Source organism: Coffea arabica, chromosome 4e, assembly GCF_036785885.1.
Source record: "Coffea arabica cultivar ET-39 chromosome 4e, Coffea Arabica ET-39 HiFi, whole genome shotgun sequence".
NCBI lineage: Eukaryota > Viridiplantae > Streptophyta > Magnoliopsida > Gentianales > Rubiaceae > Coffea > Coffea arabica.
This window is the reverse complement of record NC_092317.1, coordinates 32,320,550-32,392,638: the sequence shown is the minus strand read 5'-3', so window position 1 is coordinate 32,392,638 and position 72,089 is coordinate 32,320,550. Positions and strand designations below refer to the sequence as shown.

General features: G+C 39.3%; 1 protein-coding gene across 1 annotated transcript; it reads right to left on the bottom strand.

Annotated features, from left to right (window-relative positions):
• Positions 1–47,389: 47,389 nt before the first annotated feature.
• LOC140005583 (uncharacterized) lies at positions 47,390–54,567 on the bottom strand. Its single transcript, XM_072046590.1, has 7 exons — positions 54,257–54,567; positions 52,727–54,098; positions 52,223–52,426; positions 48,485–48,619; positions 48,052–48,376; positions 47,802–47,904; positions 47,390–47,651 (listed from the first exon to the last, which is right to left on the bottom strand). Exons 1-7 carry the CDS (start codon positions 54,565–54,567, stop codon positions 47,390–47,392), a joined length of 2,712 nt encoding a protein of 903 aa, XP_071902691.1.
• Between the last annotated feature and the right edge of the window lie 17,522 nt (positions 54,568–72,089).

Below are 72,089 nucleotides of genomic sequence, written 5' to 3'. Positions count from 1 at the left end.
TATTTTATTTTATTCTTTTCCCCTTAGATTGTAGTAGGGCCCCCCCAATGTAATAGTTAGGGCTTGTTTGCTTTATTTGCTTGGTATGTTTTGCATGCTTATGTGTTATGTGTTATCCGCTTTCTTAGGGTCTTGCATCTAGATGTCATGCTTATGTGTTATGTGCTATACGTGATTTAGGTGTTTACATGCTTTTATTAGGTCTAACATGATTTATTTGATTGTAACTGATTTGTGACGTCACCACACTAGTCCAACGCTAGTTGTGGCCCCCCTTTTCCGATTTTTCACTAGTCCAACGCTAGTGAGAATTTGTAGGCATGGGCTAGTCCAACGCTAGACCTTAGGGACTGTCTACGCTTTAGATCATGATTGTGTGATAAAATCACTTCATCTCATGCATATTTTTCACTTTTTAGGCCTTTACCATGTTGCATGACACTTTCCTTATATGTATAGCCCTTATCCCGTATTTCCCCTTATATATATTCCTTGCTCCTTTGTATGAAAACATGACATTAGACTTGCATTCCCATTTAAGAATTAGAACTAGGCTAGTACATTTGCATGATTAGACTTGGGAAATTCCCCCTTGCATATGGGATATGGACGAGTTTGGCTTTCTAGCCTTAGCACGCTCGTATTCCCTCTATAAAAGGGAAAATTGAAGTCACGAACATTAAATCCTCGCACCCGTTATGATGCATTTCCTTTAGGACATGTATATTTGTATAATTATGATTATTTCTATTATTTTCCTTTTCTTTTCTTAGAGTTTCATATTTTTGCATTATTCGTGATCTCTCCAAAGAGTCCGCACTGGACATCACAATTAATGTGATTGGCACCAATTGAGATTTGAAGAGAAATTTCGACTCCTTAATGCCCTCTTAGGTCTAGGGTTTGTATTCATATAGTACATCCAAATGTGATAAATCTTTAGATTAAAATAAGAAAATCTTTGACCAAATCGCGCAACTAGCCTTGGCTAGGTTGAAAGGGTGCCTTGGATTCTTATCCTTGCCTTCCCTTTCTTCAAATGTGACTCCCGAATCTTTTTCTCTGATTTTCGTAGACTTGGAGTCGTTTAAAAAGGGTTTTCTACTTTTTTCTTTAAAAATTCATTTTAGGTGACTTGGTACACCTTAACTCTATACCAAGTGGCGACTCCATTTTTCATTTAAAAACCCCTTTTAAACTATATTTTGGGTCAAATCGTCGTATTTTCAAGTCCCATTAGACCCACGTTTTTTTCATTTTCTTTTTAAATCAAAAAAATCATTTTTTTCACTCAAAGATAAAACCAAAAATTCATTTTTCTACAAAACAATTGATTTTCATTTTATTTAAAAAATGGGGCGCGACAGTTAAACTATGATTATATGTTGAAAGTTACGAATTTTAATGGTTAAAAGTCATTTTTATTTCACTATTTTTGGGCTAAAAACTATTCGGGCAGCAATGGTGAACTCGAGACTCTTTTGCCTTTGATTTTGTGTTTTCACACGTCAAATTTTGGGGAAAACTATTCTACATACATATTATTTTCATAACTCGAGCCTACGTGTCTAGTTCAAGTGAATTTGGTTTAGTTTCGCAAATTGTTGGGGCGAAACTTATTGTTTCTTTTTACGTGTTTATAGGAGTGATTGAAGACTGTGATACCGAACCTAATTTGGGTTCTAAGTTTTGATATATTGATGAGTTTCCGTGCATGTTATCTGTCTTGAATTTGCAAATGTGACATAGATGTGAACTTGATGTTGTGACTGAAATGAATAGTGTTTTGAATTGTTGAAGTGTTGTGATGTCGCCTGAGTTGTTATACCATCGATGATAAGTGATTGAGTGTGCATGATAATTCTTGAGAATTCCTGAGTCCTATAGGTAAGTCTGTCGATTCGTGCCAGTCATAGGACTTGGTCGAGGAGATTTGATGAGTCATAGGAGAGTGTTTTATATTCACTGGACTTGGTATTTAGACTTGTCGCTTGTGAAGTGAAAACTATGGTATGCTCGAGCAATACCCATTTTAAATGTTTTTGGATTTCGGGCCCGGTAGAGGGAGTCGTTGGAAGGAGAATGAAGTAAATGGAGCACTACATAGTGATAAAACTTGAAAGTTGACGGAGTGTCGACTACGTGAAATAAGATCAAGATTCATGAAAATTGGGCTCCTGAGAGCCACTCGTACCCTACCCCTTGATATTGTTAATCGCTTTATTTACTTGCTTTGAATGGTGAATTTGATGTGTAATTTGAACTGCTCTATGTGACTGTACGCCTTTTTGGAACTCACTGGGCATTAGCTCATTCTTTCAAATTTGTTTTCCTTAATAGGAATTGAGAACCCGAGTGAAGCTGCTATCCGTTAAGATGTGACCCTATTTCTTTTGTATCTTGTTTTGAGTTGTTAAACATTGAATTCGATATTTTGGAAACTTGTAAGACGAACTCTGATTTTATCTTAAGTACGTTGGACCGTATTTTGTTAGTTGGGTTGTAAGTTGAATTTAGTTATGTTATAAGCTGTGGAATTGTTATTTTAAATACTTTGGAAGTATTTTATTCGATTGTATGAGTGAGTCCTGAAGCGAGTTGGGCAGGTAACCCGCTGAACCCTTTGGTTCGCCCTAGGGGAAGGTGGGGCTATCACAGGTGGTATCAGAGCCTAGGTTGAAGGGTCTAGGCCGAGTTAGTGTTATTAAGATATTTGTGAGTTTTATTAGGATAGAACGAAGAGTTAGGCAAGAAGGACTAGGTGTGTTTGAGCTTTAGAATGTTTAGGTGTCTAATCCAGTTTATTCTTGTAGGTTATGGATCGACAGGGTGATAGTGAGCATCCTAGGATTCGTCGTCCACTGACCGGCTACTGCACGCGACCAGGGGGTCCTCGTGTGGCCTATAAGCCCATGACTCGAGTTAGGCGCCAGTGTGAGTGTTGGAGAACTCATGCCTATCCTGACTATGTGGTCCTATCACTCTACCATGAGAGGAGACGTCTGACTAGGATCAATAGGGAGTTACGAGAGGAGGTTGATAGACGTTTGGCTGTGGAGGAGACTCAGACAACTAGGATTCGTGAGCTCGAGCCTGAAGTTCGCGCGACCACTGAGCGATTGACTAAAATGGTAAGGGTTGCTCGCAATCGAGCTGGTGGCATCGTAGCTAAGTACGAGGAGTTGATTGGAGGAGTACTCGAAGCTAGTCGAGTGGAGGTGGACCTTGCGGTTGAACCTTCTAGTGATGAGGATATGGGGGGAGATCCTATGATCAAGTCTCCTGGGGCTGCAGCTGTGGCTGAGGTGGATCTACCCCAGGATGAGGAGACTTCCTGTTCCGAGTCTTCGGAAACTTCCGTGTCTGAGGCGGATTAGGCTAGTAGGGTTAGAAGTAGTGCTTTTATGTACCCTTCTTTTGTGAGAGAAACCGTTGGAGTGGTTCTCATTCCTGTAAATGCATGCTATTGTAACTGTTTTGATTGCTACTTCCATGATTGCTTTTGGTTGTGACTTTTGTATCTCTTGTGTATAAGCATGCTCATCTGATGTACTTGTACACTTTTTTAATATGAATATAAAGTATTTCGATTATCTTTAGAATTTGACTTGCTAATACTTTATCTTTATATTTATTTTAAAACGTTCGCCCTCTATAAGACCGATGGAAGGTAGACGAGGTCGAGGGCGAGGAGTTAGACAATCTCATAACGTGAAAGGCAACCAAGAGTCGGGCGCCGACCAAAATCCTGGATCTAGAGATGAGGTTGGAGAACAAGTGGCTACTGCCATTAACCGAATGACAGACATTCTGGAACGTTTGGCTAACCAACCGGTTCCTATAAACCAACCCGTAAACCCTGAGGGTGGGAAGGATAGAGCTGTAGAGCGCTTCCAGAAGTTTTTCCCACCTAAGTTCTCTGGAGGGTCCAATCCGGAAGTGACTAAGCGATGGTTAGAAAGAATTACTGATATTTTTGCTGCTCTAAATTACACGGAGGAGAGGCAAGTGAAATTTGACGTGTTTTAGTTCGAGGGAGCTGCCCGATCGTGGTGGAACATGATAAGGGCCAAGTGGGATAGAGAACAGACTCCTAGGACTTAGGTGAACTTTACCCGGGAGTTTAATGCTAAATTCCTCCCTCCGCTAATTCAAGAGAAAGAGAAGATGATTTCATCAAGTATAAGCAAGGATTGCTAAGTGTCGCGCTGTACGAAACACTATTCACCAAGTTATCAAAGTTTGCCCTTGAGTTGGTGGCGACCGAGCAGAGGAGTGTAAGGAGGTTTATTCAAGGTTTAAATGTGAAAATACAAGAAGGTCTAGCAGCGGTCCAAATTACCAATTTTAGTGATACAATTGAGAGGGGTCGGAGAATTGAAAGTGCAAAGGCTCAAGTGAGGGCTTTTAATGCAAGAAAAATGAATGCTCCTAGTGGTAGCTGTGGTCTAGTGGATGTGAATGCTCCATCTCCCAAATTTGGGAGAGGAATGAGTGGAGGGAACACCTCAGGAGCACCAAGAGGAACAATGACGAGAGCAGCTACATCGAGAGAGGCATTTTCTAGAGGGACGTCAAGCGGGAGGAGGCAGTCAAGGAATGTCCCACAAGGAAGCCAAGCATCAACTCCTAGTATGCATTGTAACTATTATGGGAAGACTAATCATACGGAGGATCAGTGTTGGAAACAGGAAGGAAAATGCTTGAAGTGTGGAAGTAGTGACCATTAGTTGGCTACGTGTCCTAAAGCTCAGGAGAGAAGTGGAGTTCGTCAGATGGACAAGCCAACCCCCAGTCAGGCTAGTGCAGTGGGGAATCGACCGAGAGTTCCAGCTAGGGTTTATGCTCTGAATCATCAGCAAGTTCCCAATCCAACGGAGGTTGTCGAAGGTACTATCCCTATTTTTCATCGTTTAGCTAAAATATTAGTTGACCCTGGTGCTTCGCATTCGTTTGTGAGTTCTACTTTTATGTGTGGGGTGGATATAAAGTCGGCTAGATTACGTTATGACCTAGAGACTAGAACAACTACGCGAAACTAAAGTCTGATTACGAATCTGGTTTATAGGAACTGTGAAATTTGGGTTGGAGAAAGGAAGTTGTTGGTAGACCTAGTGAGTTTGGACATCAAAAAGTACAATGTTATTATAAGGATGGATTGTTTATGTGAGGACCCAAAAATTTACTTATTTTAAACTCATATTATTGGCTTATTTAAATAATTAATTGCCCATTTTCTCTGAATAATTTATTTCAACCCTTTTGGAACCATTTACATTGAACTATGACTTTCATATATTTTAAAAATTTCCCGTTAATAAATTTTATTTTTGGAAGCTCGTTTAGCGAGATTTAGTGAATACGCGTTTGGAAGCAATAGTCGATTTGAGAGTACAGTGACCTTGGAAATTTGAGAACTCAGGCGCTAGTCTTAAAATAGGTATTTTTATGATTAATTACCCTAGTATTAGTTAGTTATATCATCGTTACAAGAATTTCTTAGAAATTACACTTTATCGCGCTTAAGTCAGAAGTTCGCGTTTTCGCGTGCGCGACTAATTGAACGACTTTAGAAAATTATTGTCAGACTACTAAGAGTGGATAATAATAGTGTTAAAAGAAGTGCATTAGAGGTTTAGTGCACAAGTGAAACAAACCCGAGAGAAAACGCGCGCGTACGCGCACTATTGAGAGTTGACTTTTGTGCCAAAATTTGAACTACAACTACCAAGCTTCCAAGAGAAGCTTCACCATCAGCAAACCCTCTCTCTTTTCTCTCCTATGCTGGTTGAAACTCCAAAGGAGGAAGAAGGAGCAAGTTCATCTCATTTCACCTCAAATCATCCAACCATTTCACTCAAAAATCATCACACAAACCCATAACAACTTGGAGACTCACTTGGACTAGGAAGAGAGCACCTTTCTCACGGTTTCTTGGAGCTCTTAGTGACCAAAATTTCTGAGTTTTCATCATCCAAGAGGTGGTACCCATCTAACCTTTTAAACTTGGTTATAGTGAGTTAAATTTGACTTGAAAGCTTGTAGTTTCATGTGGGTATCTTTATTTGGTTGAAAATGTGAGGACTCGCAAAATTTACTTATTTAATCTCCTATTTCTAGCTTATTTAATTATTTATTTGGTCTTTTACTCCGAATATTATTTTCTAAGCTCTTGAGACCTAATTACATGGAAATATAGTTTCATTATATTTTTAAAATGACTTGTTTCAAAAATTAATTTTCGGAAGCTCGTTTAGTGAAAATAGTGAACACGTCTTTGGAAATCTTGATCGATTGAGAGTACAATAGGTTTGAAATATTGGAGACATGTACAATGGACCTAAATTAGGCATTTTAATGTTTAAATACTCAAGTGATAGTTATTAGTACTATCGTTATAAGAATTTCTCGGAAGTTTCGCGTTATCGCGCTTAAATTGGGGATACGCGTTTTCACACGCGCGATTTAAATTCAGGAACTTTAGACTCTTATTTTGGGACAATTAAGAGTGAATAATAGTTATATGAATATAAGTGCATTAGAGGTTTAGTGCACTAGTGAAACAAACGCGAGAGGAAACGAGCACGAAACGCGCGTGTTCGCGCGCTATTGAAAGGTTGACTTTTGGAACCAATTTTGGGCCACAAATATCAAAGCTTCCTACGGAAGCTTATCATCAGCCACCATTCTTCTTTTCCTTCTCAAACCAGCCGTGCAACACCAAGAGAAGGAGACCAAAATTCCTTCTTCATTCACCTCTCAAACTTGCACCAAATCACTTGAAATTTCTACCACAAACTCACAACAACTTGGAGATTCATCTAGGCAAGGAGGGGAGCTTCATTTCCACGGTTTTCTTGAGGCTCAAAGTGACCAAAAATTTCTGATCTAGTCATCCAAGAAGGTAGCAAATCATCCAACCCATAGATCTTAGTTTTTGTAAGATATATTGCACATATAAGGTTATATAATCATGTGGGTAGTCTTGTTTATGGTATAAAATGTGAAAGTGGGCTCTATGAACTCCCACTCTTGGGTTGTTGCTGATTTGATGATTGATGGTGGATATATTGTTGGTTTAGTGGTTAAAATGATGGATTAATGGTGTGTAATTGATAGAAACTTCATTGGGTGCAAGAAGCAAAAGTGACCGTTTTACCCCTGCCTTGTCCGACCATTTTTGTGCACAATTTTGAGGTTCTAATGACTTGATTATATTGTTTACATGTTAGTGTGAGTGTGTACAAAATTTCATTGAAAAATAACATGATTTGGTTGGTCAAATGAGTTGATTTCCAAAGTTAGCAAAACTGGAAAATGAATCCCGTATTGCCCAGGCAGTCATTTTGTATCGGCTATAACTCTTTGCTCCGATGTCGAAATCAAGTGCCGTTTGTGGCACTGGGAACTAGACATTCCCAGCTTTCCATTGGTATCAATTTTACATTCTGGTTCCACTTGAGTGAGCCACACCATTCGATTGAAAATCACTGTCCAGTTTCGTTGCTCTCCAGGAGACAGGACAGAAATTGCTTCTTGATGCTCAAAAACGAGCTGTTTGTGAATGGAATTTGAAAATGGTTTCTTCTGAGACAATTTAGCTTTATGAGAAAGATTTCCAACGCCATTAACCACGTCCAATTCCAAGTTAAATTGAGTGAGTTGTGGCCAATGTTTGAAACTGCTACAGTGATAGAATTTTCCACTTGGACAGATTTGTAACTAACAATGATTTGGGACTTGTTTTCTGAAGCTTCTTGGTATAAATCACCTATCAAATGTACCTTAGACATTATCTACTGAAATGAACCGTGTTTGAGGTGTTTTATTGGCCAAACGTTTTGAAAATGGAAAAACGGAAGTCCAAGGCAGATTTGCCGAGGAACTTCTTGGGACTTTAGTGATTTCGTTAACCAACTTTACGAATGAATTTTCCTACGAAATTTGGTAGAGAAATATCCCTTATATGGTAGGATAACACTGCCAAATTTGGTGCCATTCCAAGTCCGTTTCAGTGTTCAACCAACGTCCCAAAGTTCATGTTTAAATCTGGAAATTCTTGATCGAGGAGGAAATTTTAGCCAACTTTGAGCTGCTATATCTTGGCGCTCAAAACTTTGATTCTTGTTCCGTTTGTTTTGTTTTAAACTTTGATTGTAGCTCTAATTGAGTTCTAAATTTCGGAGGCTAGTTCGTATTGTGTGAATTTTGCTGGATTTTCAAAGTTGGTCAAAAACCAACCCCGGAACTGTCTTAATGGTCCAAAGCAGCAACCTTGAGTCAATTTTTGAATACCTTCCGTTTGGAATCATGGAAAAGTATCTTCTAGGAACTTTTAGTGCTTTTGAAGAAGTTTCCAACGGTATCAAGCTTTCCAATTTTGGACCTACATAGTGCAAGATACAATTTTTCTAAAATTGACACCCAAAGCTGAAATTTGTCAATTTCTTAGAAAATGAGATTTTGGAAACTTGCCTTCTTTTCTCGATACCGATTGAACATTTTGAACTCGATTTCATGGAAAATATTAGTCTCTCTCTTTAGACTTTAAAACTTTACTCTTGAGTCTCGATTATTATTAATTAAGGCCCAATTAATGAATTCTCCTTAGATTGTATAACCTTCTTTGATAAGTAGGGGTTCTAAGTGATAGTGTATAATAGTTAATGATTTTTTGCCCAGGCGCTCAAGGGGACCTTCAAGAGGAACTCGACGTGGACGCCTAGACATTTGTTTGAGTATTACTCTCTTGTTGCTATAGGTGAGTGTTCCATATAGGAATACGTAATTGGAATAAGTCTATGACATGCATAACCCATGATTGTTAAGTGTTAAGTGCTATATGTTAAGTATTTACCACACTCATGCATATCTGAATAAGGTATACTTGAATTACTCGACATGAAATACCTGAAATATGTATATTTGAACTATTCAATATGAAACACTTGAAGAGCATATTTACGTGACTACTTGAACTATTCGATGTGAAATGCTTAAAGAGCATATTTATGTGATTACTTGAAATACTAGATATGAAATGCTTGGAGAGCATATCTACATGATGTGTTTAAATGATTAATTATGCTATGACAGCATAAGTCGGTTGGAGTGAATCTCCTCGACTCTTACGTGGTAAAAGTGGAAAACGGCCAATGGCGGCCTATTAAAATGACATATGTCTACCAATTAACCGTAATTACCACCGTTAACCGTTTACCGTTTACTGTTAACCGTGTTTACTTACCGTTTTCTAATCTATGTGGTTACTTGCTTACTTGATTATCATGAATCACATGTTATATGAAGTTGTCCATCATTGTTAGGCGAGTGTGTACTTTACCTCACTCGACCTATTCAAATGATGAATTTTATTTTTGTCGAATTACTTGGTTACATGTGCATGTTGTAAGCTCTAAGCTGAACTTGGGCCCTGCCTCGGTTACTGACCTACTCGAGCCAGGACTGGGCTCGGTCGGGTAGGTTGGAGCCCTGGACAACCGTTTCGGTATACTCGAGTATTACCACTGGAGGGATAAGGTGATGGCCAGTCAAACCGAGGGGATCCGGAAGTCATAAGGTGCAGATGACCGACAGAGTTCCACTGGAACACCGTATCCTACAGTATATGTTTACCTTGTATCATGATGATTGTTTCGTGCTAAAATGCCAACATGAAATCCCGAGCTATGCCTGTAATAAGCTCCAATCACTCGTGAACTATACATGCTAATGTCTCATACCATGATAAATGTCTCAAATTACCTGTACAATGATTATTGTCTCATGATAACACGCCATTATGTAACCTTGAACCATGCATATGATATGCCTAACTTACTTGATTTATTTGAACTGTTAGAGTGTCTTGGAATCTCACTGGGCTGTGTAGCTCATACCACGTTGTGGATTTCTTTTCAGGGTTAGAGACCAAGGGTGCTCATGATTAGTACTAGATTGTTTTCTTTTGGAGACTTTAAGTTATATTATAACGGATGGCTATTGTACCCTTTTCCGTTGGGTTGTATTTAAGCTTGAAAGCTGCATAATTGTAAGTGTGAGATATTTGAAATACTTTAATTATGTATTGAGGTTACTTAAAGTATTTCGAGCTTTTGAATGATGGATTGTAGTGAGTCCTGGCGAGAGCTGGGCAGGCGTCCCGCGGATACCCTTTGGTTCGCCTTAGGGAGAAGTGGGGGCGTCACAGTTGGTATCAGAGCCATATGCCGACAGTTGGGACCTTAAGTCCTTCGTCTGGAAAAGCCCCGAGCCTCTCGTTCGTGAAGAGTCACGAAGCGAAACTCTCCGTAGTGGATGCCCGCGTGCGGGTGGCAAGCTGATAGGTACCCCGTGATGTGACCCTGAGAACTGTCACAGTTGGTATCAGAGCTTAGGCTTCAGATCTTTGTAGTGTATCTTAGGCTTAAATGTTTAGGATGCCGGACTGTGGGACTGTTCTGAAAGTTAAATGATTGCTTGTAGCGATGAAATTTAGAGCCACTTCACGTGGTCTCTACAGAGGAGTAAGATAGGGCCAAGTGGTGTTATGGTCCTTACCATGTGATTGAGTAAAGACTTAAGTGCCCTTCTAGAAATGTAAGCTGTGAATCATGAATATTGTAGGTTGTAAAACCTTTATCTTGATAATTGGAGGGAATTTGATATGTATGTTGGGTAGGAATCTCGAATGTGGTGATTTACTCTTGGGACCGGCCAGCTCGAGTTGTGAATTATCCTATTTTGGATTCTTGTACCCGAGTATTTGAGAGTTGATGGCAACCATAGGGACTTTATATCTCCATTTGTGGGGAATAAGAATGAATCGATATTTCATGTGAATGGTTACAGGAAACCAATAATTGTTTGGTTAAGATGGTACAATAATTAAGAGTGGAAGATGGAAGAGATCGCAACCCAAAAGATCCTTGTGTTTGGATTGAAATCGAGCATGTTAGGGAACGAGAATCGTCTAGTTCCAATTAATCTAGTGGATCTCTACTTGTGATCTTTCATAGTGAGACGATGGGAGCAGAACTTAAGAGTTTGCGCCTTGGAAATGAATGTACTTGTGATAATCACTTGTTTATTTTTGTTATTGACTTTGACTTAGTATGAACTTTACTTGGCCATAATTTGTGTTATGATTTAATGAACTCTAGTTTGTGTTTACTTGCATGGTGATAATGTTATTTGTGTAAGTGACTTCATCCTTTTTAAATGTTGCTACTGGTATATGAGTATAGTTCACTTTTAGCTAAGTGTGAGGTTTATACATATGCGTATAGATTAGTTGTGAACATGGAAACTAGAGGACAACGAAAGGGACGTCAACCTAGACAACCCCGAAATGAAAGAGTAGCTAATGGGTCCGATATTGATCAAAACGTTGAGCTAAGTGCTGGGAGAGGAAATGACCAGATGGGACAAGTTTTAACTCGCATGACGGATATCCTAGAGCTCTTGGTAGCTCAACAAGGTCAAGGTGTTGGATAAGGAAACCAACGTGGAAACCAAGAGATAGGGGAGGATCGAGCTTTAGAGCGGTTTCAGAAATTCTCTCCGCCCAAGTTTGCTGGAGGACCTGATCCAGAGGTGGCTGAGAATTGGTTAGAAAATATAAGAAATATATTCGATGCCTTGGATTACACCGAGGAGAGACAAGTCACCTTTGCTATATTTCAACTTGAAGGAGCAGCCCGAGCATGGTGGAATGTTATAAGAAACAAGTGGGAAAGAGATCAAACCCTAAGGACTTGGACAAACTTTGTGCGTGAATTTAATGAGAAATTTCTTCCTCCACTTGTCCAAGAAAAGAGAAAAGATGATTTTATAAAGCTTCGTCAAGGAACTTTGAGCGTAGCTGAGTATGAAACACGCTTTACGAAGTTATCTACATATGCCCCAGAATTGGTGGCTACTGAACGGAAGAGAATAAGACGGTTTATCCAAGGATTAAATTTAGAAATCCAGGATGCCCTTGCCGCAGCACAGGTTGAAACATTTAGTGACGCTCTCGAAAAAGCGCAAAGGGTAGAAAGCACAAAATCTCAACTGAGAGCTTTTCAAGCAAGGAAAAGAGATGCATCTGACAGTACACTAGGAGAAAATGGACCACCACCCAAAGTTAGAAAAGAAGTGGATGGAGTAGGACTGTTATTTCCTGCACCACTCATGATAAAGGAACCAAAAGGAACTATGTCGCGAGGGACTTCAGTAGAACAGACACGATCAAAGAAAACCTCGCAAGCCAGTCAGGTCACAACACCTCGTCCGACTTGTGGATATTGTGGAAGGACGAATCATATTGAAGAAAACTGTTGGCTAAAGGGACGAAAGTGTATGGGGTGTGGGAGTACCAACCATAAAGTTCATGACTGTCCAAGGAGGTATCCACGAGAAACTACTACTCAACAAGGAAATGGAACTGTCCCTCGACAAGTCAATGGAAGGAGAAACCGACCAATAGCATCTGAAAGAACGCATAACATGAACACACCACATGGTTCAGAGTTGTCTGAAATTACAGAAGGTATGAATTTCGAGGACGAAATTCTTTTAAGGAGGGGAGGTTGTGAGGACTCGCAAAATTTACTTATTTAATCTCCTATTTCTAGCTTATTTAATTATTTATTTGGTCTTTTACTCCGAATATTATTTTCTAAGCTCTTGAGACCTAATTACATGGAAATATAGTTTCATTATATTTTTAAAATGACTTGTTTCAAAAATTAATTTTCGGAAGCTCGTTTAGTGAAAATAGTGAACACGTCTTTGGAAATCTTGATCGATTGAGAGTACAATAGGTTTGAAATATTGGAGACATGTACAATGGACCTAAATTAGGCATTTTAATGTTTAAATACTCAAGTGATAGTTATTAGTACTATCGTTATAAGAATTTCTCGGAAGTTTCGCGTTATCGCGCTTAAATTGGAGATACGCGTTTTCACACGCGCGATTTAAATTCAGGAACTTTAGACTCTTATTTTGGGACAATTAAGAGTGAATAATAGTTATATGAATATAAGTGCATTAGAGGTTTAGTGCACTAGTGAAACAAACGCGAGAGGAAACGAGCACGAAACGCGCGTGTTCGCGCGCTATTGAAAGGTTGACTTTTGGAACCAATTTTGGGCCACAAATATCAAAGCTTCCTACGGAAGCTTATCATCAGCCACCATTCTTCTTTTCCTTCTCAAACCAGCCGTGCAACACCAAGAGAAGGAGACCAAAATTCCTTCTTCATTCACCTCTCAAACTTGCACCAAATCACTTGAAATTTCTACCACAAACTCACAACAACTTGGAGATTCATCTAGGCAAGGAGGGGAGCTTCATTTCCACGGTTTTCTTGAGGCTCAAAGTGACCAAAAATTTCTGATCTAGTCATCCAAGAAGGTAGCAAATCATCCAACCCATAGATCTTAGTTTTTGTAAGATATATTGCACATATAAGGTTATATAATCATGTGGGTAGTCTTGTTTATGGTATAAAATGTGAAAGTGGGCTCTATGAACTCCCACTCTTGGGTTGTTGCTGATTTGATGATTGATGGTGGATATATTGTTGGTTTAGTGGTTAAAATGATGGATTAATGGTGTGTAATTGATAGAAACTTCATTGGGTGCAAGAAGCAAAAGTGACCGTTTTACCCCTGCCTTGTCCGACCATTTTTGTGCACAATTTTGAGGTTCTAATGACTTGATTATATTGTTTACATGTTAGTGTGAGTGTGTACAAAATTTCATTGAAAAATAACATGATTTGGTTGGTCAAATGAGTTGATTTCCAAAGTTAGCAAAACTGGAAAATGAATCCCGTATTGCCCAGGCAGTCATTTTGTATCGGCTATAACTCTTTGCTCCGATGTCGAAATCAAGTGCCGTTTGTGGCACTGGGAACTAGACATTCCCAGCTTTCCATTGGTATCAATTTTACATTCTGGTTCCACTTGAGTGAGCCACACCATTCGATTGAAAATCACTGTCCTGTTTCGTTGCTCTCCAGGAGACAGGACAGAAATTGCTTCTTGATGCTCAAAAACGAGCTGTTTGTGAATGGAATTTGAAAATGGTTTCTTCTGAGACAATTTAGCTTTATGAGAGAGCTTTCCAACGCCATTAACCACGTCCAATTCCAAGTTAAATTGAGTGAGTTGTGGCCAATGTTTGAAACTGCTACAGTGATAGAATTTTCCACTTGGACAGATTTGTAACTAACAATGATTTGGGACTTGTTTTCTGAAGCTTCTTGGTACAAATCACCTATCAAATGTACCTTAGACATTATCTACTGAAATGAACCGTGTTTGAGGTGTTTTATTGGCCAAACGTTTTGAAAATGGAAAAACGGAAGTCCAAGGCAGATTTGCCGAGGAACTTCTTGGGACTTTAGTGATTTCGTTAACCAACTTTACGAATGAATTTTCCTACGAAATTTGGTAGAGAAATATCCCTTATATGGTAGGATAACACTGCCAAATTTGGTGCCATTCCAAGTCTTTTTCAGTGTTCAACCAACGTCCCAAAGTTCATGTTTAAATCTGGAAATTCTTGATCGAGGAGGAAATTTTAGCCAACTTTGAGCTGCTATATCTTGGCGCTCAAAACTTTGATTCTTGTTCCGTTTGTTTTGTTTTAAACTTTGATTGTAGCTCTAATTGAGTTCTAAATTTCGGAGGCTAGTTCGTATTGTGTGAATTTTGCTGGATTTTCAAAGTTGGTCAAAAACCAACCCCGGAACTGTCTTAATGGTCCAAAGCAGCAACCTTGAGTCAATTTTTGAATACCTTCCGTTTGGAATCATGGAAAAGTATCTTCTAGGAACTTTTAGTGCTTTTGAAGAAGTTTCCAACGGTATCAAGCTTTCCAATTTTGGACCTACATAGTGCAAGATACAATTTTTCTAAAATTGACACCCAAAGCTGAAATTTGTCAATTTCTTAGAAAATGAGATTTTGGAAACTTGCCTTCTTTTCTCGATACCGATTGAACATTTTGAACTCGATTTCATGGAAAATATTAGTCTCTCTCTTTAGACTTTAAAACTTTACTCTTGAGTCTCGATTATTATTAATTAAGGCCCAATTAATGAATTCTCCTTAGATTGTATAACCTTCTTTGATAAGTAGGGGTTCTAAGTGATAGTGTATAATAGTTAATGATTTTTTGCCCAGGCGCTCAAGGGGACCTTCAAGAGGAACTCGACGTGGACGCCTAGACATTTGTTTGAGTATTACTCTCTTGTTGCTATAGGTGAGTGTTCCATATAGGAATACGTAATTGGAATAAGTCTATGACATGCATAACCCATGATTGTTAAGTGTTAAGTGCTATATGTTAAGTATTTACCACACTCATGCATATCTGAATAAGGTATACTTGAATTACTCGACATGAAATACCTGAAATATGTATATTTGAACTATTCAATATGAAACACTTGAAGAGCATATTTACGTGACTACTTGAACTATTCGATGTGAAATGCTTAAAGAGCATATTTATGTGATTACTTGAAATACTAGATATGAAATGCTTGGAGAGCATATCTACATGATGTGTTTAAATGATTAATTATGCTATGACAGCATAAGTCGGTTGGAGTGAATCTCCTCGACTCTTACGTGGTAAAAGTGGAAAACGGCCAATGGCGGCCTATTAAAATGACATATGTCTACCAATTAACCGTAATTACCACCGTTAACCGTTTACCGTTTACTGTTAACCGTGTTTACTTACCGTTTTCTAATCTATGTGGTTACTTGCTTACTTGATTATCATGAATCACATGTTATATGAAGTTGTCCATCATTGTTAGGCGAGTGTGTACTTTACCTCACTCGACCTATTCAAATGATGAATTTTATTTTTGTCGAATTACTTGGTTACATGTGCATGTTGTAAGCTATAAGCTGAACTTGGGCCCTGCCTCGGTTACTGACCTACTCGAGCCAGGACTGGGCTCGGTCGGGTAGGTTGGAGCCCTGGACAACCGTTTCGGTATACTCGAGTATTACCACTGGAGGGATAAGGTGATGGCCAGTCAAACCGAGGGGATCCGGAAGTCATAAGGTGCAGATGACCGACAGAGTTCCACTGGAACACCGTATCCTACAGTATATGTTTACCTTGTATCATGATGATTGTTTCGTGCTAAAATGCCAACATGAAATCCCGAGCTATGCCTGTAATAAGCTCCAATCACTCGTGAACTATACATGCTAATGTCTCATACCATGATAAATGTCTCAAATTACCTGTACAATGATTATTGTCTCATGATAACACGCCATTATGTAACCTTGAACCATGCATATGATATGCCTAACTTACTTGATTTATTTGAACTGTTAGAGTGTCTTGGAACCTCACTGGGCTGTGTAGCTCATACCACGTTGTGGATTTCTTTTCAGGGTTAGAGACCAAGGGTGCTCATGATTAGTACTAGATTGTTTTCTTTTGGAGACTTTAAGTTATATTATAACGGATGGCTATTGTACCCTTTTCCGTTGGGTTGTATTTAAGCTTGAAAGCTGCATAATTGTAAGTGTGAGATATTTGAAATACTTTAATTATGTATTGAGGTTACTTAAAGTATTTCGAGCTTTTGAATGATGGATTGTAGTGAGTCCTGGCGAGAGCTGGGCAGGCGTCCCGCGGATACCCTTTGGTTCGCCTTAGGGAGAAGTGGGGGCGTCACAGTTGGTATCAGAGCCATATGCCGACAGTTGGGACCTTAAGTCCTTCGTCTGGAAAAGCCCCGAGCCTCTCGTTCGTGAAGAGTCACGAAGCGAAACTCTCCGTAGTGGATGCCCGCGTGCGGGTGGCAAGCTGATAGGTACCCCGTGATGTGACCCTGAGAACTGTCACAGTTGGTATCAGAGCTTAGGCTTCAGATCTTTGTAGTGTATCTTAGGCTTAAATGTTTAGGATGCCGGACTGTGGGACTGTTCTGAAAGTTAAATGATTGCTTGTAGCGATGAAATTTAGAGCCACTTCACGTGGTCTCTACAGAGGAGTAAGATAGGGCCAAGTGGTGTTATGGTCCTTACCATGTGATTGAGTAAAGACTTAAGTGCCCTTCTAGAAATGTAAGCTGTGAATCATGAATATTGTAGGTTGTAAAACCTTTATCTTGATAATTGGAGGGAATTTGATATGTATGTTGGGTAGGAATCTCGAATGTGGTGATTTACTCTTGGGACCGGCCAGCTCGAGTTGTGAATTATCCTATTTTGGATTCTTGTACCCGAGTATTTGAGAGTTGATGGCAACCATAGGGACTTTATATCTCCATTTGTGGGGAATAAGAATGAATCGATATTTCATGTGAATGGTTACAGGAAACCAATAATTGTTTGGTTAAGATGGTACAATAATTAAGAGTGGAAGATGGAAGAGATCGCAACCCAAAAGATCCTTGTGTTTGGATTGAAATCGAGCATGTTAGGGAACGAGAATCGTCTAGTTCCAATTAATCTAGTGGATCTCTACTTGTGATCTTTCATAGTGAGACGATGGGAGCAGAACTTAAGAGTTTGCGCCTTGGAAATGAATGTACTTGTGATAATCACTTGTTTATTTTTGTTATTGACTTTGACTTAGTATGAACTTTACTTGGCCATAATTTGTGTTATGATTTAATGAACTCTAGTTTGTGTTTACTTGCATGGTGATAATGTTATTTGTGTAAGTGACTTCATCCTTTTTAAATGTTGCTACTGGTATATGAGTATAGTTCACTTTTAGCTAAGTGTGAGGTTTATACATATGCGTATAGATTAGTTGTGAACATGGAAACTAGAGGACAACGAAAGGGACGTCAACCTAGACAACCCCGAAATGAAAGAGTAGCTAATGGGTCCGATATTGATCAAAACGTTGAGCTAAGTGCTGGGAGAGGAAATGACCAGATGGGACAAGTTTTAACTCGCATGACGGATATCCTAGAGCTCTTGGTAGCTCAACAAGGTCAAGGTGTTGGATAAGGAAACCAACGTGGAAACCAAGAGATAGGGGAGGATCGAGCTTTAGAGCGGTTTCAGAAATTCTCTCCGCCCAAGTTTGCTGGAGGACCTGATCCAGAGGTGGCTGAGAATTGGTTAGAAAATATAAGAAATATATTCGATGCCTTGGATTACACCGAGGAGAGACAAGTCACCTTTGCTATATTTCAACTTGAAGGAGCAGCCCGAGCATGGTGGAATGTTATAAGAAACAAGTGGGAAAGAGATCAAACCCTAAGGACTTGGACAAACTTTGTGCGTGAATTTAATGAGAAATTTCTTCCTCCACTTGTCCAAGAAAAGAGAGAAGATGATTTTATAAAGCTTCGTCAAGGAACTTTGAGCGTAGCTGAGTATGAAACACGCTTTACGAAGTTATCTACATATGCCCCAGAATTGGTGGCTACTGAACGGAAGAGAATAAGACGGTTTATCCAAGGATTAAATTTAGAAATCCAGGATGCCCTTGCCGCAGCACAGGTTGAAACATTTAGTGACGCTCTCGAAAAAGCGCAAAGGGTAGAAAGCACAAAATCTCAACTGAGAGCTTTTCAAGCAAGGAAAAGAGATGCATCTGACAGTACACTAGGAGAAAATGGACCACCACCCAAAGTTAGAAAAGAAGTGGATGGAGTAGGACTGTTATTTCCTGCACCACTCATGATAAAGGAACCAAAAGGAACTATGTCGCGAGGGACTTCAGTAGAACAGACACGATCAAAGAAAACCTCGCAAGCCAGTCAGGTCACAACACCTCGTCCGACTTGTGGATATTGTGGAAGGACGAATCATATTGAAGAAAACTGTTGGCTAAAGGGACGAAAGTGTATGGGGTGTGGGAGTACCAACCATAAAGTTCATGACTGTCCAAGGAGGTATCCACGAGAAACTACTACTCAACAAGGAAATGGAACTGTCCCTCGACAAGTCAATGGAAGGAGAAACCGACCAATAGCATCTGAAAGAACGCATAACATGAACACACCACATGGTTCAGAGTTGTCTGAAATTACAGAAGGTATGAATTTCGAGGACGAAATTCTTTTAAGGAGGGGAGGTTGTGAGGACTCGCAAAATTTACTTATTTAATCTCCTATTTCTAGCTTATTTAATTATTTATTTGGTCTTTTACTCCGAATATTATTTTCTAAGCTCTTGAGACCTAATTACATGGAAATATAGTTTCATTATATTTTTAAAATGACTTGTTTCAAAAATTAATTTTCGGAAGCTCGTTTAGTGAAAATAGTGAACACGTCTTTGGAAATCTTGATCGATTGAGAGTACAATAGGTTTGAAATATTGGAGACATGTACAATGGACCTAAATTAGGCATTTTAATGTTTAAATACTCAAGTGATAGTTATTAGTACTATCGTTATAAGAATTTCTCGGAAGTTTCGCGTTATCGCGCTTAAATTGGAGATACGCGTTTTCACACGCGCGATTTAAATTCAGGAACTTTAGACTCTTATTTTGGGACAATTAAGAGTGAATAATAGTTATATGAATATAAGTGCATTAGAGGTTTAGTGCACTAGTGAAACAAACGCGAGAGGAAACGAGCACGAAACGCGCGTGTTCGCGCGCTATTGAAAGGTTGACTTTTGGAACCAATTTTGGGCCACAAATATCAAAGCTTCCTACGGAAGCTTATCATCAGCCACCATTCTTCTTTTCCTTCTCAAACCAGCCGTGCAACACCAAGAGAAGGAGACCAAAATTCCTTCTTCATTCACCTCTCAAACTTGCACCAAATCACTTGAAATTTCTACCACAAACTCACAACAACTTGGAGATTCATCTAGGCAAGGAGGGGAGCTTCATTTCCACGGTTTTCTTGAGGCTCAAAGTGACCAAAAATTTCTGATCTAGTCATCCAAGAAGGTAGCAAATCATCCAACCCATAGATCTTAGTTTTTGTAAGATATATTGCACATATAAGGTTATATAATCATGTGGGTAGTCTTGTTTATGGTATAAAATGTGAAAGTGGGCTCTATGAACTCCCACTCTTGGGTTGTTGCTGATTTGATGATTGATGGTGGATATATTGTTGGTTTAGTGGTTAAAATGATGGATTAATGGTGTGTAATTGATAGAAACTTCATTGGGTGCAAGAAGCAAAAGTGACCGTTTTACCCCTGCCTTGTCCGACCATTTTTGTGCACAATTTTGAGGTTCTAATGACTTGATTATATTGTTTACATGTTAGTGTGAGTGTGTACAAAATTTCATTGAAAAATAACATGATTTGGTTGGTCAAATGAGTTGATTTCCAAAGTTAGCAAAACTGGAAAATGAATCCCGTATTGCCCAGGCAGTCATTTTGTATCGGCTATAACTCTTTGCTCCGATGTCGAAATCAAGTGCCGTTTGTGGCACTGGGAACTAGACATTCCCAGCTTTCCATTGGTATCAATTTTACATTCTGGTTCCACTTGAGTGAGCCACACCATTCGATTGAAAATCACTGTCCAGTTTCGTTGCTCTCCAGGAGACAGGACAGAAATTGCTTCTTGATGCTCAAAAACGAGCTGTTTGTGAATGGAATTTGAAAATGGTTTCTTCTGAGACAATTTAGCTTTATGAGAAAGCTTTCCAACGCCATTAACCACGTCCAATTCCAAGTTAAATTGAGTGAGTTGTGGCCAATGTTTGAAACTGCTACAGTGATAGAATTTTCCACTTGGACAGATTTGTAACTAACAATGATTTGGGACTTGTTTTCTGAAGCTTCTTGGTATAAATCACCTATCAAATGTACCTTAGACATTATCTACTGAAATGAACCGTGTTTGAGGTGTTTTATTGGCCAAACGTTTTGAAAATGGAAAAACGGAAGTCCAAGGCAGATTTGCCGAGGAACTTCTTGGGACTTTAGTGATTTCGTTAACCAACTTTACGAATGAATTTTTCTACGAAATTTGGTAGAGAAATATCCCTTATATGGTAGGATAACACTGCCAAATTTGGTGCCATTCCAAGTCCGTTTCAGTGTTCAACCAACGTCCCAAAGTTCATGTTTAAATCTGGAAATTCTTGATCGAGGAGGAAATTTTAGCCAACTTTGAGCTGCTATATCTTGGCGCTCAAAACTTTGATTCTTGTTCCGTTTGTTTTGTTTTAAACTTTGATTGTAGCTCTAATTGAGTTCTAAATTTCGGAGGCTAGTTCGTATTGTGTGAATTTTGCTGGATTTTCAAAGTTGGTCAAAAACCAACCCCGGAACTGTCTTAATGGTCCAAAGCAGCAACCTTGAGTCAATTTTTGAATACCTTCCGTTTGGAATCATGGAAAAGTATCTTCTAGGAACTTTTAGTGCTTTTGAAGAAGTTTCCAACGGTATCAAGCTTTCCAATTTTGGACCTACATAGTGCAAGATACAATTTTTCTAAAATTGACACCCAAAGCTGAAATTTGTCAATTTCTTAGAAAATGAGATTTTGGAAACTTGCCTTCTTTTCTCGATACCGATTGAACATTTTGAACTCGATTTCATGGAAAATATTAGTCTCTCTCTTTAGACTTTAAAACTTTACTCTTGAGTCTCGATTATTATTAATTAAGGCCCAATTAATGAATTCTCCTTAGATTGTATAACCTTCTTTGATAAGTAGGGGTTCTAAGTGATAGTGTATAATAGTTAATGATTTTTTGCCCAGGCGCTCAAGGGGACCTTCAAGAGGAACTCGACGTGGACGCCTAGACATTTGTTTGAGTATTACTCTCTTGTTGCTATAGGTGAGTGTTCCATATAGGAATACGTAATTGGAATAAGTCTATGACATGCATAACCCATGATTGTTAAGTGTTAAGTGCTATATGTTAAGTATTTACCACACTCATGCATATCTGAATAAGGTATACTTGAATTACTCGACATGAAATACCTGAAATATGTATATTTGAACTATTCAATATGAAACACTTGAAGAGCATATTTACGTGACTACTTGAACTATTCGATGTGAAATGCTTAAAGAGCATATTTATGTGATTACTTGAAATACTAGATATGAAATGCTTGGAGAGCATATCTACATGATGTGTTTAAATGATTAATTATGCTATGACAGCATAAGTCGGTTGGAGTGAATCTCCTCGACTCTTACGTGGTAAAAGTGGAAAACGGCCAATGGCGGCCTATTAAAATGACATATGTCTACCAATTAACCGTAATTACCACCGTTTACCGTTTACCGTTTACTGTTATCCGTGTTTACTTACCGTTTTCTAATCTATGTGGTTACTTGCTTACTTGATTATCATGAATCACATGTTATATGAAGTTGTCCATCATTGTTAGGCGAGTGTGTACTTTACCTCACTCGACCTATTCAAATGATGAATTTTATTTTTGTCGAATTACTTGGTTACATGTGCATGTTGTAAGCTATAAGCTGAACTTGGGCCCTGCCTCGGTTACTGACCTACTCGAGCCAGGACTGGGCTCGGTCGGGTAGGTTGGAGCCCTGGACAACCGTTTCGGTATACTCGAGTATTACCACTGGAGGGATAAGGTGATGGCCAGTCAAACCGAGGGGATCCGGAAGTCATAAGGTGCAGATGACCGACAGAGTTCCACTGGAACACCGTATCCTACAGTATATGTTTACCTTGTATCATGATGATTGTTTCGTGCTAAAATGCCAACATGAAATCCCGAGCTATGCCTGTAATAAGCTCCAATCACTCGTGAACTATACATGCTAATGTCTCATACCATGATAAATGTCTCAAATTACCTGTACAATGATTATTGTCTCATGATAACACGCCATTATGTAACCTTGAACCATGCATATGATATGCCTAACTTACTTGATTTATTTGAACTGTTAGAGTGTCTTGGAACCTCACTGGGCTGTGTAGCTCATACCACGTTGTGGATTTCTTTTCAGGGTTAGAGACCAAGGGTGCTCATGATTAGTACTAGATTGTTTTCTTTTGGAGACTTTAAGTTATATTATAACGGATGGCTATTGTACCCTTTTCCGTTGGGTTGTATTTAAGCTTGAAAGCTGCATAATTGTAAGTGTGAGATATTTGAAATACTTTAATTATGTATTGAGGTTACTTAAAGTATTTCGAGCTTTTGAATGATGGATTGTAGTGAGTCCTGGCGAGAGCTGGGCAGGCGTCCCGCGGATACCCTTTGGTTCGCCTTAGGGAGAAGTGGGGGCGTCACAGAAAATCATTTGAGTGGACTCTATGAAATCGCACAATGGACATGTTGGACTGATATGATGATTATGGGTGTTATTTATGTTGATTAAGTGTTAAACAAGTAGATAGAAGTTGAAAAAGTGGAAAGAAAATCAAAGGAAAGTTGCATGAGAAGCTTAGCCGATTCTGCCCTGTTTTTGCAGAGCCCTTGGTTCGATTTTTTTTTTTTTGTGTTCAAATGACCTTGAATTTGTTGTATATATGTTTTATAGGTTGTGTGTAAAGTTTCCACAAAAAATTACTTGATTTGGTTAAGAAAAAGTTGAGTTTTGATCAAGAACAAACTGGAAATTCGCGTATCAGGGGTTCTCTGGCAGTGAATTTTGAACGATCATAACTCTTTGCTCCAATGTTGAAATCAAGTGATATTTGTGGCATTTGAAACTAGACATTTCTAGTTTTCTAAGATATAAAATGCATCCCCTAATTTGAAGTGAGTGAGCCGTACTAGTTCACCAAAGTTACCTGTTCTGTTTTGTTGCTCTGCTCGAGAGTCAGTGATGTGCTGGGACTTGTTGCTTGAATTTGAAATAGCTATGAACTGAATTTCAAAATGCTTTCTTTGAGGAATTGTAGCCTTATGAATGTAGTTTCCAACGCCACTGACCATGCTCAATTCCAAGTTGAATTGACTGAGTTATGGCCAAATTACAGAACTGCACCAGTGATAGAAAACCCTAATTTTGGCTGGCCGAATGGCCTAACTTGACTTGGGACTTGTTGTTTTGCAAATTTTGATGTCAATCACCCACCAAATGTATATTAGATGTTTCTTAAACTTTTGTTTCATAAATGAGCTAGTTTTAAGTTGTTTTCATTGGACAAAATGTTTGAAAAAGGGAGAAGAAAGCGAAAGACAGATTGGTCTTGGGATTTTCTTGAACTTTGGTAGTTTGGTACACTACCTTCCCGTGTGAATTTCCAAATAAAATTTGGTAGAGGAATAGTCATCATATGGAAGTTGAGTTGTACCAATTTCGGTGTCAATCCAAGACCATTTTGATACCCAAATGATGGTCCAAAGTCGTTTTTCCAAATCTGGAAAATGTGCAATCTGTCCTTATTTTTAGCTAACTTTGGACTACTATATCTTGATGCTCGAAACTCTGATCTTAGTTCCATTAGTTGTGTTTCAAACTTTGATTTTAACTCTAATTGAGTTTCACATTTTAGAGGCTAGTACTGTGGCGCCCCCACTTCTTCCTAAGGTGAACCAAAGGGTATCCGCGGAACGCCCGTCCAGCTCTCGCCAGGACTCAAGCAAATTCCGTTCGAGCTTAATGCAAACTAGACATCACAACCAGATAAAATAAATACAATCAATGCGGAAGCGTACAAGTTTAACAATATTTAACAATCACCCAATCCTGTTAAGGAAAACAAATCTACAGGGTGAGCAAAACGCTCGTGAGGCCAAGAACACACATGCAAGTACATTGTTCAAATAACAAACCCAATTTACAAGGCGAGCAATAATATTTCAATAATTAACAATTCACTGGAAAAGGAAACAGAAACAATTCAAGGATATTGGAGCTCTCAGGAGCTATATTCCACTTGCACGATCAAGAACCTCCACGAATTGACACTCCGTCAATCGGGTAGGTCTAGTCTGTAGAATTTCCACTTAACATGTCCCCTTTCACCTTACATACCCCTGTATCGGGCCCGCCTGTCATTTGTTTAAGGTGATACTACTCGAGTATGCCAAGCAAGATCTCTCACCAGATCAAGCTTTTATGTTTTCCCATGGTTTACCAAGGAGCCCGACCAAGCCCAAGCCGGCTCGAATCCAAGGATGACCAATGGGGTTTTGGGCGTCCCCCATGTATATTTCAGTGTCGAGGAGATTCACTCCAACGACGTATGCAGCCAAAGCATACTATTTCAAGTCATTCAAGCATGTGGTATATTCAAACAATCGAGATATGCAAGTATTCAAGTACAAATTATTCATTTCAAGCGAGAACGAGTGCGATAAAGTACACGCTCGTCTCAAATTTCAAAATCTCAAGTATCAATAACAAGTAAACATGTGTCGAGTTCACAGGAGTTCAAGTAACACACACTTGACACTCACCAAGTAAACAAGAAGAAACGACACTCGAAGTTCAAGCGTCCACCGTGGGATCCTCTTGAAGTTCCTCTTGTGTGCCTGAAAAATTAATAAGGATTTATCACTCATAAACCCCCAATTATTGCGAAGATTGCACTTAGTGCACAATCTAAGAAAATCTCATGAAAACGAACCCCAATCACTCGTAAATCGAGGTTCAAAGATGGGGTTTTAAAGCACAAAAGCAATCGAGTTTTCATCTTGGAAATCAAGTATAATACATTCAAGTAACATCGAAGGAATAAGGAAAATTTGAAAAACTTCATTTCCTTAAGGTTTGGAAATTTTCAGTTTTGATACGAGATCTTTGAAAAATCGTATCTCACTCTTTACAAGTCCAAAATTGGAAAAATTAGTACCGTTGGAAACCTCTTAGAAAGTACTAAAAGTTCTTAGAAGACACTTTTCCATGATTCCAAATGGAAGGTATTCAAAATTTGGCCCAAAGTCACTGTTTTGGACACCAAGGTAGTTTTAGAGGTTTGTTTTCGGCAAAGTTTGTAAATTCGGTAAAATTCACACAATTCAAACCAGCCTCTGAAATTTGGAAATCCATTAGAGTTACATAAAAGGTTTAAAACACAACAAGCAGGTCAACAATCAGAGTTTTGAGCACCAAGATATGATAGCTGAAAGTTGCTGGAATTTGGAACCTGTTTTGCCGTTTTTCCAGATTTGAATCTTAGGTTTTGGAGCTTTGGTTAAGTATCTAAACGGACTTGGAACGGCTCCAAATTTTTTATTATTAAAATACCATATAAGGTCCATTCCTCTGCCAAATTTTGTAGGAAAATAATCACGGGAAGTCAGCTAACAAAATCAATGAAGTTGTAAGAAGTTCCAAGGCAAATCTGCCTTGGACTTCCTTTTTTCCGTTTTCAAGCATTTGGCCAAGGAAATTTTCTCAAACATGGTTGATTGGTGTAGAAAATGTCTAATAAACATCCAAGATGTGTTTGGTAGGTGATTAACACCAAGAATTTCAAAACAACAAGTCCCAACAATGATCTAAGCATTTGCTAGCCAAAAGAGGGTTTTAGTTCACCGAGTCAGTTTCAAACTTTGGCCACAACTCACTCAATTGAACTTGGAATTGAGCGTGGTTGGTGGCGTTGGAAAAAAATTTCATTAATCTACAATTTCTCAGAAGAAACCATTTTCAAAATCCATCCAAAACTAGCTCACATTTGAGCATCAAGTTGTAGTTCCTGTTCTGTCTTCCAGTGAACAACGAAACAGGACAGCGATTTTCAAACGAATGTTGTGGCTCACTCAAGTGGAACCAGGTCATGCATTTTATATCAATGGAAATCTGGGAATGTCTAGTTCCCAGTACCACAAACGGCACTCGATTTCGACATCGGAGCAAGGATTTATGGCCGAAACAAGATGACTGCCTGGGCAGTTACGGGAACCATTTTCCAGTTTTCTAAGCTTTCGAAATCAACACATTTGGGTGACCAAATCATGTTATTTTTCAATGAAACTTTTCACACACTCAATATAACATGTATACATCATAAAAAAGCCATTAGAACCTCAAAATTTTGCATCAAAGTGCATGAACATAGCAGGGGTAAAATGGTCACTTTTGGTCATTGCACCATCCTTAAGTTTCTATCAACAACCCAACATTATTTCACTAATTTAAGCACCAAACTAACATTAATAACATCATCATTCACAAATCAGTCCATCCATAAAATGTGGGAGTTCATAGAGCCCATACAACCATTTTTCCAACACAAACAAGCTACCCACATGCATGCAAGAGCTTAGATGTGCACTAGAACTTCCATAAATCAAGTTTCCAAGGTTTGATCATCACTTACTTGTTTTGATGTTCCAAAGCAGAATTTTCGGTCCTTTCTTGGTCCAAGAAATCCGTGGAATGCAGCTCATTTTCTTAGCTAGATGAACTCTCCAAGTATTAAGCTAAGTGGTGTTCAATTTTGGTGCGAAATGGTTGAGATTTGGTGCAAGAAATGGAGTAGAAATTGATGAAGCAAGTTTGGTTCTTTGCTCTTGGGGTGGCTGGCCAAATGAGGGAGAAGAGAGAGAGTGTGTGTGATCAAATGAAGCTTCCCTGAGAAGCTTTAAATGTGTGGTCCACAATTGTCCAAAGTCAACTCTTCCTCGCGCGTGTACGCGCGCGTTTTGTGCTTGATTCCTCTCGAGTTTATTTCACTAGTGCACTAAACCTCTAATACACTTATTTTCATATACATATTATCCACTCTTAATTATCCCAAAATAAGGGTCTAAAGTCCCTTAATTAAATTGCGAGTGTGAAAACGCGTATTTCCAATTTAAGCGCGATAAAGTGAAACCTTCAAGAAATTCTTATAACGATAGTACTAATAACTATCACTTGAGTACTTAAACATAAAAATACTTATTTTAAGGGTTATGTGTAAGTCTCTAATTTCCCAAACTTATGGTATTTCCAAATCAGCTAAAATCCCCAATCGCGTATTCACTATTCTCACTTAACGAGCTTTCAAAAATTAAATTTTGAAACAAGTCACTATAAAAATATAATTAAACCATAGATCCATGTAATTGGGTCTTAAGAGACTAGAAAATATTATTCGAAGTAAATGGGCAATTAAATATTCAAATAAGCTCGAAATGGAATTTAAAACAATAAATTTGCGAGTCCTCACAGGCTAGTTCACATTCTGTGAATTTTTCCAAATTTCTAAAATTTGCCAAAAACCAACCCTGAATCTGTCTTGGAAGTGTAAGATAGCAACTTTAAGCCAAAATTTGAGTGTCTTCCATTCAGAATCATGAAAAAGTGTCTTCTAGGAACTTTTAGTACTTGGGAAGTATTTTCCAATAGTACCAAGTTTTCCAATTTTCAACTTACAGAGAGTGAGATATGATTTTTCAAAGATTGCACCCCAAATTTGGAATTTCTGAACTTGAAGGGAATTGAGTTTTTAGAAACTCTCCATTACCCTTCGATATTGCTTGACCGTTTTACACTTGATTTCAAAGATGAAAATCAGTTTTTCCTTGTATTATTAATGTGAGAGCCCGAAATTTTCCTATTTTCTTTCTTACATGAATATTCTGGGAATTTTATGGGTAAATATAGTTTTAAATCATTTTTTCTAGTATAAGTTAGTTCATGAGATTTTAGAAGTGTACAGTGGATGTGGGACCCACTAGTGCGATAAGTGTGGTAAATGTGGTTCATTTGGAGAAGCTTTGTATACAAGGATTATATTACATGGTGTTATGAGATAATTAGGGGTTAGCTAGTTAATTAAGTCTTGCATGACAAAAGAAATGAGATAAGCTTGAAATGGACACATGTTGCATTGTGATTGGAAGTTGGCATTTGACTAGTCTTTCTTTACCTTTACTAAACTAATTTTGACCAAAAATCATCTTCCATTTCCTCCTGCTTGGCCGAACCACTAGAGAGAAAAGAAGAGAGAAAGCTTCTTCAATTTTCCTTCCTTTCTTGTTTGAATCTCACAAACCAACCGTTGAAATTCCAAATTTCTCCACAAAAGTGAGTTGCTAAGCTAGTTTAAGGTGTTGAGTGGAGCCATTGGTGAAGAACAAGCTCTAGTTGTCTTGCTTCTTGGAGTTACAAAGGTAAGTTGTCAAGGAAATTTTCTTTTGTCCTTAATGATGTGAAATTGGAGGTTTATAAAGGTTGAATATGTTAGTTTGTGGAGTATTTCATGACTTATGGTTGAGATATGCAAATTTTTTTAATTATTGAGGATTTTCTGTTTTAATATATAAATTATTGTTTAGTCATGGATTAATGGTTTGTTATAGTGTAAGATGGAGTTGGTATGTGTTGGAAATGAGTGTTTGTGAAAAATTGTTGGTTTGAAACTAAAATTCCAGATTAGGGTTCCAAACAAGCCTGTTCTGTCCGAATTTATTTGAGCATGATAGAGGACGAATCAGCCTTAGGATAAAACATAAAAGTTGTAGGAAATGAAGTTTTATAGTTGCCTACAAAATTTCAGCCCAATCGGAGCAACGTATCCTGTAAAAAGACCAAAATACCCCTGCTGCCCTGTTTCTGTCCGAACCTAATAATCAGCTTCTGTAATTGGCTAGTTTGACCGGGAATACTACTGATTTGGTTGTCGATGTCTTCATAAGAATTATATCCTTGTATCTTAGCTTTCAGATGGCTTTGGAATCACTTGAATTGGAGTCGTATGTGCTGAGATATGATTGAATGAATCAGGACTGCTCATTGAATTTCACAGTAAGCTGCGAACTGGAAAATCTGGGGTTGTTTTGGTAAATTTGACCTAGATACGTTGCAAAATGGACTGAGTGTCCTTCTTCAACATTGTAGCCCTTTCTCTTAGCTTCGAAACTGTGTAACTTGCACCCCAAACCGATAAGTGTAGCTCCAGTTGTGACAGTTCCGCTAAGTAACGTCAAAACTGTCTTTTGGTTTTCAACTTAAACTTCATTTCTGCACATGTCCCTAGCTTGATTATGCACTTATACGTTCTATTGGGCCTTATTTTTGGTAGTGCGTGGATTTGAATTGACTCGTGTTCGAGTCTTAATTGTGATATTCTTGTTGTATAGGTCGTGCCGGTAATCCGACGCCTACGCCTGAAGCTAACTTGTGAAATTGCTTACTTAACTTGGTGAGTGTACCATTATATGGTATAATGCTTAAATGATTGTGTATACTTGTTATGTGAACTTTAATGGTTTGGATGAGACGAGAGTGTACTTTATCGCTCTCGATCTCTTATCTGTATTACTGTTACTGTCAAATGTGAAATTGTCTGCATGTGTGATTTGACATGGCTGAGGGCTTTGCCCGACAACTTAACTGTACTATCTGAACTCATACCCCATTGGTCCTTAATCGAATCGAGCCAACAAGGGTTTGGGCAAATCGATAAGGGACCTTGGGTTCACTGCAGTCGGGTGGAGTGTTAACTCCTCGACCTTATGGTATACTCGAGTATTACCCTCTCTGTTACTTTGAGGTGTTCGGGCCCGGTAAGGGGGTGACCGGTGGAAGGGATGTGAAGTAAAGTGGGGATCTACGGGATGTTCTTCTCTTTCAAGGTTGACGGAGTGTCAACGGGTTGGAGATCAAGTGCGGCAAGTGGAAAGTGGCTCTTGAGAGCCAATTGTATCATTTTATTGACTTGTTTTGTTTATGAGCTTTGCGATTACTATGTGATGAAAGATGGTTCTTGGTGTGTCTTGTTGGTACCTCACGAGCGTAAGCTCACCCTCGTTGCTTTGTTTTCCTTACAGGGATATGAACAAGTTTTGGGATCACTATATTGTTTGAAGCACGAGTTGATCTAGTTTTCACATAGTTTGAATGTATTCTTTTGTAAAGCTCCTCGATGGTTGGAAAAACCCTGAATGTAGTTTGATCTAAATATCTTTCTTTCGATCTGTAAATTACAAACGTATGTGTATCACACTGTTACACCATGTTCATGTATCCTATTTGGTTTGGAAATATTTAATCGAGTGGATTCTGGTTGGATAGTGACGTGGCAGTCACTATTCATTTGCGATTTTAATTTTCGTTCCCATTTTGCGGGTTTTAAATCGCTTGAGCGCGCTAATCTTTTCCAGAACATTTTAAGTTATATATGACCGTCTTAGTAGTCTTGGCGAGAGTTGGGCAGGCAGTCCGCTAACCCCTTTGGTACGCCCTAGGGGAAGGTGGGGCTGTCACAATTAAACCCCACTTTTGAGTCTCGATTTATGAGTAATTAAGGCTCTCTTTCATGATATTTTCTTAGATTGTACAAGTGTACAATCTCCCTTGTTAACTAGGGGTTTTTAAATAATGGTGTATGGTAGTTAATTATTAATTGCTCAGGCACTCAAGGAGACCTTCAAGAGGATCTCATAAGGGACGCCTAAATACTTGATTGTGCACCACTCTTATTTTAACTAGGTGAGTGTCAAGTGCCTGTTTTGTTGCAATTATGTGAATTGCTTCTCATGAACTGAAAATTGATAATTGCTGAATCGAGTGTGTACTTTATCACACTCATTCTCATTTAAATGAATCGTCATTGAATTCCCTGAATTGGATTGGATTACCTGACCTGAATTGAATTGAATTATATGCTATGGCTGCATATGTCGCTGGAGTGAAACTCCTCGATTCACACCTGACCCGGGGGACACCCAAATCTCATCGGTCGACCTTGGTCTCGAGCCAACACGGGCTTGGTCGAGAACCTTGGTGAGTCATGAGAAAACCTGTATAAGCCTGATCTATTGGAGAGATCTTGCTTGGCCTACTTGTGCAGTAGTGCCTTTATAGAAGTTCGGGTCCGGTGGGATATGTATGGTGGACGGAGAATGGGTAATTGGAGTTTCTACGGATTAAATACCGACCCGGTTGACGGAGTGTCATCGCGGGGAAGTAATTGATCATACTTTGACAAAGCAAGTGAAAATTAGCTTCTGAGAGCTCCCATATCCTTGAATTGTTTCTGTTTACTTTTATCACTCGAATTGTAATTACTTGAATATTAGTGTTTTAATTGCTAAATTGAGATTGCTACTTGAACTATGTGCCTGCATGTGTGTTTCTTGGTCTCACGAGCAATCGCTCACCCCGTAGATTTGTTTTCCTTAGCAGGTGGATTGGAAGATTTTGGAAAAGCCGACTAGGTTATATTTTTGTTTGGAATCTGGGTTGTAAATGTTTAGTCGACTGTTAATGGTTGTGTTTTGGGACTTGATGTATCTTTTGAGAACGTGATGTAAGATTTGGATATTCAGTTAAAGAAGTGAATTTTCTTCATTTTAGACTTGTATTATTTTGGTATGTACCGTTAAGTTTGAATTGAATTGTCTTGAGTCCTGGCGAGAGTTGGGCAGGCGTCCGGCGGATACCCTTGGGTTCGCCCTTAGAAGAAGTGGGGGCATCACAATTGGTATCAGAGCGCTAGGTTAAAGACCTAATTGGGAGATGTGTTAGGGACTTTACCCTTAAGATTTGAGATGAGATGACTTAGTCATACCCTAAGTTATATTTGAGCGAATTCGTAACTTTAAATTTCTAATCTAGAAATTTGGGTTGTTTTGCAGGGATGGAGAATGGGAACGGATGACCTGCTGCTGATGGTAACGGCCATGCTAATGGCCATGTAGAGTCTCTTAGTTCCATTTACTATAGCACACGAGGCGGAGGAGCTTGTGTACGCTACTCACCCTCTACTAAGTTCCCCAGATGTGTCTGTAGGAGGACACATGCTTATCCAAACCACCTTGTATTTGCTCTTGACGATAAGCGCCATCAGTTGGTGGATGCCAACCGAGATCTGCTCCAGGAGGTAGAGGAGCTGAGCATTATGGTGAATGCTCAGAGCGCTAGGATTGCTGAGTTGGAGGGGACACTAGTGGACGAGATGGCTAGGGCTGAGGCCACCCGTGATGAGCTTCAAAGAGTTAGGGCTCGACTTACTAGGATAGGTAAGGAGGTCTGTGATCGGGCTTCCGGGATCATGGTCGATGCCACTATGCTGATAGATGAGGTGATGGAGATTGTCCAGAGCCTAGTTCAGGAGGAGGATCCTGAGGAGGAGGTTCCACCTGATAGCCCCTGAGGACTAGGCTTAGAGTGACTGACCTTTTGACTGACGTAGTTAGAATAAGCTGGGGTGATGCTAGTGCCAAGGCCATTGTATTTTTGTTTGACTGTGTGACCTACTTTTGGGGCACTTGACTTTACTTTAGTCGTATGTGACTAAAAGTACTTTTGTGGCACCCGTGTGCTATATTTTTGTAATTCTCCCATGACTTGCTAATTGTATGAACTTTGAAGTGTTAATGAATGTAAATTATTATTATTTTCAATGTTTCTCGATTGGCTCTTGTTTTGAGTATTTCCTCGCGTAATCACTTTTATTTTTGCACTAGGCACCATTAGAATTATGGATGGACGGACGAAGGAATGGTCGAGGTCGTGGGCAAGGGTCTAGGAAAGCCCAACCTCAAGGAGATGACCATGGATCGGCAACTGGACCGACCCAGGAACAAGAAAATTTAGAGGGTAATCAAGTGGCTACTGCCATTAATAGGATGACTGATATCCTTGAGCGGTTAGCTGAGAGACAGGGTCCAGGACCACTTAACCAACCTGGGGGCCAGGATAGAGAGGAAGATAGGGCTTTGGAGAGGTTTCTGAAATTTAACCCGCCTAAATTCACTGGAGAACCCGACCCCGAGGCCGCGGAGAATTGGTTGGAGAGAATGGCCAACATATTCGCCGCCTTAAACTATACCGAAGATAGGCGAGTGAATTTCGTTGCTTTTCAATTTGAGGGAATAGCATGTGCTTGGCGGGACATGATAAAGGAAAAGTAGGAGAGAGCCCAAACTCCTTGGACTTGGGAGAATTTCACGAGGGAGTTCAACGAGAAGTTCCTTCCGCCTCTGATCCAAGAGAAACGGGAAGACGAGTTTATAAAGTTGAAACAAGGAACTCTTAGTGTAGCGGAGTATGAAGGGAAATTTACTAAGCTTTCTAAGTACGCTCCCGAATTGGTGACCAACGAGCGAAAAAGGATAAGACGGTTTGTACAAAGGCTTAACGTAGAAATCCAGGAGGGCTTGGCTGTGGCCCAAATCTCTACATTTATTGAGGCTCTAGAGAAAGCGCAAAGAGTTGAGAGTGCAAGAATGCAAGTTAGGGATTTTCATAATAAGAAAATGAACTTTTCTAGTCATATTTCTGGTCAGGCTAGTAAGAGTACACACCCTTCCAAGATAGGAAGAGGAATGGGAGGAGTAAGGACTGCTGGAGCTTCAAGGGGAGCTTTACCCAGAGGAGGTCGTAGTGGGCCAGTTCAAGCAAGAGGAGTGCCTTCTAGAGGTTCGGCAGTGACACCTCAAGTTACTTGTGGTTACTGTGGTAAACCAAATCACTCAGAGAATGATTGTTGGAGGAAGTCGCGAAAGTGTTTGTTCTGTGGTAGTACCGAGCACCAGTTCGCAAATTGTCCAAGTAAGCTGAAGGTAGGAGGTAGCACTCAAAAGCCAGAAAAGTCAACCTCTAAACAAACTAGTGCTGGAGGGAGTCAACCAAAAGTGCCTGCTAGGGTTTACGCACTGGATCATCAACAGATACCCGATGCGACTGAGGTGGTTGAAGGTACGATCCTTATTTTCCACCGTTTAGTTAAGGTTTTAATTGATCCAGGTGTAACACATTCTTTTGTAAATCCTAATTTCATGAGTGGAATAGACTTGAAGCCAATTAAGTTACCTTATGATTTAGAGGTTAGAACACCTACTGGGGATCAAAGTTTACTAGCTAATTTGGTGTATAAGGATTGTGAGCTATGGGTTGGAGAACGGAAATTACCGGCCAATCTGATGGGTTTGGCGATTAAGGGATATGATGTGATCCTAGGAATGGACTGGTTAGCCCGTTACAATGCCCAGTTGAACTGTAAGACGAAAACAGTAGAATTGTGCATTCCAGGAGAGGCAACCCTGAAATTGGATAAGGGGTAGATTAGCCTCGTCTGCACTCATTTCAGGGATTTGAGCTAGGAAAATGCTAAGTAAAGGAGCTCAGGGATATTTGGTTTTTCTTATCAATAACCCTGGTGATAAAGTGAAATTAGAAGACGTACCTGTAGTAAAGGAATATCCAGATGTCTTTCCCGAAGAGTTAGAATCTTTACCCCCGGAAAGGGAAATAGCTTTTAAGATTGATGTGACTCCGGGAGTAGTATCTATCTCTAAGACGCCATATAGAATGGCTCCAGCTAAATTGAAAGAATTAAAATTGTAATTACAGGACCTACTGGAGTGGGATTTTATAAAGGAGAGTGATTCACCGTAGGGAGCCCCGGTCTTGTTTGTTAAGAAGAAAGATGGAAGTTTAAGACTGTGCATAGATTGCCGAGGCTTGAATGATGCCACCGTTAAGAATAAGTACCCGTTGCCCCACATTGCCAAATTGTTTGACCAATTATAAGGGGCGGTAGTATTTTCCAAGTTGGATCTTAGACAGGGTTACTACCAGTTGAGGATTTTGGAGAAGGATATACCTAAAACTGCTTTTAACTCGAAGTATGGACACTTTGAGTTTGCAGTAATGCCATTTGGATTAACTAATGCACCTGCTGCTTTTATGGATTTGATGCACAGGGTCTTTAAGCCTTATCTGGACCAATTTGTGGTGGTATTTATTGATGATATATTTGTGTACTCTAAGACTGCGGAGTGTGATGACCCCACCTCCCCCTAGGGCGTACCCTAGAGTTTAGCGAGTCGCCTGCCCAACTCTCGCCAGGACTCACTCACTCAAAACTGGAGAAAATAACGTACATCTATAGAAAATAAGTACCACAACAAGTTCAAACTTAATATATACATTGATGCTCAACCCAGATACAAGGCTCTACACACCAAAATACTTTAAAATGTTTACAATTCAAGTACAAACAACTCTAGTCGGGTGCTAACGCGAGTACAACTTCAAAATTCAAAACAACTAAACTACGCTAGTCTTTACAAATCTCGCGCCTCGCTCGTATCCCCTATAAGGAAAACAAAACTAACGGAGTGAGCTAAAGCTCAGTGATGTTTCAAATAGCAAATTGACCATTAATGCTGTTAAATGTATCATAATAGTGAAATAGCGAGCATAACAAGTCAAGAAAATGAGCAATACACTTTGTACAGCCAACATTTAATATTTAGTATTCCACGTAAAAGGATACAGTTGCCTTGGTAAACCAGTTCCACCATAGCTTGATCAAATAGTAGTTGACACTCCGTCAACTTTCAAGTAAGGTAACTAGTCCTGTAGTACACCACTTAACTCCAATCTCCGTCCACCAACCAAACCCCTTACCGGGCCCGAACTCCAAGGTAAACACTGGTGGTAATACTCGAGTATACCGATTAGTCGAGGAGATAACACTCCACTCGACAACACTAACTATCCAGGGTTCGTTATCTAATCGACCAGGCCCTTGCTGGCTTGACTCGGGTAACTAGCCACAGGGTTTCTGGAATTCCAGACAAGATACAATTCATATGCATGTATATCACTTCCATTGAAATCAATGAACAAGAACAAATCACATTAGGGCAAGCGCGATAAAGTACACGCTTGCCCTATCAATCCATTCATATATCATGTAATCACATTGTTCGAGTATTAAACACAAGTGCCAAGTGCAATCAGGTATTTGGAAGCACTCACTAAAAGATGTAGTGCGTTTACGGGTCACGTTCGGGTACTACTCCGTGTTTGGAGTCCAAATCTGCGAGAAAACATTGTTTAAAAGCTTTGAAAATTAACTAAGGTTCGAAACTTAAACGTTTCGTTTAACGAGAATCAAGTAACTGAAACTCATTTAGAGAATATTCGTAAAACTCTTGCTCACTCTTCAAACTGTGAAACTTTGAAGCAATTATACTTTGAAATACCATTTGAGTTGAAGAAACGAGGAAAACGTATTTCTATTAGTCGTAAATTTCATTTTTCCAAGGGTACAAATTTCGCCCGAATTCTAACTTATATACCTCCACAAAAGGGGACTCAAATAACCTAGACAATTCGAGTTAGATTCGTCCTCAAATCCTTACTCAAGTCGCGAGTATCTCTACCAAGCCCTCGAGTGAAAATTTGGGCAGCAAGCACTTTGGGTTTACCTATTTTCCAGCCATTTATGACTTCATTGTTTTTCTCAATTCAGCCCCACAATCACACACAAGTAATGTTACTAACATAGCCCTTCAATTAGGCTCCAAAATCATCCAATTACAACACAAGTGTAATAATACAATCGGAAATCAGTTTTGAAGACAAAAGGCTAAACAACAGATTTGACATCTTATAGCATTTTGGTCACAACTGGAGCTATGTTTACCGGATTGGGGTACACCTTATACCGTTTCGAAGCTAAGACAAATGGTTACAACTTTGATGAAGCAACTTAACCTAGTTCACAGTTGATCTAGGTCAAATTTGAAAATTACAGAACCAGAAGTTCATGGTCAGTCTGGTTGTCAGTACTGAATTCAAACGGCAATAACTCAAGCTACACAATTCCGTTTGAGGAATTTTTAGATGCGTTGGAAAGCTGAAACATAGGGCTAAAAATTTGTGTTTTACCCAAGGGTTGATTTGATACGGATCAAGGTGAAAAATGAAGCCAAACTTGTGAAATCTCAAAACTGTCCACGAAATGAGGCTTTTGGCAATTAGGGGTATATCGGTAATTTCACATGATACAATGCTCCGGTCGAGCTGAAATTTTACAGACACCTATATAACATAATTTTCTAAAACTTTCATGTTTTAACCTAAGCCTAATTCGGCCTTCATCATGGCCGAATGAAATTGGTCAAAACAAGGCGGTTCAAGGAATTAATGCTGGAAATTGATGAATTCAAGGTTTATATTCTCATTCATGTCTTAAACTACCATCCCAACACCCTATCCAACCTTAGAAACATCATATGCTATCTAAACAATAAGAAATACAACTGAACAATACAAACCCTAACTCAAAAATCCACCATAATCATCAAAACTACTTAAATAACTATCATTAGCCAAGAATTTAAGTTGCTATACAAACTTAAACAAGCTTGAAGGAAAGCGAATGGAAAAACCAGCCTTAATACCTTACCAAAGATGCTTTCAAGAGAAACCTCAACCTTTCCTTCCAAACTTTTAGTACACCAAGCTTCCCAAGTGCCCAACTAAGAGATTAATCGGTTTAGATTCTTGATTTTCACTCAAAATAAGCTAAGCCCCAAGATGAAAATGAAGTTTTCTTCTCTTTTTTTTCCCTCAAGGTTTGGCCACCATGGATGCAAAATGAAGAAAGAATGAAGTCCAAGAAAGGTTAAGAAGCTTGGTCTTAGTTTGGGTCAAAGATGGTTGGATGCCTTCCACTTGTCACCACAAGATTTCATCTTGAATTTTTTTCTTTTCCTTTCTTTTTTTAGTCAAGAATTTTGGCTCTCTCACTAGGATAATTAAGGCTGATATTTTTGCACTAATGACAATTAGATTAAGTTAATAAAGTGGTGGTCAAGTGGTGTGTTCAATCGGTAGTGAACGGTACGCGTCGATTCACAACGTTTTTTTCAAACTCGCACGTACTAGGGTTTTCACTTATAATTAACTAACTTATTATTATTACTTCTAATCACACATTTAATATCATCTAAAACTCACTCTTAATCACTAAATTTAGTACACACTCCGTACCGATTACTCACACTTCGAAAAGACGTAAAAATCCTAGTTTATCTTAACGATAAAAGTAAAAGGGAAACCCTTGGTTCTATGATTATTTGTAGCTATTGGGGAAGTGAATGTGTAGTAAAGCTATTGTAAGGTACTAATTTCCAAATTAAAGGGAATTTTAAGAAAAATATAAGGGATTTTACATGTGAGGACCCGAAAATTTACCGAATTTCTAGGCTTTATTTTATTTAATTTCACACTTTGATACCTTTTCTTTATTAGAAAATTCCCCAGATAATTTTTACGAGCAAAATATAGTTTTTAAATCATTTTTCTAGTATAAGTTAGTTCATGTGAAATTAAGAGTGTATATCGAATGTGGGACCCGCTAGTGCGAAATGTTCGGAAAAATTCGACCAATTAGGTTAACTTTTGGATACCGGATTTATTTTACTAAGTGCTAAGAGATAATTAAAGGTTGTTATATGAATGAGAGTGGAGAGACAAAAGGATAGCCAAGCATTAATGAGAGTGACAAGTGTCACTTTGTGATTTGGTTAGACTTTGACCTTTGGACCAACTTTACCAATAAATCAAAATTGACCAAAAACATCTTCATTCTTCTAGCATCTTGGCCGAATTCTTGAGGAGGAAAAACAAGAAGAAAGCCTTCAACTCCAACTCCATTTCTTGCTCAATCTTGTGAATCAACCGTTAAAATTTCAAATTCCTCCACAAAAGTCACTTGTTTAGGAAGATTGAAGGTAGTGGTGGAGTGATTGGAGAAGGGAAAGGACTAAGCCATCACCTTTCTTGAGATTTCAAGGTATCATGTCTAGCAATCCTTTCTTTGTTCTTAATAATGTTTAATTAGTGACTTGTGTTAGTCATAGAGTTGGATTTGTGCAAGGTTTTGTGACTTTTGGTGAAGATTGGTGAATTTTCATAATTATTCATGAATTTTCTGTTTTAATATGATTTTTATGGTGTGGATATGTATGATGATTGGAAATGATATAGAATGAAGCTAGAAGGTGTATTTGGTGGTTAATTGTAAGAAATTTCTATTTTGGAAGGAAAATTGGAAACCTAGGGTTTCATGTTCTTACATTCTGCCTGGCACTGTATCTCATAGCTAGGGGCGGAATTGGCCTTGGGTTAAAACATTAAAGTTGTAGGAAATGATATTTTAGAGATTTCTACAAAATTTCAGGTCAATCGGAGCAACGTAGCTTGAGAAATACGGAATTACCCTTGCTGCCCTGGTTTTACCCGAATTTGAGAATTGCTTCTGTAATGGGTTATTTTGGTTGGGAATGTTTTGGAATTAGTTGTTGAGGTATTCTGATGAATTTTAACCCTATTTCTTAGATTTTGGAGGGCTTTGGAATTACTGGATTTGGACTTAGGTAGCCTGATTTATGATGTTTGCACCAGAATGCGATTTGTGAAGCTATTTTTGCGGTTCTAGTGTAGTAGATTGCATTTTTAACCTGGTTACACTCGAAAATGGGTTGAGTGACCTTCTGTAATATTGTAGCCCTATCTCTTAGCTTCGAAATGGTGTATCTTGCACCTCCATCCGATAATCGTAGTGCCATTGGTACCAAAACTGCAAAATGATGTCAAAAACTATTTTTTTTTTTTTGGGTTAACACTTAACTCCATTTCCGGATTTTTCTGGTTTCCTCTAATGCTTATGTATGCTTATGGAGCCCTATTTTGATAGTATGTGGAATTGGTTTATGACTTGTAATCGAGTCTTATTGTGCTCATTTGAATATTTTAAGGCTTGACTTTTACTTCCGGACTTTACCCTAGCTTGAATTGTACTTGTACTACTTGGAGCTTACTGAACGGCTATTGAATGAACTTATTTTGTGTGTGACTTTGGGACTGGATGAGAAAAATAATGAAGCCATAAATGGCTGGAAATAGGAAAATACAAAGGACGTGCTGCCCAAATGTTCACTCAAGGGCTAAAGCTTCTATTTGAACCTGTAAATTTTCGTTTGGCAAATACTATGCCCGTTTTCCATCTTAAAAACCTTCAAATGTTTATTTACTACTTCATACCAAAATATCGAGGTATGACCTAAGGTTTTCTCAGTCAAGACATGTAGGCTATAGTACCTACTTGAATGTATATCGATTTTGAACCACATACACGATTCCGAAAAATAATATTTCTGAGCCTATCTAGTTGGATTCCGACTTGACTTTGATTCAAGTGTTTTCCACTGGAACTGTTATAACCCTTTGAGTTTGGTTTATGACACCCTAGTTATTTCCGTCCACAGATCCAAATGGTTGGTTTTCACTTTAAAGTCACTTTTATCCGTTGTACTCGTAACTAGTCGAGTTCCTTGATTCCACTTACTTGTTTTGCTAGATGAATTGTAATATTCTTTCTCGTTGAATCATAGGTTTTCTCGGTGATCGAGGGTAAGATCCGATAGGACATTTTAGACGTTATTTAGCATAATTCGGTGAGTGTTCCTTGTTTGCTATATTTTCTTGACTTCATGACTCGTATTATTGTTTGGTAACGTGTTAAGTGCTTTCAATGATTTCCAAAACGAGTTTTCTAGGCGAGTGTGTACTTTATCGCGCTCGACCTAATTAAATGTGAAATTTTCAAAGATTGAATGATTGGAATGTACTTGTGCATGAATGTAAGCCTTTTGGCTGAACTGGGCCCTGCCCCTTGTTACCGATCGACTCGAGCCAGAAGTGGACTCGGTCGGACGATTTGGTGACCTGGGTGAACGTTTGGTATACTTGAGCATTACCTTGTAGGTTGGTGGAGGTTGGTGGAGCCTGGCCGATGTCCAGGAAAAGGTGAATGAAATGAACAAACGAACGAACGAGGGTTTTATGTATGAACAAAAAATGCATTTTCAAATGAATGAAGGAAAGGGGAATGACAGGAGAACGAATGAACGAACGAACGTATCCTTTTCATGTATGGTTAATGTAAATGTTGTAACTGTTTCTTGACTTATCGTTTGATTTATGACTTGATTCTATGGTCGGAACCTCACTGAGCTTTTAGCTCATCCCTTTAGTTTTGTTTTCCTTAACAGGGGAAGGCGAGCAAGGATGAGAGCTCTGTATAGACTGGCTGGGTCTAGTTTTGGTTTTGTTTTGATTCTCCCCCTAGTGCTTGGCATGGGCTGGTTGTATGGTGACTTGAGAACTTTTGTATTCTCGACAGTTGTACTTCGTTCTGAGATAGCAATGTATATAAGTTTTGTTTTATGTTTTGGATCCTCGTTTTGCTTTTTTTCTTGTGGTTCTATTTCTGATTTGTGTGAGTGAACGACTGAGTCCCGGCGAGAGCTGGGCATGCGGTCCGCTGAACCCTCTGGTTCGCCTAAGGGGGAAGTGGGGCTGTCAAAGTTGGTATCAGAGCTTAGGCTTCAGATCTCTGTAGTGTATCCTAGGCTAAAGTTTAGGATGCCGGACTGTGGGAATTCGATTTGACTTTAAAGTTAAGCAATTGAGGGATAAAACCTAGAGCCTGCTTCGCGTGGTCTCTGCGCGGAGTGAGCCTGGACTAAGTGGTGAATGAGTGTGAAGGACTAAGTGCTCATTTGAGCATAAGCTATGAATTGTGAATGTTATAGGTCTTAAATCTCTCTCATGGTATCGGAGGACCATAGATAGGTATGTCGGGTAGGAATTTTGATTGCAGATAGTTTACTCTTGGGACTGGCCAGCTCGAGATGTGAATTGTCTTATTTCGGATTCTTGTGCCCGAGTACTCCAAAGTTGAGGTGGCGTTAAGTACTTGGAAATTACATTTTGGGAACATGAACAGGCTTTCTCTAGCTAGAATGTGCACAAGAGGCCAATGGACATCTAGTTGGATAGAAAGTGACGTGAGAGACCGGACGGGGTTAACAGGGTGTGGGACAACGTATCCCTTTTCTTTTGATGCACCCATATATGGCTACTACATGACGTTAGCCTGTGAATTCGTGTATATGGTTATCTGTCAAACTTGATATGTGTTTGTAACGTGTATTTGTGTATTTGATTATCTGCCTCCTTGATATGGCATGTTATGTGTATATATGTTTACTTGTGTATTTGGTATGCTGGAATTGGTGCTTAGACAATTTACTGTGATTATTCACTAAAATTACCTTTTGGGGAAAAGAAAAGAAAAGAGAGAGGGAAAAACATATCTATGGATGGGAGACGTAGTCGTGGACGTGGTCGAGGCCAGGGAACTGAGCGGACCCCGGAATCAAGAGGAGAAAGGGAAACGTCAGCCGAGCAAGGGCAGGGATCAAGAGCAGCGACTGGAGACCAAATAGCAATGGTAATGCAACAGATGATGGATATCTTGGCAAGACTGGTGCATCAACAAGGCCAAATACCCGTAATCCAAAATCGGAACCCTGAGATGGGCGAGGATAAGGCTCTTGAAAGGTTCCAGAAGTTTGCTCCGCCAAAATTCCTTGGAGGGCCCGATCCGGACGTGGCTGAACAATGGATAGAAACCATGGTTAATATCTTCACAGCCCTAAACTACACTGAGCAAAGGCAAGTGAACTTTGCAGTATTTCAATTTGAGGGACCGGCCCGATCATGGTGGAACGTAATTCGAGCAAAGTGGGAAAGAGAACAGACCATCTGGACATGGGCAAACTTCATAAGAGAATTTAACGAGAAATACCTTCCACCTTTAGTCCAAGAAAGGAGGGAGGATGAGTTTATTGGGTTACGCCAGGGAACGTTAAGTGTGGCCGAATATGAAACAAAATTTACAAGATTATCCAAGTTTGCTTCTGAACTGGTAGCCACTGAACGGCGCAGAGTAAGACGGTTTATACAGGGACTGAATTTGGACATCCAAGAGGCGTTAGCCGCAGCGCAAGTGAATACTTTTATGAAGGCCCTTGAGAAGGCTCAACGAATCGAGAATGCAAAGGCACAAGTAAAAGCCTCCCAAATTCGGAAAAGAGGTGCAGTTGGTAGTGTGATTGAAGAACCTCCTAGTGAATCAATAGCACCTTCTAAAATGCAGAAAGTGAACTTTTTGTCCCACCCACCATGGACAGTAGGGGCGGGAAATGAAAGGTCTACCAAAGGAAGCCAAACCGGACATGGGGAGACTTCTCCAGAAAGCCAAAAGATGGCTTCCTACTTGATTGTGGCTATTGCGGAAAGGCCAATCATACCGAGAACGATTGTTGGCGGAAAGGGCGGAAGTGCTTGATTTGTGGGAGTGGTGAGCACCAAGTTAGCAACTGTCCGAGAAGACAGTCACGCGGAGGTAGTATTCCGCAACTAGAAGGAGCTAAAGCAAAACAAGCAAATGAAAGAGGGAACCGAACTAGTGGGCCAGCAAAAGTGTATGCGTTAGGCAACCAAACAGTTCCGGACTCGTCTGAGGCAAATGAAGGTAAAATTTCGAGGGCGAAATTTTTTTAAGGGGGAGAGGGTGTGAGGACCCGAAAATTTACCGAATTTCTAGGTTTTATTTTATTTAATTTCATACTTTGATACCTTTTCTTTATTAGAAAATTCCCCAGATAATTTTTATGAGCAAAATATAGTTTTTAAATCATTTTTCTAGTATAAGTTAGTTCATGTGAAATTAAGAGTGTATATCGAATGTGGGACCCGCTAGTGCGAAATGTTCGGAAAAATTCGGTCAATTAGGTTAAGTTTTGGATACCGGATTTATTTTACTAAGTGCTAAGAGATAATTAAAGGTTATTATATGGATGAGAGTGGAGAGACAAAAGGATAGCCAAGCATTAATGAGAGTGACAAGTGTCACTTTGTGATTTGGTTAGACTTTGACCTTTGGACCAACTTTACCAATAAATCAAAATTGACCAAAAACATCTTCATTCTTCTAGCATCTTGGCCGAATTCTTGAGGAGGAAAAACAAGAAGAAAGCCTTCAACTCCAACTCCATTTCTTGCTCAATCTTGTGAATCAACCGTTAAAATTTCAAATTCCTCCACAAAAGTCACTTGTTTAGGAAGATTGAAGGTAGTGGTGGAGTGATTGGAGAAGGGAAAGGACTAAGCCATCACCTTTCTTGAGATTTCAAGGTATCATGTCTAGCAATCCTTTCTTTGTTCTTAATAATGTTTAATTAGTGACTTGTGTTAGTCATAGAGTTGGATTTGTGCAAGGTTTTGTGACTTTTGGTGAAGATTGGTGAATTTTCATAATTATTCGCGATTTTTCTGTTTTAATATGATTGTTATGGTGTGGCTATGTATGATGATTGGAAATGATATAGAATGAAGCTAGAAGGTGTATTTGGTGGTTAATTGTAAGAAATTTCTGTTTTGGAAGGAAAATTGGAAACCTAGGGTTTCATGTTCTTACATTCTGCCCGGCACTGTATCTCATAGCTAGGGGCTGAATTGGCCTTGGGTTAAAACATGAAAGTTGTAGAAAATGATATTTTAGAGATTTCTACAAAATTTCTGGTCAATCGGAGCAACTTAGCTTGAGAAAATACGGAATTACCCTTGCTGCCCTGGTTTTACCCGAATTTGAGAATTGCTTCTGTAATGGGTTATTTTGGTTGGGAATGCTTCAGAATTAGTTGTTGAGGTCTTCTGATTAATTCTAACCCTGTTTATTAGCTTTCAGAGGGCTTTGGAATTACTGGATTTGGACTTAGGTAGCCTGATTTATGATGTTTGCACCAGAATGCGATTTGTGAAGCTGTTTTTGCAGTTCTGGTGTAGTAGATTGCATTTTTGACCTAGTTACACTTGAAAATGGGCTGAGTGACATTCTGTAATATTGTAGCCCTATCTCTTAGCTTCGAAACGGTGTATCTTGCACCTCCATCCGATAATCGTAGTGCCATTGGTACCAAAACTGCAAAATGATGTCCAAAACTGTTTTTTTTTGGGTTAACACTTAACTCCATTTCCGGATTTTTCTGGTTTCCTCTAATGCTTATGTATGCTTATGGAGCTCTATTTTGATAGTATGTGGAATTGGTTTATGACTTGTAATCGAGTCTTATTGTGCTTATTTGAATATTTTAGGGCTTGACTTTCATTTCCGGACTTTTCCCTAACTTGAATTGTACTTGTACTACTTTGAGCTTACTGAACGGCTATTGAATGAACTTATTTTGTGTGTGACTTTTTGACTGGATGAGAAAAATAATGAAGCCATAAATGGCTGGAAATAGGAAAATACAAAGGGCGTGCTGCCTAAATTTTCGCTCAAGGGCTAAAGCTTCTATTTGAACTTGTAAATTTTCGTTTGGCAAATACTATGCCCGTTTTCCAGCTTAAAAACCTTCAAATGTTTATTTACTACTTCATACCAAAATATCGAGGTATGACCAAAGGTTTTCTCAGTCAAGACATGTAAGCTATAGTACCTACTTGAATGTATATCGATTTTGAACCCTACTTGAATGTATATCGATTTTGAACCACATACACGATTCCGAAAAATAATATTTCTGAGCCTATCTAGTTGGATTCCGACTTGACTTTGATTCAAATGTTTTCCATTGGAACTGTTATAACCCTTTGAGTTTGGTTTATGACACCCTAGTTATTTCCGTCCACAGATCCAAATGGTTGTTTTTCACTTTAAAGTCACTTTTATCCGTTGTACTCGTAACTAGTCGAGTTCCTTGATTCCACTTACTTGTTTTGCTAGATGAATTGTAATATTCTTTCTCGTTGAATCATAGGTTTTCTCGGTGACCGAGGGTAAGATCCGATAGGACATTTTGGACGTTATTTAGCATAATTCGGTGAGTGTTCCTTGTTTGCTATATTTTCTTGATTTCATGACTCGTATTATTGTTTGGTAACGTGTTAAGTGCTTTCAATGATTTCCAAAATGAGTTTTCTAGGCGAGTGTGTACTTTATCGCACTCGACCTAATTAAATGTGAAATTTTCAAAGATTGAATGATTGGAATGTACTTGTGCATGAATGTAAGCCTTTTGGCTGAACTGGGCCCTGCCCCTTGTTACCGATCGACTCGAGTCAGAAGCGGACTCGGTCGGGCGATTTGGTGACCTGGGTGAACGTTTGGTATACTCGAGTATTACCTTGTAGGTTGGTGGAGGTTGGTGGAGCCTGGCCGATGTCCAGGAAAGGGTGAATGAAATGAACGAACGAACGAACGAGGGTTTTATGTATGAACGAAAAATGCATTTTCAAATGAATGAAGGAAAGGGGAATGACAGGAGAACGAATGAACGAACGAATGAACGAACGAACGTATCCTTTTCATGTATGGTTAATGTAAATGTTGTAACTGTTTCTTGACTTATCGTTTGATTTATGACTTGATTCTATGGTCGGAACCTCACTGAGCTTTTAGCTCATCCCTTTAGTTTTGTTTTCCTTAACAGGGGAAGGCGAGCAAGGACGAGAGCTCTGTATAGACTGGCTGGGTCTAGTTTTGGTTTTGTTTTGGTTCTCGCCCTAGTGCTTGGCACGGGCTGGTTGTATGGTGACTTGAGAACTTTTGTATTCTCGACGGTTGTACTTCGTTTTGAGATAGCAATGTATATAAGTTTTGTTTTAAGTTTTGGATCCTCGTTTTGCTTTTTTTCTTGTGGTTCTATTTCTGATTTGTGTGAGTGAATGACTGAGTCCCGGCGAGAGCTGGGCAGGCGGTCCGCTGAACCCTCTGGTTCGCCTAAGGGGGAAGTGGGGCTGTCACATTACAAGTCCTCACACTCTCTCCCCCTTAAGAGAATTTCGACCTCGAAATTCATACTTTTTGCTGTAAACAGGTCTGGATAGTTTTCTTGCATGTCCTTCTCTAGCTCCCAGGTTGCTTCCTCCACCTCATGGTGTTTCCATAGAACCTTCACTAGTGGAATCTGCTTGTTTCTCAAGTCCTTCACCTACCTTTACCCTTTCGTAGGCTTTCTCAACCCATGGTATTGTAGCCGAATCTCTAATCTTCCTCCCTCCTACTTCATCCCAATGAATTGGTGATCGACACCTTCGTCCATATAATGCTTCATATGGGGCCATTTGAATAGAAGAGTGATAACTATTGTTATACGCGAACTCAACCAGGGTTAAATATTGGCTCCAACTCCCTCTAAAATTTACAATACAGGCTCTCAGCATATCTTTAAGAGTTTGAATGGTTCTCTCAGATTGTCCATCGGTTTGAGGATGATACGCTGTACTATAGTTCAACTCAGTTCCTAAAGCCTCTTGCAGCTTTGGTCAGAATCGAGATACAAACCTGGGGTCTCTATCGGATACGATGCTCACTGGTACCCCATGTAATCTCACTGCTTCCTCCATATAGAGTTTGGCAAGTTTCTCTAAAGAATATTTCATATTAACTGGCAGAAAATGTGCAGTCTTAGTTAATCGGTTGACTATCACCCAAATCGCATCATGCCCTCTTTGAATTCGTGGTAACCCTGATACGAAATCCATCGTTATATGCTCCCACTTCCATTCAGGGATCTCTGAAGGCTATAACAGACCTGACGGTTTTTTATGCTCAGCTTTCACTTGTTGGCATGTAAGACACTTTTGTTCAAATTGGGCAATCTCCGCCTTCATATTATCCCACCAATATAGACTTTTGAGATCCTGGTACATCTTACCACTACCTGGATGCACTGTATACCTAGAACGGTGAGATTCCTCCAAAATCTTCTTCTTCAGTGCTTCATCTTTAAGTACCACGACGCGATTTTGAAACCTTAATATCCCATCAGGACCTAGGTTAAAATAAGGCAATTCCCCTTTCTTCCCTTTTTCCACCCACTTTTGTACCGTTGGTTCTATCATTTGGCCCTCTTTAATCTGTTCCAACAAGGTCGACTTCACCTCAATATTTCCAAAAATAACTTTCCGTGGCTCCAGACGAGGGTTCCATTCACATACATCCTCCAACAAGCTCTACTCTCCCACCATTAGACTTGCAAGTTGAGCCTTTCGACTTAGAGCATCTGCTACAACGTTGGCCTTTCCTGGATGATAATTAATCGTACAATCATAGTCTTCTAAAAACTCCACCCACCGACGTTGTCTCAGATTCAGCTCTTTCTAAGAAAATAAGTATTTAAGGCTCTTATAATCCGTGTATATCTCAAATGTCACCCCGTATAAATAATGTCACCATTTCTTCAAAGCAAACACAACCGCTGCAAGCTCTAAGTCATGGGTTGGATAGTTTTGCTCATGAGACTTTAACTTCCGAGATGCATAGGCAATCACATTCCTATTTTGCATTAAAACACACCCTAACCCTTCTCTTGAAGCATCGGTATAAACCGTATAGCTATCCTTCCCGTTGGGCAAAGCTAGCACTGGAGCCAGGGTCAATTGCTTTTTAAGCTCTTGGAAACTATTCTCACACTTAACATTCCAAATGTACTTTCCTTGTTTCTTTGTCAAGTTAGTTAGGGTGTGACAGCCCCACCTCACCCTAGGGTATCAGCGGACTGCCTGCCCAGCTCTCGCCAGGACTCAGTCGTTCAAAGTACTAATATCATCAATGAAACGAATGTAACATTTGACAATGCAGGGGATTGAAACCCTAACTCAAACATAATCACTAATCCAACAATTCAGCTTAGTACATATATCATCGCATGCCAACTTACCACGCTTCACTCAAAATTACATAATATAAAGCATCCTTAAGAATTTAAGCTTACAAGTCTGCTTAAACGAAAGTTACAACCTCAAAACGCAAGAACGGCAAAATAAAGCTAAGAAAGCCCTCGATCAAATCCCTTCCCGATCTGTTAAGGAAAACAAAGGGAATGGGGTGGGTTAAAGCCCAGTGAGGTTCCAGGTAAAACAAGTAAACACATAGCCACATAAAATCACAAAATAGCCAACTAAACACCGTACAGTAAAATAACAGTTTAATCACAGTTCAATTCAAGGATACGGGTGGCTTTCAAAAGCCAAAGGTCCACTTGAGCTTGATCATAATTGCCTCCTGTTGACACTCCGTCAACACTTGTAACAGTATATAGGTCCGTAGAACACCACTTTCACCAGTCTCCGTCCACCAAACAACCCCCCACCGGGCTCGCACTCCATAAACAGTAGTTTAGTAATACTCGAGTATACCAGGAATCCGAGTTTCCAATGAAACAGTATCAAGCCGAGGATTTTATCACTGGTGGTGCTGGACAACACAATAAGCAAGCACAACGGCTATGCTTCACCAGGGACCTCCAAGCAAGATTCAATTTCCAATGAACAGTAAACAGTCCTCAAGGTTTATCGGCCTTCTCGACCAAGCCCTTGCTGGCTCGATACAACCTACTCACCTATGAGGTTGGGTACCTAAACAGTAACAGTAGTTGGTGGAATGTCATCCACGCAACTTAAGCACAGTCATGTATAGCAATATCTCATTTCATGTTAATTCATTCAGTAAGTAGAGCCTCAGTGAAAAGAAAAAAATAAGGAAGGTCGAGTGCGATAAAGTACACACTCGCCTCAATTTTAATTAAAACAGTGTTTGGCTCAAACAATAACAATTCAATACTTTCAAGTACACAAATATTTCACATAACAAGTAGCAGGTAGTGGAACACTCACCTGTCAAGCAAAAGTAATAATCGACGTCAAACGTCTCAGTTACGATCACCGTCGTTGCCCAAACCTAGGTCAACGAGTGAAAACATTAATAATTGGATTTGTTCCCTACTAAAGTATAGGTTCATTAAGAGGCCAAGTGAGTAGCTTAAGCTACTTAATCCGGCATGCAAATAGGGTCTAAACCACGGTGAAAGTTCATGGAAAACAAGTCTAGTGTGTACATGAAAGTTTGGCAAAAGAAAAGTTTCACTAAAGCTCAAAGGCTTCATTACGGGTTAAACTGTCTCGCCCGGCCAGCCTTGGGAAAATGGTCATTGCTCATTGTGGGAAAGTCGGAATTAGGTTCCATCAGTTGCATTGAAAACTAGGTTCATAAGGCTAAATTTTTCTAGAAGAAATCATTTCCAAAATCCCAACATAAGTGGCTCAAAATTGAGAAACCAAATGAACTTTCTGGACTGTCTCGGATGAACAGTACCGCCCGGACAGCCAACTTTCCAGACTCGCCACGGATCGTTCGGGATTAACCAGAAAATGAGATTTGTACCATTTTAAAGCTCTAAGAGTATACTTTCAATTGCCACAAACAGGACTCAATTCCGATTAGTGAGTAACACGTTATGACCTTAACAAGATTGCTGGACAGAAAATTTCTGGACCTAGTCCAGTTTTCCTCCTTTGTTTATAACTCAAAATTGATTCAACCAAATTGGCTAATTTTTTGTAGACAACCTCCACACACATAACCCAACATATAACACTCACATTTGTAGCCAAAATGTGCATGAAAATATCAAGGAAAAACCGGGCAGCAAGCTTAAAAAGTTTCGGTCAGCACACTTTAAAAATTTCTAACTTCTACTCTTCTTGTTATTTTCATTCCTTGCACATAACAAGTATTAGATCCAACTAAATAGGGGTTTAAAACATATCAATACTTCATAAACACACATGAATAAGGGTTAGACATTTCATCAAACACTTGGTATGCATATTAGTAAACCTAACCATTACTTGATTAACTCAAGAAACTAACCCCAAATTCAACCATAACAAGTTGTTTTTCACCATTTCAACCTCAAGTAGATGATATAACATCATAAACCCAAATTTTAAAGATTACATACCTTAATTACAAGTTGCTTTGGTCACCAAACAGACCACCACAATAGAAGCTTTAGGCTTGAAACAACCTCAAAGATTGAAGGAAATTTTCTCACAAACTCTAGATCTTTCTTCTTTGGATTTTTGTTCTTGGTTTTTTTTTCTAGGGTTCAAGGTAAGTATATGGAGCTCTCTCTCTTCCCCCTTTTTGTGCTAAGAAATTCGGCCAACAAGGGTTAAAAAGGAACCAAGTTTAGTCTTTAAATTGTTTTCTAATTCCTTAGTCAAACAAACCCATGGCTAGGGTTTTGCCACATGGCTCCATTAGTAACCTAGACTTTCTTAATCTTTGACTAATGGTTCTCTTAACTTTCCAAATGTACCAATAATTGTTTAACAACTCTAATCTCAGACAAAAATCTCTAACAAAAATCTCTACTACTTAAGAAAAGAACACTTGGTCAATTTCAAGTGGTGCATTAATTTAAACAAACTCAAGAAAATATTTTTCTTCAATTACAATGAAATGGAATGTTATACATGGAAATTACTATAACATATAGAAAATATATTGTAAGGGCATAGAATAGGTAATTTAAATCCTAGGGTAAGGCACTTGGCACAATGTAAGTGATGGAAAAAGAAACTAACTCAACAAAATTGTTTTAGCTAAAAGTAAGGATATGAAATGTAATGCATGGAAATTGTTTTAATACATGTAGAATGCTATGCAAGGGTATATTATAAGTGGTGAAATAGTTACAACTAACTCAAGAAAAATGTTTTAATTTCTTAGTGTATACGATAACACGTAGGGGATACAATGCTAGGGCTTATAATCCGTGGTTTCATTCTTAGAGTAAGGCATGTAGTTTAGAAAAATTAACTTTTAAAGTGAGGGTTCTCACATAGGGGTCCCGCAATTCTCGAAAAATTCTTTATAAACCGGCGGTAGTACCCCACTAGACCTAAAAAGCTTCGTACTTCAGTAGGATTCTCTGGCCGTTTCCATTTAGCTACAGCTTCCACTTTGCCCGGGTCCACAGTAAGTCCATCCTTTGAAATTATATGGCCTAGGAACGCTACTTTCTCTAACCAAAATTCACACTTGCTAAACTTGGCGAACAACTGGTGCTCTCTTAGGGTTTGCAATACTATTCTCAAGTATTGTTCATGCTTCTCCCTTGTCTTCAAATACACCAGGATATCATCAATAAACACCACCACAAACTTATCCAAATAGGGTTTAAACACTCGATGCATTAGATCCATGAATGCCGCTGGGGCATTGGTTAAGCCAAAAGGCATTACCGCAAACTCAAAATGCCCATATCGAGTGTTAAAGGCCGTTTTTGGCAGATCCTCCTTTCTAATTCTCAATTGATAATACCCTTGTCGAAGATCCAACTTAGCGAACACCACAACCCCTTGTAATTGATCAAACAACTCATCGATATGGGGCAAAAGATATTTATTCTTAATGGTTACTGCATTCAATCCTCGATAATCAATGTATAACCTTAAACTCGCGTCCTTCTTTTTGACAAATAGCACTGGAGCGCCCCATGGGGACTCGCTCTCATGTATGAATCCCCGTTCTAGCAAGTCTTGCAACTGAAATTTTAACTCCTTAAGTTCAGCCGGTGCCATCTGATAAGGGGTTTTTGAAATGGATATAGTTCCAGGAGCTAAGTCAACCTTGAATTCAATATCTCTTTCGGGTGGCAATGATGCCAACTCTTCCGGGAACACGTCTAGATATTCATTGAGCACCGGCATATCTTCTAGCTTAATCTTTTCTCTTGGGGTGTTAACTAGAAATGCTAGATACCCCCGAGCCCCATGACTAAGCAACTTCCTAGCCCTAATTCCCGAAATAAGGGCATATGAGACTAGAATACCCCTCACGTCTAGTTTTAGAGTTGCCTCACCCGGTATGCAAAACTCAACCACCTTTATACGACAATCTACCCGGGCATGATAATGAACTAGCCAATCCATGACTAAAATAACATCGTACCCCTGAATGGCTAGACTTATGGGGTCAACTACTAATTTTCGCTCACCGATCCAAATGTCGCAGTTTCTATACACCTCATTAGCAAGTAAAGTTTGGTTACCCGTAGGTGTCTTTACTTCTAAGTCATATGGTAGCCTTTTAGCTTTCACATCAATTCCAATCATAAAGGTGGGCCTAACAAAAGAATGGGCGGCACCAGGGTCTATCAAAATTTTGGCTAAACGATGGAAAATAGGAATCGTACCTTCCACTACCTCCGTCGGCTCAGGTACCAATTGCTGGTCCAATGAGTACACTCTGGCTGACACCCTCGACCTGGTCCCTCCTACATTGATCGATTTCGGGTTTGATTTGCCAGCCGACTGAGTATCGCTGATTAGTGGGCAATTTGCAATCTGGTGCTCTGTACTTCCACACCTTAAACACTTTCGAGCTTTTCTCCAACAGTTATCTTCGGTATGGTTTGATTTCCCACAATATCCACACGATACTCGGGAAGCGGATGTCTGGCCTCCCTGGGGAGCACCTTTCCCCTGTCCTCTTCCACTTTGGCCTCCCCTCTGAATACCTCCCCTCGATGTACCCTTAAACCTTCCACCTCCAGCTCCACGACCAGCTTTGGAGGGTGGCATGTTTCGATCACTCTGTGCCGGCCCTTGATGTCTGCCAGGCGCCCCTCTCTGTTTTGCATGAAAATTTCTTACTTGTGCCCTGGCAATCTCTATTCTCTGGGCCTTCTCCAAAACCTCCGTGAAAGTGTTAATCTGGGCCGCCGCTAAGGCCTCCTGTATCTCTACATTGAGCCTTGTACAAACCTCCTTACCCTCCTTTGCTCCGTAGCTATCAATTCAGGAGCAAATTTGGATAATTTCATAAACTGGGTCTCATACTCAGCTACACTTAAAGTTCCCTGACGGAGCTTAATAAAATCGTCCTCTCTCTTCTCCTGGACGATAGGTGGGAGATATTTTTCGTTAAATTTTCGCACGAAATTCAACCAGGTCCATGCGGTTTCCTCTCTCTCCCACTTAGCTCTAACTACATTCCACCAAGCCCTAGCTGGACTCTCAAACTGAAAAGTAGCAAATTGCACCTGTCTATCCTCCGCATAGTTTAAAGCGGCGAATATATTGATCATTGTTTCTAACCATCTCTCCGCTACCTCAGGGTCCGGTCCTCCCAGGAACTTAGGAGGAGAGAACTTTTGGAATCTCTCTAGGGCCCTATATTGTCCCATTTCAGGATCCCTAGGTTGATTCACAGGAGCTTGACCCTGTTGCTCTACTAAACGAGCAAGGATATTAGTCATCTGTTGTATCGCAGTTGCCACCTGATCCCCCTTTCTACCCGGGGTCCAGGTTGCGGTCCAACTGTTTCACCTCTTTCCCCTCTCTATTCTTGCACCGGTCCTATGCCTGTTTGCCCCCATGCCCACGATTAGAGCCACGCCCTCGAGTAGCTCCAAGATCCTGGCTTCTTCTACCTTCCATGATTCTTGACTAACCAACTATATAAATATAAATAAAATAAGGTATGGCTCAAATAAAACGTTTCCAAATCATAAAACAAAGGCAATAAGACACATTCGAAAAAAGCATATCCTTTATATACATAGCAAAACAAGTCACATATCAACTTAGAAAGTATTATACATGTCAACCTTGTCAAATCAAAGGCTTATACTAGCCAAGGGACATAGAATAAAACAAACCCTATTTACATCCACCTTAACACGTCAAATTCAAAAACAAAAGGGGACATGTCATCCCACTATGTCCCTAGCTATCTCACAAAAATCCCTCAACCCTAAACTAGAGGTCTAGCTAGATACCGACTCAACCGACTCTGCAGGTGAAACCGGCTCCTCCTCCGGGTCCTCCTCAGGAGCCTCCTCGGGATCACTAGGGACCGCAGGCCCTTGACCCTCCTGGCCAAGTCCTGAGCCACACCCTCCACTAGGGCCCCGCACTCAGTCAAGATATGATCGGTCCGGTCTTTCACGTCTCCAACTACCCGAACAAGGCGACCATTAGCCGCCTGAGCCTACTCTCTGAAAGCATCAGTCCGCTCCTGTTCCTCCAAAACCGAAGCCTCAAGCTCTCGGATCCTGGCCCACTGTACTCGGATGACTGCCTACAGGCGCTCGATCTCCGTCTAACACCTACGATTGGCACTACCCAATCGTCTCCTCTCGTCATCAACTGCAAGTACTACCCGATCAGGGTAGGAGTATGTCTTCCAACAGTCACAATGTCGGATCTTCCGTGCTGGAGACCACCGATACACAGGTCCACCAGGGTGCTCCTGATAAGTAAGTACACGGCAGATAGGCCCCTCAAGGTGCACATTGTGATGACTCGTAAAATTCCTTATATTTTTCTTAAAATTCCCTTTAATTTGAAATTTATTACTTTACAATAATTTTAATACACATCCACTTCCCCAATAGCTACAAATAATCATAGAAACAAGGGTTTCCTTTTTACTTTCATTGTTACGATAAATTAGGGTTTTTACGCCTTTTCGTAGTGTGACTATTCGGTACGGAGTGTGTATCAAATTTAGTGATTAAAAGTGAGTTTTAGATGATATTAAGTGTGTGATTAGAAGTGACAATAATAAGTTAGTGAATTATAAGTTAAATCCCTGGTAGACGCAATTTAAGGAAAATCGGCTTGAACCGACGGATATCGTTCACTACCAGTTGAACACACCACTTGACCACCACTTTCTTAACTTCATCTGATTGTTATTAGTGCATAATATCAGCCCTTTCTCAGCTCACTATGGCTGAAATTGTTGACCACTAAAACCAAGGAAAAGAAGAAAAATTCAAGATGAAACCTTGTGGTGACAAGTGGAAGCAATCCAACCATCTTTGACCAAATGTAAGACTAAGCTTCTTAACCTTTCTGGGCCTTTATTCTTCTTCATTTTGCAGCTATGGTGGCCAAAAATTGAGAGAGAGAAAAGGGAGAAAAGAACTTCAATTCCATCTTGGATTTTGCTTGATTGAGTGAGAAAACAAGAAAACTAAACCGATTAACTTGCAAATTGAGAGTTTGGGAAGCTTAGGGAGCTAAATTTCACAAGGAAAGGCGAAGGATAACTCTTGCAAGCCCTTTTATTGAGGTATTATAGCTGACCATCCTTTCCTTTTCCCTTACTCTTGTTTGTGTTATGTAGTAACTTGAATTCAAGCTTGATGATACCTAATCTAAGTGATTTTGATGATTGTAGTGATGAATTTTGAGTTAGGGTTTTGAATGGTTCACTTATAATTCTTGTTGTTTGGATGGTATATGGTGTAGGTAGGCTTGTATAGGAGGTAGTAGTAGTGGTTTTAAGCTAGAAATGTGAAGTTACACCTTGAATACCTTAAATTCCAGAATTAAGATTCTTCATTGCTCTGTTCTGCCTGGTTCTGTTTGACTATGATGGAGGCCGAATTAGGCTTAGTACAAAACATAAAAGTTGTAGGTAATGATGTTTTATAGGTGCCTGTAAACTTTCAGCTCAATCTGAGCACTGTAACACATGAAAAGACAAAACTACCCTTGACTGCCATAGGTAGAGCTCTGTGGACAGTGTTGACATTTCACCAATCTGACCGCATCTGTTCACCCTGATCCGTACTGAATTAGCATTTGGCCAAAACACAGAAGTTGTAATTCTATGTCTTAGCTGTCCAACGGTCCTAAAAACTTCTCAATCGGACTTCGGTAGCCTGAGTTATTGTCATTTTAACATAGTTCGGTTAACTAGCCTGTTGGTGAGATTCTGGTTCTGTAATTTGAAAATTTGACCCGGATACACTATGAACTGGGTTAAGTGGTCTTCATCAAAGTTGTAGCCCCCTGTCTTAGCTTCGAAATGGTTTAAATTTCACCCCAATCCGATAAGCATAGCTTTGGTTGTGACCGTCACGCTAAGAGACGTCGAACCTGTCTTTTTACGTTTTGCTTTAACCCTTATTTCCGGTCATTTCTGTAGCATGGTTTTGTAATTGTATGACGTTGAGCCTATTGAACGGCTATTGAAATGATATTATTTTGTGTGTGACTTTGGGACTGATTGAGGAAAATAATGAAGCCATAAATTGCTAGAAAATAGGTAAATACAAAGGGCGTGCTGCCCAAATTTACGCTCGAGGGCTAGGTAGATATACTTGCGACTTGAGCAAGGCTTGAGAGCGAATACCACTTGAACCATCTAGGCTATTGCGTCTTCTTTTATCGGGGTATATAAGTTAGAATTTGGCTGAACTTGTACCGTTGGAAAATGAAATAACGACTGCTAGAAATACGTTTTCCTCGTTCTTTCGACTCCAATGGGAGTTCTAAAGTTTTAACCGCTTCCTTACCGAAACTAAACAAGCGAGCATAAATTTTTCGGGATTTGATAAGTATCTTGAATACTACTTAAACGAGTTGCATTTACTTAATTTTCTTGAAGCGAAACTCCTATGTTTCGAACTCTAGAGAGTTTTACATTCGTCAATGACATTTTATCGCAGATTTGGACTCCAACCAAGGAGTTGGACCTAAATGTGATTTTTGAAAAGCACTACATTTTGGTGAGTGCTTCCAAATACCTGGTTGAACTGGACACTTGTTTTCAATACTTGATCAATGTAAATAAATGACACGTGATTTGTTTGATCGGGCAAGAGTGTACTTTATCGCACTTGTCCTAATATGGTATATACTTGTTTATTGTTGCAATTAACTTGATATACTTGCACTTGAGTTGTAAGTGCGGAGCGACATTATGTACCACACTCAATCTGAGTGGGAGGTGCCTCTCATTCCCGTCTCCGTACTTTTATTTTGATTCAATCGATTAGAGATGTTATCTCATCGAAAATCTTGGGAACCCAAACCCCACTGGCTAGTTAATCGAGTCGAGCCGGCAAGGGCTTGGTCGATTAGATAACGAACCATGGGCAGTTAGTGATGTCGAGTGGAGTGTTATCTCCTCGACTAAGTGGTATACTCTAGTATTACCACCAGTGTTTAGTTGGTGTTCGGGCCCGGTAACGGGGTTGAATGGTGGGCGGATTGGAGTTAAGCGAAGTACTACTAGACTGGTTACTTTCCTTGAAAGTTGACTGTAGACACCAAAATTTTGGTGTTTTATTATTTATTTATTTACTATTCGTTTTTATTTGTTCTATTTTTATTTGTATTTACTTTTAGTTTTAGTTATTTTATCCATTGTAGCTAGAATTTCTCAAAGGAAAAAGAAAAGTGTTCCAAAAAAATATGTTTTAGTTGTTTAGGATTTAATTTCATTATTGAAAGGAAAAAAAGGAAAAATAAAAATGAAAAATGGGAAAAAGAAAAATTGCAACTTCGTTCGTTTGTTTTTGTTTGATATTTTTACTTAATCATCTTGTTGTTTATATTTTTTGTTTTACTTAATTATCTTTTGTTTATTGCTTAATTTTATTACTTAAATCTTAAGTGTTAAAAAAAAAAAAAAAAAAAGTGATACGCGGCAGCAAGCTGCGTTTCTCGCAGCTTGCAAAGAAATGTTCGGGCAGCCCTTGGCTGCAAATATAGGAAAGATGTTTGAGGGTTTTAGGGTTGATAGATGGATATAAATAGCAAAGGTAAGAGCAGCCGCAAAGGGGAGAGAGGTTTAAAAGGCAAAACAAAACGAGAGAGGTTAACGGCTGCAAATGGGAAGAAAAGACCAGAAAGAGGAAAAAAAGAAAAGGGAGTAGGGGCTGAGGTCAGAGAGAGAGTTTTTACGACGGCTGGAGTCTTGGGAGATAGAGAGTGAGCAAGAGAGAACGGTGGCTGTTGAGCAAAAGAAAACAAAAAGGAAAGAAACAGCGGCTAAGGAAGCGAAGCAAAGAGGAGAGCATACGAGGGGGATTTTTTCTGGAGTGGCGACTGAGCTTGAAGAGAAACCAGGAGATCCAAGGGTTTGGGTTTCGAAGAAGAGGAGTGGAAGTTGGTGGCTGGAAAAAGGAGCTTCAAGTTGCTGGTCAGAGGTTTTCTCACCATTTTCACCATTTCCTTGGGTGTATCTCGCGACTAAGCATTTGCTGGAATCGAAGGGATTCATAGTTTCTGGTTTGTGTATTCATGGAGGTGAGTCCTTGCTTTACGGTTCGTGTATCATTTATTGTGGCTGATGTTGATATATTCTTATAAGTATGGCCTCTGGCCTTTGTCCCTAGAGCCTTCATGTTAGGCAAGGCACACGGTTGTTAGATTTCCAAGGTTAAACTTAGATTTGGCTGCAGCAAGCTTCAAACTTTCGGTTTCATTGCAATTGATTTTCCTTTCTTTGTTTGTCAAGTTGCGGCTGGTTTGACCTGCTTGATTTTGTTCGCTGCCTGACTATGATGTCGTGAATAATATCCGTTTAAAGCTACATTTAGAGAAGTCATTAGCTTTGACATTAAGGTGATATGAATCATGCATTTTGGTGTTATCAAGTCTTGTTGAAGTGTAGTTGGCCATACCTGGAAAGTTGCAGCATTTTTGTTTCTTCAAATGTTTGAGTGTTTTTTTTTCCAGAACTTTATATGAGATTTCTCTAAGTTTTCTGCAAAGTTTGGATGGTGGTAATGATGTGTTTTGCTGCTTAGTTTAAAGTTAAGTTGTGTATGGGGATTTAAAATCTGTTTTTCGGAAGTAAGCTTTAAGCTTGAGTTGGGTTTCGGTTAATGGAGAACAACAGAGAATGTTGCAGAAACAGGTTTTCTTTGTTGCTTGCATGAATTTGTTGAAAATGCATAAGAAATTGCACGAGAATGAGGCGAAAGGAAAAGAAAATTCCTGAAACAATTTTTGCTGAAATCTGTTTTTTCTTTCCTTTCCTTCATGGATTGCATTTTCTGCCATGGTAATGAACCAAACCTGGGAAATGGCAGCAAGTTTAAGTTGCAGCAAGCATCTTCATGGGTTGTATGATGTTGCCTTGAGTTTCTTGTACAGATGTCTAATATATTTGGTTGCTTTGTGGTCCGGTTTTTAATATGTTTTGAACGTTCTGGTTCGATTGTGTTGAGCAGGGGTTGAGAATCTCTGTTGTTTCTTTCTTTGTTCTCTTGCTTGGATACTCTGTTGAGATCACTAATGATAGATGATTATGGCCTAAAGTTGATGATTTGGGATTCCTATGAGTTGGGTTGGCAAACAAATGAACTTTGTGCATTTTTCTGGAATGAAATACGCATGGTTTGAAGCTGCAAAGGATTGCAGCAGGATTTTGCAGAAGTAAAGAAAGTTTCAGTTTTTCTAACGTATGCATGCATGGAAAAATTCTGAGTTTTTGCATTTTGACCCTCCAAGTTTTCCCTTATGCCACTATGGCCCAATCAATTAAAGAATTTCATCAAATTGGTCCTTGGTAATTTTAATTTGTGCAACTTCGTTGCTTGTTTGCTTCAATTAACTACCATGCTTTGTTTCAATTGCGTTTAAATCATGACTTTAGGGATTTTACGATCAAGTGAGCTTGTGATTGCCTATTTCCTTTAATTTTGCCAAATAAATTGGTACCTTGACCATTTCTTTTATTTTGGAGGATAAATAAGTGATTTCACTTCATTGGGGCCCAATTGCAAGGGAGGTAACCTCTATCTCTTTGATTTTCGTTTCTCCTATGTGATCCAACGTGCTAAGTGTGAATTGCATGTCTACGTTGCTTTCCTTGCCTTTCTTTAATTACTTTCATTTATTTCATTTGCTTTTGCCGTTTATTTAAGCTATTCATTATAGGGTATGTGTACACCTCTTGGCTTGTAATAGATAGGGCTTGGCATTTACTTACTTTTTACTTTTATTTAAGTTTTATTATGGGGTATGTGTACATCTCTTGGCTTGTAATAGATAGGGCTTGGCGAGCAATTTGGTACATTTCCCCTCCCCCTTTTGTTTTAGTTAGTGAATGTAATAGGTTCATTAGCTTGGTTGCATGCCTACGTGTTAAGTGTTACTCGTTTTATTAGGCTCTTGCATCTAGTCGAGCATGCTAAATGTTATGTGCTATGTGTTTTTAAGTGTTTGGCATGTCTACTTGCTTTCTATAGCATGAATGAATGTGATGGATGAATGTACGTCACCACACTAGTCCAATGCTAGTTGTGGCTCATTATTTCATTAGAAATTCATAGAAAGGGCTAGTCCAATGCTAGACCCAATAGGATTTTTTCTTTGTTTTGCCATTAATGCATTATTTGCCTGCTCACTACATATCATGCATTTTTCCTTAGTTTTATCATCTGGCATGCTCCTCGATTCCCCTTTCCCCTCACTTTAGGCTTTTGCACCTCATACTAGTATAGTGTACATTTGCCTGAGAGTCCCCTTAAATATGGGATATAGACGAGTGTGGCTTTTTCTAAAGCCTTAGCACGCTTGTATCCTCTCTATAAAAGGGTAAATTGAGTCACGACTTAGGTCTCCCCGTACCCAATATGCATGAATTCCCTAGGCTCATGCATTCTCAATCCACTCTATCATCACACTTTCACTTTTGTCTCATTTGCACACATGCACCTTTCTATCACTTTCACTTGCACACGAACACTTTTTTATCTTCACTTGCACACGAACACTTTTATCTTCACTCGCACACGAGTACTTTCATCTTCATTTGCACACCGACACTTTCGCACTTTTCTTTAAATTGCATACATGCATTTTTGCCCACTTGCACTTGGAGTATATATTTGCATTCAAAGACATTTGCACACCTCCACTTATATCTTATTACTTTTATCATTTTTCTCACTTCACACAAACTCACACTTTCACATGGCATGCATTCCACTCATTTTTACGTCATTTAGGATTACATGTGACCTCTCCAAAGGATCATTATTGGGCTTCACAATTAATGTGATTGGCACCACTCAACCTTTGAAGAGAAATTTCCCCTATGTCCCCCTAGGTCTAGGTTTTGCATTCATATAGACATATCCAACACGCGATACATACCTTGGGTAGGAAAATTAGGAAAAATTGGTTTAAGTCACGCAACTAGCCTTGGCTAGGTCGAAGGGGTGCCTTGGATTTTTATCCTTGCCTTCCCCTTCGTCAAATGTGACCCCCGATCCCTCTTTTGGTTACGTAGACCCAAAGTTCTCTAAAAGGGTTTATTTACTTTTTTTATTCAAAAACAAAAATCATTTTTGGGTGACTTGGTACACCCTAACTCTATACCAAGTGGCGACTCCATTTTTATTAAAAACCCTTTTTCGAACTTCACTTGGCCAAATCGTCGCATTCCTAAGTCCTATGGCCTTTCATTGTTTTCACTTTCACACGTTCACATTTCATACACACTCACCACACCATACTTCCACACATCCGTCAAAAAGTGGGGCGCGACAGTTGGCGACTCCACTGGGGACTTCTTAAGTGGGTCCAAGCATTTGACTTAGCCATTCGTTTCCTTTTTCTACCCTTTTTATGCATAGCATTTGGATATTAGGGTTGCATTTTCCATTTTTAGGGCCTTTTGCCTTGCGCGCGTATCCAACTATTCCCTCACTCACGTACATGTGATTGGTTGATTGGATGTATGTTTACTTGTTTATCTCGCGCTTGCATTGCATTTGGGGGGGGTGTGTGTCACCTTAGAGCCTCGCGTGGTTCTCAACCCTTTCCCTCAAAATAGGGAACACTTCATATGTGCACGTTTACTTACTGTTATCCCATTTTATTTTATTTTCGTGGGCGCCATCCCACACCGCCTTGTAGGACTAGGACCGATTGCCTTGGGTAGGCGGATGGTGTGCTCTGCGCCCATAGCGCTACCTAAGGGATCACTCGAGCCACCGACCAAAGGCCCTGGGAGTGATGACCCTTCGCCTTTAGGTCTGAAGGCTTGGGAGCCGAAGCTTTATCGAGTCTAGGCATTAGTGAACCCCAACCTCATGCATCCATGTTAGCATTTTCCTAGGCTAGAGTCGGCCTCACCTTCTTTTAAGCACATTAGGCACGAGGGAAGGGGTTCCACCCCTTTTACCTGTTTTATTGTATTTCTTTTCTTAATTGCTCCCAATGTGTTATGTGTATTATCAATTGCACTGACCATTCTTTTGTTTTCTTGGCTTGCATTCATATGCCTTAGCAATAAGAGGCCCTTTTGGCACTCTTTTAGTGACCTACCCACTAGATAACTTACATGTTTAAATTTCAGTCATTATACTTAATAAATACAATTCATTTTAGACCTTTTCCCCCCATTGCATTATTTATATCCTTTAGGCCATATTTGTCACATGTTTATATCGCTTTAATAAACTGGCATCATGCATAAACCATAGAAAGGGAATGCCACATAGGGAATCCCGTGTTTAGTACTAAGCCACCTTGTGTCTCGGATACTTAATCCAGTGAGACTTGCACGTTTACATTTTTGTACCATTCAAAGGGGTAGTGCACAAGGTAGGGTAGGATCCGATTATTTTCATAGAGTGATATTTGGAATATGAGCATCTAATAATCACTTTTTGGCCATTTTATCAAAATTGGTAAAAATCCCTTGCGTGAAGGACATTAATTTGAAGAAAATCACAAATGATTCCTCCTGTTGAGACGATAAATAAATTGAGGCCAAAATTTGATTTTTAGAAGGTCATAGACTAATGCACCTTAATAATTTTGAAATAACCAATGGCCGGACAATTCAACCAATCCATTTTGCCAATTCATTCAATAAATCATCAATTCATTTGACCAATTTACCCTTTTTAGGGTCACCTGGTCGATTTTGAATAAATCGTCAATTCATTTGACCAATTTACCCTTTTAGGGTCATCCGATCGATTTTGAATAAATCGTCAATTCATTTGACCAATTTACCCTTTTTAGGGTCATCCGATCGATTTTGAATAAATCGTCAATTCATTTGACCGATTTACCCTTTTTAGGGTCATTCGGCCGATTTTTGAATAAATCATTCATTTGGCCAATTTACCCATTTTTAAGGCAACCGAGCCGATTTTGAATAAATCAAGTTTCGTTCGATCTATTTGATCAATTTACCCTTTTTTAGGGTGATCTGATTAATTTTGGATAAATTAAATTTCATTCAATTCATTTGACCTGTTTCCCTTTTTAGGGTAATCCGGTCGATTTTTAATAAATTGTCAATTTCATTTGACCAATTAGGATGTCAATGTCGAATTTCAAAATGGAAAACCTAGTCGATTTTGAGAAAAGCATCCATTGCATCCAGCCATTTGATTAGTTGGAGTTTTGACCCGTGCTTCACTGGGAAAAGTTCCAATCTCTTCGATAGGAAGTTCGTCAAGGTCAAACCCGTGCGTTTTTGCAAATTCTTGTATCGATCAAAAGTGATCAATCCATTCGGACGTTGACCTCATTTTGACAAAGTGTCTCTCGTCACTCCAATTGACCAAATTTTTCAAAATTATTTTTCACTCAATGAGTTGATCAGATCCGTCAGGTATGGTATAGTGCCTACCCTAGAGGATTGCATTTTCATGCTAGGCCTACCCTTGGCATAAAAGGGTTCTCCCATAGGACATGCATACCGATTTTATATTCTTGTTTACTAACTCGGGGTATTTTTCTTTTGTTTCCCCCCTCCCCTGCATTCATAAAAAAGGGTTTCAATAAGATGAAAATATTTCCCTATATTGGATAACAATTTTTTTGATCCGATAAAGTTTGGAAAGTATTATTTGATTCTTGGGCAGATCCAATAATGGAAACCTGAAAGATCCATCTGAAAGCTCTAGGCTAAGAGCTTCTAAGAGATTTCATAATTGTTTTCAAGGAAAATTTTGTATATTTGACTTGTTAATATATTTTTGTGTCAAAAGAAAAGGAGACAAAAAGTGTATATGTGGAGCTCTTTACAAGTTTCTCTTTTCTCATTTGTATCATAATTAAATGAGAATTTTTGTTTCAAACTTTTTCAGCAATAAAATTTTTGGACAATCATTGTTTTGTATATATTTATGTACATTTCATTCTTTATTCTTACTCATTGGAGATTTCATGATGAATTTTGAGAAATAAGACCAAATTGAGATTTTTTCAACCTATAGCCTGAATTTCGCAAGTGTATACTCTCTAAAATCCTCATATACACTAGATTGGTGATCCGACCTATACAATAAGAGTGCTCAGAAAAAAAAGTGAATGGTCACTCCAAAGGCCTCATGGGATGCATTTTCTCCTTCACTGAACAATTCACTGTACAATTCATATTTTGCCCATTTCATTAAACCCCAAAATAAAATCAGTCACATTGATTGATAGTTACAAGTTGGGGCAATCTTTGTTTGAGAAATGTCCACTGTGTATAATTATATTCAATTCGCATCTAAGTGAAAGCAAAAATGTGCATTATTCTTGTTTGTTTTGAAAATTTGGAATGATACTTTGAGCATTCGTTTCTCTACCTATACACATTTTATCATTTGCTCTCCCATTTGAGCCTTTGAAAGGATAATTTCGTTTCAAATAAAGGCCTTAATGATCTCTACTCTACATTGGAAAACTTTCAAAAGGGAATGGGTTCTCAATGAGCATTGCATTACTTTGATTGTCATGAAGTGTAAGAATGATACTTTGGCCATCGCTTCTACCATCCAAACACTATTTATCCCTTGCATCCTCATTTGAGCCAAAATTGGAGGTTCTTTTCAAAGCATCTATGATCGCACCCCACATTGGGGAAGAGAAGAAAAGAGAAAAAGAGAAAAGAGAAAAGCAAAAATGCTAAAAGAAAAGAAAAGAGGGAATCACAAACTGGAGAAATTTGAATCTATCTGGGTTTCAATTTTTGAAAAAAAGAAAAGGAAGAGATTTGTCCGCGTGGATCGCTTATGTTTCATAGATATGAATGAGCAAGGGTCTTCCTCAGTCAGTTAATTCAGATACATGCCAAAAATTTCGCATTAATGAAAGTTTCCTTTCAGAGTCAATGTAAGGAACGGAATACAAGTCAGGCCCTCTTTTTTTCCAATCAAACGTTCTATCCCTAGTTATCCCCTTTGAGCCTTCAGAGTAAAATATTTCATTTGGCAACCCCTGAGAATCGCAAACCCCACACTAGGGGCAAGTTTGAGTTGGAAAAGAAAATTTTCAAGAAGTGAAAAAGTGAAAAGCAACAAAATCAAAAACAAAAGAAGAAAAGAGAACCTCAGTTCAAAAAATAAACTGGGGCAAATTTCAAAGAATGGCCGAAGGCCGAAAAATCAAAAAAGAAAGAAAATGAAAGAGAAAAAGCCTCAAGTGAGTATAAATTGGGGCAAATTCTGATTTAACCCTAAAATAGGGTTGGCGCAACAATGCGATCTCAGATTCTTCAAATCACTCTTGAAATCTGCCTTCAAGCCTTAACTCTTCTAAGCACCCCACCTGACCCCATTACAAAGCCGAAAGTCCTGACTTCTGTTCTTTGCACTGGCCTTGTCAAGGAAATCTCTGATGTCGAAACTTTTAGCTGTATTTCTGAATTGATCAGATGTGAGGTTGACACTGCTCTTCATGTGAAAACCCGCGAGGGCAATTTTGAAAAAAAAAAAAAAAAAAAAAGGGGAAAAAGCGAGCGAATGCAAAAGAAAAATGCAAAAAGATTTGATGCTGAAAGTCCCTGGTGAATGATGAGGGAAAAGTCAAAATCCAAAATCTTGAAATCCAAAATGAGGGAAATTTTTGAGGAAAATGCGATCTTTGGTGCAATGTGCTTGAAAGATTTATCTTTTAACTATCGTTTTCAAACCGCATTACAAGCTAATAAAGTCCATTGTTGACTTATTTCTTCATGACAATCCAAAGTGAGAATTATGCTCATAAAAATCCATTGATCACTCATGATCATAAGGGTATAACCAGATTTCACATGTTTAGCTATCATTTCTACCCAAAATTTTGCAAGCCCATGAATCTTATACGTTGACTAAGTTTTCTTAAGAAATAGGGTGACAAACTCTTTGCTTTCACTAAGATGTGGTATTGAAGGGATTACATACCATCTGAGCACATGAATAAGGCAAATCTTGATCTCCCATTGCCAAATCAGAAATAACGCCCATTACCCAAAGTTTTGATGCTAAGGTAAAGAAGAAATCTCTTGTAATTTGGCATTATTTTGAGGAATTCATCATGAAATTTTCTGTGTGGTTTTAAGCAAGACGTTCAGTTTCTTAATTTGTTCAAGCAAATGGAAAGGCGTCCAACCCAATTTTTTTTGCAATCAAATGGGCCCATACTGGGGCAAAATTTTTATTTGCAAGATTTCACAAAATAACCCCACACTGGGGCAAACTTTTTATAGTCCATTTGAGGATTTCGTCAAAGACTCAAGCAGGACTTTCAAATCAATCACGCTGCCTTTTTCTTGAAAATTTGAGTGCATGAAAGCCCCCTGTGCAGGTATTCACAGTTGAAGTCGACAAAAGCATACGGCGATGTGGAAGGCCGATGCCGAAGAAAGAGAAGAAAGAAGGGAAAAGGACCCTACACTGGGGCAAATTATTTTTGGAAAAAAGATTCTTTCGAAAAATCAGAAAAAGTCAAAAATCAAAATCAAGTTCAAATTCTTGTTTCTTGGAAAATCAAATTTAATTTCTTGTTTCTCGACAAGTCAAATTCAATTTCTTGACCAATTGGATGGCAGGATTGGGTCTTATCCCACTGGCCATTCACTTTATCACGTTGGGCCTGAGTTTCGTGCCGCCAACATCACAACATCAAGTTGGGCCTGGACTTGGTGCCGCCAATATTTCAAAGATCAAGTTGGGCCTGGATTTCGTGCCGCCAACATTTCAAAGATCAAGTTGGGCCTGGACTTGGTGCCGCCAACTTCCCAAACATCCCGTTGGGCCTGGATTTTGTGCCGCCAACTTCCCAAACATCATGTTGGGCCTGGACTTTGTGCCGCCAACCTCCCAAACATTTCAAAGATCAAGTTGGGCCTGGATTTCGTGCCGCCAACATTTCAAAGATCAAGTTGGGCCTGGACTTGGTGCCGCCAACTTCCCAAACATCCCGTTGGGCCTGGATTTTGTGCCGCCAACTTCCCAAAAATCATGTTGGGCCTGGACTTTGTGCCGCCAACCTCCCAAACACTTCACAAAATCACGTTGGGCCTGGACTTTGTGCCGCCAACATTTCAAAGATCAAGTTGGGCCTGGATTTCGTGCCGCCAACATTTCAAAGATCAAGTTGGGCCTGGATTTGGTGCCGCCAACATTCCAAAGATCATCCCGTTGGGCCTGGATTTCGTGCCGCCAACATTCCAAAGATCATCCCGTTGGGCCTGGACTTCGTGCCGCCAACTTCACAAGATCCCATTGGGCCTGGATTTTGTGCCGCCAACATCACTTTATCACGTTGGGCCTGGATTTGGTGCCGCCAACTTCACTTTGTCACGTTGGGCCTGGACTTGGTGCCGCCAACATCACTTTATCACGTTGGGTCTGGACTTGGTGCCGCCAACATCACTTTATCACGTTGGGCTTGGTTTTCGTGCCACCAACTTCGCTTTGTCACGTTGGGCTTGGATTTAGTGCCACCAACATCACAAAAATCACATTGGGACCGGGTTTTATCCCGCCAATCTCGGCAGGACCGGGTATAATCCCGCTGACCGTTTTTATCACATTGGGACCGGGTTTTATCCCGCCAATCTCGGCAGGACCGGGTTTAATCCCGCTGACCGCTTTTATCACATTGGGACCGGGTTTTATCCCGCCAATCTCGGCAGGATCGGGTTTTATCCCGCTGACCGTCCACACCCCGTCAGGCTCAGATGTCGTCTCACTGACCAATTCATCATACTGGGGCAAATTTTGAAAAGATTCCCTCAAAAAAATCAAAAAAAAAATCAAAAAAATCAAAAAAAAAAAATCCAAAAATCCAAAAATCAAAAAATCAAATCAAGTTCATCACGGCAGGCTCGGGTTTGATCCCACTGTCCGATTGTCGAGACATTTCATTTTCACAGCCACTGGAACGTGGATCAGTCCCATTAACACTTCATTTCGCTTCTTTCATTTGCATCACCAATAAACATGGGTCAACCCCACCAATACTCCATCTCACTTCAATTCATCCCATTTTAAATTTCTGTTCGGGTCTATCCCGTGGGTCTATCCCAATTTTACATTTCTGTCCGGGTCTATCCCCGTTTTAAATTTCTGTTCGGGTCAATCCCGATTTTAAATTTTCTGTCTCGGGTCAGTCCCGATTTTTAAAAATTTCCTATCAGGGGTCAGTCCCCATCATTTGAGACGTTCACCGCCAAATAATGCAGGTAAATATTTGGTGTCTACTTCTTTGTCTCAAATTTTTTCAAAACTCAGACAAAGAGGGGCAAACTGTAGACACCAAAATTTTGGTGTTTTATTTTTTATTTATTTACTATTCGTTTTTATTTGTTCTATTTTTATTTGTATTTACTTTTAGTTTTAGTTATTTTATCCATTGTAGCTAGAATTTCTCAAAGGAAAAAGAAAAGTGTTCCAAAAAAATATGTTTTAGTTGTTTAGGATTTAATTTCATTATTGAAAGGAAAAAAAGGAAAAATAAAAATGAAAAATGGGAAAAAGAAAAATTGCAACTTCGTTCGTTTGTTTTTGTTTGATATTTTTACTTAATCATCTTGTTGTTTATATTTTTTGTTTTACTTAATTATCTTTTGTTTATTGCTTAATTTTATTACTTAAATCTTAAGTGTTAAAAAAAAAAAAAAAAAAAAGTGATACGCGGCAGCAAGCTGCGTTTCTCGCAGCTTGCAAAGAAATGTTCGGGCAGCCCTTGGCTGCAAATATAGGAAAGATGTTTGAGGGTTTTAGGGTTGATAGATGGATATAAATAGCAAAGGTAAGAGCAGCCGCAAAGGGGAGAGAGGTTTAAAAGGCAAAACAAAACGAGAGAGGTTAACGGCTGCAAACGGGAAGAAAAGACCAGAAAGAGGAAAAAAAGAAAAGGGAGTAGGGGCTGAGGTCAGAGAGAGAGTTTTTACGACGGCTGGAGTCTTGGGAGATAGAGAGTGAGCAAGAGAGAACGGTGGCTGTTGAGCAAAAGAAAACAAAAAGGAAAGAAACAGCGGCTAAGGAAGCGAAGCAAAGAGGAGAGCATACGAGGGGGATTTTTTCTGGAGTGGCGACTGAGCTTGAAGAGAAACCAGGAGATCCAAGGGTTTGGGTTTCGAAGAAGAGGAGTGGAAGTTGGTGGCTGGAAAAAGGAGCTTCAAGTTGCTGGTCAGAGGTTTTCTCACCATTTTCACCATTTCCTTGGGTGTATCTCGCGACTAAGCATTTGCTGGAATCGAAGGGATTCATAGTTTCTGGTTTGTGTATTCATGGAGGTGAGTCCTTGCTTTACGGTTCGTGTATCATTTATTGTGGCTGATGTTGATATATTCTTATAAGTATGGCCTCTGGCCTTTGTCCCTAGAGCCTTCATGTTAGGCAAGGCACACGGTTGTTAGATTTCCAAGGTTAAACTTAGATTTGGCTGCAGCAAGCTTCAAACTTTCGGTTTCATTGCAATTGATTTTCCTTTCTTTGTTTGTCAAGTTGCGGCTGGTTTGACCTGCTTGATTTTGTTCGCTGCCTGACTATGATGTCGTGAATAATATCCGTTTAAAGCTACATTTAGAGAAGTCATTAGCTTTGACATTAAGGTGATATGAATCATGCATTTTGGTGTTATCAAGTCTTGTTGAAGTGTAGTTGGCCATACCTGGAAAGTTGCAGCATTTTTGTTTCTTCAAATGTTTGAGTGTTTTTTTTCCAGAACTTTATATGAGATTTCTCTAAGTTTTCTGCAAAGTTTGGATGGTGGTAATGATGTGTTTTGCTGCTTAGTTTAAAGTTAAGTTGTGTATGGGGATTTAAAATCTGTTTTTCGGAAGTAAGCTTTAAGCTTGAGTTGGGTTTCGGTTAATGGAGAACAACAGAGAATGTTGCAGAAACAGGTTTTCTTTGTTGCTTGCATGAATTTGTTGAAAATGCATAAGAAATTGCACGAGAATGAGGCGAAAGGAAAAGAAAATTCCTGAAACAATTTTTGCTGAAATCTGTTTTTTCTTTCCTTTCCTTCATGGATTGCATTTTCTGCCATGGTAATGAACCAAACCTGGGAAATGGCAGCAAGTTTAAGTTGCAGCAAGCATCTTCATGGGTTGTATGATGTTGCCTTGAGTTTCTTGTACAGATGTCTAATATATTTGGTTGCTTTGTGGTCCGGTTTTTAATATGTTTTGAACGTTCTGGTTCGATTGTGTTGAGCAGGGGTTGAGAATCTCTGTTGTTTCTTTCTTTGTTCTCTTGCTTGGATACTCTGTTGAGATCACTAATGATAGATGATTATGGCCTAAAGTTGATGATTTGGGATTCCTATGAGTTGGGTTGGCAAACAAATGAACTTTGTGCATTTTTCTGGAATGAAATACGCATGGTTTGAAGCTGCAAAGGATTGCAGCAGGATTTTGCAGAAGTAAAGAAAGTTTCAATTTTTCTAACGTATGCATGCATGGAAAAATTCTGAGTTTTTGCATTTTGACCCTCCAAGTTTTCCCTTATGCCACTATGGCCCAATCAATTAAAGAATTTCATCAAATTGGTCCTTGGTAATTTTAATTTGTGCAACTTCGTTGCTTGTTTGCTTCAATTAACTACCATGCTTTGTTTCAATTGCGTTTAAGTCATGACTTTAGGGATTTTACGATCAAGTGAGCTTGTGATTGCCTATTTCCTTTAATTTTGCCAAATAAATTGGTACCTTGACCATTTCTTTTATTTTGGAGGATAAATAAGTGATTTCACTTCATTGGGGCCCAATTGCAAGGGAGGTAACCTCTATCTCTTTGATTTTC

Coding starts and splice junctions, on each gene's coding strand:
- LOC140005583 (XM_072046590.1), bottom strand. CDS start 54,567: ATGACTAATATCCTTGCTCGTTTAGTAGAGCAACAGGGTCAAGCTCCT. Junction 48,377..48,484: donor CTCAACTTGCAAGTCTAATG/GTGGGAGAGTAG, acceptor TTGTTGGAACAG/ATTAAAGAGGGCCAAATGAT. Junction 47,652..47,801: donor GTATCCGATAGAGACCCCAG/GTTTGTATCTCG, acceptor TGTAAATTTTAG/AGGGAGTTGGAGCCAATATT.